Below are 72,089 nucleotides of genomic sequence, written 5' to 3' on the forward strand. Positions count from 1 at the left end.
ATTATAAGGTTCTATCTGCTCTATCCGTCCCCTTATATTTCTGTGTTAAATTCTATCTATCTGTTCTATCCGTCCCCTTGGAATTATAATATCTGAACTCAAATATATACATATATATATTATTACATGGCTTGGTTGAATTCCAATGTAGAATGCGGTCTGTTATTTCTTGATAACAGACCACTGCGAAGTATAACACACCGTTGCCATGAAAAACAGAGCGTTGCTATGGACGCGGAACGGACTATTTTCTTTAGCGGAAGCAATATAATCGTTTTTAAATCAATAAACTACTTTTTAAATCAATATTTTGTGTCAAATTATTTATTTTGTAGATAGCCATATCTGAGAGAACCCATGTAATAAGCGGGATAATGTATAGCGAGACGGATCACAAAACTTATCACAGAAACGTGGTTTGATTAAAGTAAATTTTATTTTAAAATGCGCTACTTTGGCTGACTCTGATATAGCTGCCGCAGCCTCGCATCTCTGTAATCACCACTCTGCAGACTTGCTCAATGTCCCGCCCACAGCGCTATCTGATTGGTTACACCTCATGAGTAATAGCCTATCAACACTTGCGAGACGGTTGCAGGTCCGCTGGGCAGTGGAGCTGTGTGTCGAAACAAAGGAAGGCAGCATATTCAGCATATTACTGAAGCGGGAATAAACATCACAATCTGATTATCTGTTTCTATGATGACAAGCAGAGTTAGTGTCCCAGTCACACCACTGAGAATGGGCGAAGTTACACATACGGTGTTTCACTCAATTGAGGCTAAAGCAAAGCTTTTTTGATTACTCACTCACTCTTGAGCGTCTGGCGCGAGTGATTTCAATGTTAAGTCAATGTAGAGGTCCTGCGGCGCAAATGAGGCGTTTAGCGTCCAGCGTGCGGGCCCGTCCAGTTCGCGCAAATGAGGCGAATTGACTAACATTTCTTTTTCTCTAACATAACTTTTCTATCATTTCACTGTAGCTCAGCATCGCGATGTAAAGTTAATGTTATTACTTTAACAGCAGCAGTAAAACTGTTTCTACTGTGATGGTTTAACTTTGCAATCAATCCGTGGTTCAGCAGAGGCTATATATAGAAGTAGCCTAGCCTATTAAACTAAGTAAAGCGCTGTAATGTGAACTGTCAGTGCGATAGAAATAAAATCTGAAATGGACCACCCACTGTCAGCGCTAGCCTTCTGATACAATAGATGACGTTGCGGCTAATTCATCTGATCCTGTCCATTAGCTTTGATCCATGTACGGCTTTTCAGAATGTCACCAAGTATGTACACCAAATATTTATGTTATTTCAGCAAGAAAACTCTAGCTAGCTAGCTGGGAACAATGAAAAGGGTCCAGAGCAGCATATCATCATATTTTACAGGACCATCACAAAAAAATCCTAAAACTGCAAATGAGAATGTTACTACTACAGGTAGGATGGACAGCAACTCCCAGCCTCAGCAGAACTCACAGTCCCAGGTTGACTCAAATGAACAAGGACCATACAACCCAGACTTACAAGCTAATGATTCGGTTTCTGAGGCAATTGTTGGAGGTTGCATTGAGCCGGGGCGCTTTGCTAAATGGAGAGAGGGTCGAGAGTGGCTTGCTGTCACCACAGACGGATCAGTTCAGTGTACAGCTTGCTCTGACATTAGAGATTTAGGCCCATATACACGAGAGTCTTCACATCGACTCTGCATTTATTAATGGCATAAAAGCAAAGTCTGCAAAAAAATTAAATGACAAAATAAGCAGACATGGAAAGTGTCAGTCCCACATCAAATGCATAGACATTTTGCAGAGAAGACACGAGACAGCAATTGAAAAGGCAGTAGATAACAGTGCAGCTCTGTGGAGAAAACACAATGAAAAGACTTTAAAAGTAACTGAGAATTGCATACGTACAGCCTATACAGGGTATCTGCACAATTTTTAAAGTCAAATTTAAGGCTTTTTAAGACCTTTTTAAGACCTGAAGAAATCAAAATTAATACCATACATTAGGGGTGCGCAATATTGACAAAAATATTCTGACAAGGTTTGTCGTAATATGCTCATGTTTATTGGAGAAAAAATGAGAACTCAGCTAGTGGACTTTATCAAAAACTCATCTGATAAGTTCAGTATTCTCACTGATGAGAGCACAACGGTGTCAAACAAAACATGCCTAATCATCTACATTAGGATTCCCTGTGAAGGTGAGGTCTGCAACTTCTTCCTTCAACTTGTTGAGCTGCAGTCGTGCACTGGATCGGCCATCTGTGACATCCTGCTCCAAAGCCTTTATACACGGGGCATCTCTCAAGACATGTTGCGCACCCGGCTTATTGGCTTTGCAACAGATGGGGCCGCTGCTATGATGGGCCGATACAGGGGAGCAGCCACACTCCTACGTGAGAAGATCAACCCTAACCTGACCGTCATTCACTGTATGAACCACAAGTTAGAACTTGCAGTCCATGATGCTGTGAAACACATTACAGAGGCGAGACATTTTCAGATGTTCATTGACTCTCTGTATTAATTTTTCTCTCAAAGCCCAAAACATATGAGAGAGTTTGAGTCTGCAGCTTCCGATCTGGGCATGCACGCTCGCAGAATAGGAAGAGTATTTGATATGCGCTGGCTGTCCTCATCCTGCACGTCTGTGATGGCTCTCTGGCAAAGCTATCCAGCCTTGGTCAAACTCTTTGGAGTGTTGATGGAAGACAAATCCAGATCTTCCGTGGAAAGAGCCAAATGTCGGGGCATTCATGATAAAATGACACAGTGGCTTTTTTTGGTGGAGATGGCATTGGTAAAAGATGCACTGGAAACCCTGCAAGCCTTGTCCCTGTTTCTGCAGAGGAGAGATGCCACAGCTGTCAGTGCCAGTGCTGAGGTGGATGTTGCACTGAGAACACTGAGGTCTATGCGGCAAGCAGATGGTGTGAACGCAAGAGGCCTGAAGGAAGAATTTGAAAGGGAGTGAATGTGTCTCAGCCAAGTGACAGTGATCATCGGAAGGCAGAGGTCTTTCGTGAAAGACTGTTCGTTTCCCTGGCCGACAACATTGAGCGCAGGCTGGATGACAATGGAATTATTTCTGATGCAGCCGTCAAAATCCGTCAAATTGGCCATCTGATGAAGACGAGCGCATCCTATATGGAGACGACAAACTTCTCACCATTCAGAAGACTCTTGCTGTTGAGGCTGCAACCAGTACCATACTCCTCAAGGAATTCCACCAATTCAAGTGTCATGGCATCACAGGAGACAATCTGCGCAAAGTGCTCATCACTGTCTCCACACTCCCAGTGTCAACAGCTGAGTGTGAAAGGGGATTCAGCGCCATGAACCGTATTCTCACAGACGAAAGAAACCGGATAAATGTCTCCACACTGAACAACCTACTGTTCATTTCCATAAATGGGCCAGGGGTCGCCTACTTCCCTGCCCGGAGATTCGCAGAAATGTGGGTAAAAGAGGGATGACATGCCGCAGATGACGCTCCCACAGGAAAGCAGAAAAAGACAATGGAAGTCCGTCATCAAGGCAGACTGTTTTCCTAGTATGATGCATAGGCCTACACTATAGCCTGTTTATGTTTAACCCCCTGGGGTCGACAATCACGCCGGCGTGATCTGCTCGCTTTTTTTCTTATCAGTTCAAACGAGACTCAAAATACTCTGTTGACTTTGATTTTACAAACAAGTTTCATACATCAATCGATCCTGTTAAGAGTGTATTATTTTTGTGTATACTCACAATAAAAACAAAGTGTTGTGCTTTTTGCCAAATAAAGCAAAATAAACATGATGCGAGTTCTGCCTTCTCTGTCAGTGAATTCCATTCTGAAATGCGTCCGAAAATTAACAATAACTCAGCGAATACTCAGTCAAACAGGCATACAGACACACAGGCATGAAGCTTGAATTCTCTTTTTTTGAATGAAGTAATTTATTTTAAAAAACAAATATTCTAAGTTTATGTAATATGTATGAAAAGAGAGAGATGTCAGTCGTTCTCATCTCATCTCATTAAGTTTTAATGTGACCCTGCCCACGGAGAGCGCACGCTATTCAAACGCAAATGATCAAATGAGGCAATCCATGCAAACCTGTGAAACGCCCACATCAGCTGGATAACACACACCGCGAGTTATCAGAGTCATGTACTTTACAACGCTGTGAGGAATAATTCTATCTTAATAATAATCCTGGAAAATTTACCTCAGAAGTGCTGGAAGTTTCATTTCGAGGAACAACGGATCCGGCTGAGGAATAGGTCAGTTTTATATTTGCTTTGTTCTAATCGCAAGTGTCTGTACACGCAAAAGACTGTTTTATGAATCGCGTTTCTGAGTGTGAATGAATGAAGGCACAGATGCGCGCTGTCAATATGCATGATGGTGTTGGATCATTGACGCCCCTGCGCATATTGCCTTTCCAAACAAAAAAGTGTCTTACAAAATTTAAATCAATGTATTGTTTTATGTGAATGATTAGGCAGGATGATTTTCACATCATTTTGAAGAAAAAACTCTAGGGGACAAAATGCATTATTCAGAAGTCTTATGGACACATATTTAGCATGTGTTTTGTGGCCTTAGTTCAGGAACTTTCATTTTTAGTTTTTTCAATAACCATGCATAAACATTATTCTCTCAAAAATACAAACATGTACATACATGTTGCTCACATATTATGGTAGCCCTGTTTGTGCTAAATAGAGTGTAATTATACCTTTGCCATTAATATGATGTTTATAAGCAACTGAAAAAAGCACAAATGTCAGGGCATGTCAAAACATCTCAAGGACCCCAAAAACAACTCAGACCCCAGAGGGTTAAGTTGACACTACGTTGTGCCATTTAGTTTTGCCATTCATAAATAAGTGTTTTGACATGTCTAGCCGAGTGACACTATCCATGGTACTGGGAGGGGGATATTATTCTTGCATGTTTTTTCGTTGTGCATAATCACAGTTCATATGTGTGGGGAAAGATAAGCTATTAGAGTAAAAATATTGCGTTAGGCTGCTTCATGAGTTAATAAGAAAAAAGATTTTACAATTCCTGCAAATGCAGTGATGAAGTTCATGTTCTCATGATTTATTTTTATGAATAAAAATGTTTCAAAACATCCCCCCCTCTGTTTTTTTCACAAATCGCACCCTGTATGTATATATATATATATATATATATATATATATATATATATATATATATATATATATATAAATACACAGTGGGTATGGAAAGTATTCAGATCTCCTTAAATTTTTCACTCTTTGTTATATTGCAGCCATTTGCTAAAATCATTTAAGTTCATTTTTTTCCTCATTATTGTACATACACACAGCACCCCATATTGACAGAAAAACACAGAATTGTTGACATTTTTGCACATTTATTAAAAAAGAAAAACTGAAATATCACATGGTCCTAAGTATTCAGACCCTTTGCTGTGACACTCATATATTTAACTCAGGTGCTGTCCATGTCTTCTGATCATCCTTGAGATGGTTCTACACCTTGATTTGAGTCCAGCTGTGTTTGATTATACTGATTGGACTTGATTAGGAAAGCCACACACCTGTCTATACAAGACCTTACAGCTCACAGTGCATGTCAGAGCAAATGAGAATCATGAGGTCAAAGGAACTGCCTGAAGAGCTCAGAGACAGAATTGTGGCAAGGGACAGATCTGGCCAAGGTTACAAAAAAATTCTGCTGCACTTAAGGTTCCTAAGAGCACAGTGGCCTCCATAATCCTTAAATGGAAGACGTTTGGGACGACCAGAACCCTTCCTAGAGCTGGCCGTCTGGCCAAACTGAGCTATCGGGGGAGAAGAGCCTTGGTGAGAGAGGTAAAGAAGAACCCAAAGATCACTGTGGCTGAGCTCCAGAGATGCAGTTGGGAGATGGGAGAAAGTTGTAGTAAGTCAACCATCACTGCAGCCATTCACCAGTCGGGGCTTTATGGCAGAGTGGCCCGACGGAAGCCTCTCCTCAGTGCAAGACACATGAAAGCACACCTGAAGGACTCCAAGATGGTGATAAATAAGATTCTCTGGTCTGATGAGACCAAGATAGAACTTTTTGGCCTTAATTCTAAGCGGTATGTGTGGAGAAAACCAGGCACTGTTCATCACCTGTCCAATACAGTCTCAACAGTGAAGCATGGTGGTGGCAGCATCATGCTGTGGGGGTGTTTTTCAGCTGCAGGGACAGGACGACTGGTTGCAATCGAGGGAAAGATGAATGCGGCCAAGTACAGGGATATCCTGGACGAAAACCTTCTCCAGAGTGCTCTGGACCTCAGACTGGGCCGAAGGTTCACCTTCCAATAAGACAATGACCCTAAGCACACAGCTAAAATAACGAAGGAGTGGCTTCACAACAACTCCGTGACTGTTCTTGAATGGCCCAGCCAGAGCCCTGACTTAAACCCAATTGAGCATCTCTGGAGAGACCTGAAAATGGCTGTCCACCAACGTTTACCATCCAACCATACACAACTGGAGAGGATCTGCAAGGAGGAATGGCAGAGGATACCCAAATCCAGGTGTGAAAAACTTGTTGTATCTATCCCAAAAAGACTCATGGCTGTATTAGATACAGTATATAAATACTGAGGTATATAAATACTGAGCGAAGGGTCTGAATACTTAGGACCATGTGATATTTCAGTTTTTCTTTTTTTAATAAATGTGCAAAAATGTCAACAATTCTGTGTTTTTCTGTCAATATGGGGTGCTGTGTGAACAATAATGAGGAAAAAAAATGAACTTAAATGATTTTAGCAAATGGCTACAATATAACAAAGAGTGAAAAATTGAAGGGGGTCTGAATACTTTCCGTACCCACTGTATATATGTATGTATGCTGCGCACTCGGGTTTATGGCTGCTATAAATTTGACCTGCCACAAGATGGCGCTGTTTTCGACACTCTTGATGCTTCAAATCTTTACCCGGAACAATTAGGGGAAAGCCTCAGTGCTTCATGAGGCTTCATTTGCCCATCCCTACCTTGCACCAGGTATACTGTAGGGGATCCACTGGAGGCAAGTGTAGATGAGAACCCAAGTGCAGTTTATTTATAAACATAAGATCAGACATAAAACAAAAGCATGGCGTGGCATGAACTTGTGGTAGATTTTTAATAGATAAAATAGTAAACTGTATATTAAACTAACCATATCTTTTAACATCTAACCTTACTTCTCTTTTCAGGCCTAACATGATAACACTTTAAAACACAATGTACTAAAATGTTCTGTCGTGTGTTTTTGGATGTTGTATTTTTGCCATACCCCTTTAACTTTGGTTGTGTGAGTGTATAAATAACACATTTGGGAATTGAAACTAGACAGGTGACTAAGTTTGAACCTTGTGATTAACAATGAAGTAATCATTAAAACAAAGTTTGCTTTACCTGGTAACAGAAGGGTTTGTCTATGAAAACCAATCAAATTGTGGGGAAATTATGTAATACGGTATGACATTTTTGCCATACCTCCCTATTCTATAAAAACTGTTGTATTCTTTTAGTTGGTGGGATTCTCAATAGAATTTGTCTGAGATCCTCCGGCCTTGCTTCTTCTTGGGGGAAATTCTCTGAGAACTGCTTGAGAGATCCTCCGGCTGTGAAAGCATTTAAAGGACATTTGCTAAGGTCTGTTTGTCGATTATTCCTGCACAGGAAGAAAGCTAGTTAGGGAAGCAAGTTAGTTAGGTAGACTATATTAAGCGTTGATTGGAGACGTTAGGGATCGTCGATTGGAGACGGCCCCGGTAGACTTAGGTCAGATGAGATAGGACTTAGTTAGGTTTAGGGAAAAATCCACTACATACTCAGAACAAAAGCATGGGATGGCATGAACTCAAAACAAAAGCATGGGATGGCATGAACTCAAAACAAAAGCATGGGATGGCATGAACTCAAAACAAAACATGACACTTACTGTACAGTAGAACAAAACTTGACAAAGACACATGGCAAACATGAGGGCTTAAATACACACAAGACTAATGACAAGACAAGGGACACCTGTGAACAATGAACCAATGACAACATGACACATCAGACAAAGGAACACATGGCAGGATCACATGACTAACAGGGGATCATATGAAAGACATGAAGCATGACCTGAGAAATTAATCAAAACCAAATCTTGACATATACGTAAACATACTTGGGCTATTATTATTTATATATATATATATATATATAGTATCACACGAAAGTGAGTACATCCCTCACGTTGCAGCAAAAATTTTAGTATATCTTCTCAGGGGACAATACTATAGAAATTAAACTTGGATATATTTTAGAGTAATCAATGTGCTGCTTGTATAGCAGTATATATTTACTGTCCTCTGAAAATAACTCAACATACAGCCATTATTGTCAAAATAGCTGGCAACAAAAGTGAGTACACCCTAAGTGAACATGTCAAAACTGTGTCCGAAGTGTCAATATTTTGTGTGAGCACCATTGTTATCTAGCATTGCCTTAATCCTCCTGGCCATGGAGTTCACCAGAGCTGCACAGGTTGTTGCTGGGACCCTCTTCCACTCCTCCATAATGACATCATGGAGCTGCTGGATGTTAGACCACACTAAAAACAGCTGGGTTATTTCATCTACCCAACCAGTGGGTTATGAAATGTTTTACCCATTATGGGTTATTTATATAGAATTTGGGTTATTTTGTGCAACTCATGCGTTGAGTCAAAATCCATCAACCCAACATACATCGGTTGACCCAGCACGTGGGTTGTTTGTGAACGTCATCACATCATCACCAGAGTCCACACACCGAGCGCTCATCACAGCAGAGAACCTTACTGACTGGTCATCCAGCGAGCCAAATAAATAATAAAAGGTTTGTGTACACTACATGTCTAATTGACACTGTCTGTGTTGCGTTACCTATTAAAGTAGTATCTTTATATTGTCGAGGCTAGTTGGTTGGTTTGGCTAACAACGTAGCTAACGTTATCATGGAAGCACGGATAGCCTACAGCTTATCCGTTTGGTCTGAATTATATTAATGAATTAATGAAACAAGTTCATAATGCCCATGGGCATATGGTCATGTTTATTGAGTTCACCAGGCTAATTTGCCAGCTAGTTTCAAGCTAGCCAGTTGATTCGCCAGTTAACTAGTTTACTAGCCAACAGGCTGTCCGTTAGTTGCTTTGCTAGCTATATTATTTTAACTGGCTATAAATGAACGCGCTTGTTTTTCCTGAAGCTTTTAACGTGAAATGTATTACAATACCACACACAGGGACAAATATGGAAAGTACACCGGAGCTGCTAGGGCCGCTGTTATAACTGACCTGAAAGTGAAGCTCAATCAACAACAGAGTATTTTTTTACCAGAATTACATCCACACAGGAGTCTGCCCTCAAGGCGTCTCACTCTGTGGCACTGGAGCTTGCTAAAGCCAAGAAGCCCTTGTCAGATGGCGAAATGGTGAAGAGGTGTGCAATGGAAATGGCCAAATCATTTGGAGATGAGGATATGGCTAAAAACTTTAAAACTGTCTCCTTGTCCCGTCGCACAGTGACACGTAGAATTTTTGACATCCATAATCACGTCGATGGCAAACTGAAACAAGTCATGCACGAATGCAAATACTTCTCATTAGCGTTGGATGAGAGCACAGATGTGATGGATATTAGCCAGCTACTGATTTTCACTAGAACGATTGACAGTTCATTGTTGTACACGAAGAACTTTTAAAATTGGTGTCGTTGCACAACACTACTAAAGGGATGGATATTTTCAACGCCGTTAACTGTGTTGTGAATGAGTATGGTGGCTTTGACAAGCTGTCAGCCGTCGTTACTGATGGCGCACCTGCGATGCAAGGAAAACACAATGGTTTCACCGGGCTCCTCCAACAGAGTGGGGTGGACTGTCCTATACTGCACTGCATCATCCATCAGGTGAGTTGTTTTATCTTCAGCTCACTTTTTATGACTATGAATATGGGCGGCCTTATGAGATTAATATGACAGGATATGTGTAGATTTTAGCGCTGAATCTAATCTTTATTTTAATTCTACAGGAGGCTCTCTGTGCCAAGACACTTCAGTCAGGTTATGGATCTGGTGACTAAAGTTACAAATCTCATCCGAGGAGGGAATACGTCTCTCAGTCACAGGAGGTTTGTAGCTTTTTTGGATGAAGTGAGCGCGGCGTATGGGGATTTACAAATGCACACCGAGATTAGATGGATGAGCCAAGGAAAGTGTCTGGAGCGTTTTTTTTGCGTGGCGCACCGAAATTCCTGTGTTTTTGGAGGACAGTGTTCAAGGACATTTTTCACAAATACAGAGCCGACATCGAAACCACACAGCAGCAGTTTAAGTGCCGCTTCCATGATTTCCACGCCATGCAGCCACGAATAGCATTATTCACTGACCCCCTCTCTGCTGCTGTCAGCGAGCAACCCTCCGAGTTGCAGCTTGAACTCTGCGAAATTCAGTCAGACCCGTTTTTTCAAGCAAAGCGCAGTGAGAGGGGAGTTTCATTTTGGAGGTTACTACCAGAGTCCCGCTTTCCACTTCTCAGGGATTTTGCACTGTCAATGGCCAGTATGTTTGGGAGAGCAGCTTCTCCACAATGAAACATATAAAGTCGAAAGAGAGAAACAGGATCAGCGATGACGTTCTGTTTCAGCTCATGAGGATTGGCTGCACTAACATTGACATTGACATCCAGTCTATTGTACGCCAGCAGGAGAGACCACAAGTATCTCATTAACTTTAAACTTTTCCCCCCTGTAGCCTAGGTGAGATATAGCCTATGGTGGAAAGTATGCTTCACTTAATACTTTTTTTAGTTTTGTGCCATCATTGAATGTTTTTTTGAGAGCCCACAATGTTTGCACTGGAATAATAATAAAATAAAATAAATGTTTGCTACTCAGTAATGTGTTTTGTTTGTTTATGTTAAAAGTTCATTAATGAATAGAAGCAGAAAAAAATAATTGGGTATGGAAATGCAGGTTGGTTCACTAAACATTACAGAGTCTGTAATACAGACATACATATGTTTTGTTGGTAGCTCTAATTTTCCAATATCCCATTAAGTTTTTTCACTTAATAGGCTACTTTTCAGTTTTGTGCCATCATTGAATGTTTTTTGAGAGCCCAACATGTTTGCACTGGAATAATAATAAAAAATGTTTGCCAAGTAATGTGTTTTTGTTTGATTATGTTGAAAGTTCATTCATAAAAATAAGCAGAAAAAATAATTGAATATGGACATGCATGTTGATTCACTAAGCAGAGTCTGTAATACAGACATACATACATATGTTTTCTTCTAAAATGGTACCTCTAATTTTCCAATATCCCATTGGTGGAAGTGCACGGTCACATTTGGCCCTCTGATAGTGACGATAAAATATTTGTGGCCCTCACTATCATCAAAGTTGCCCATCCCTGATTTAAAGGTAAGAAATATTTGTTTTCCGATCCACAGCATATAAAGTCTGCATTGCTACTCAAGCTCTTTTCAGACATGAATTCTCTTTTTTTCAACAGCTTCCATGTAATGTGTCAAAGTGACTCCAATAGATGAATAGGGCACATGTCTTTTGTAGGCTTTCAGTGCTTCATTCTATTTTGTAATAACAAATGATGGAATATGCATATTTATTACTATATCTTCCATTTAATTACCCATACATTTTTGTTTTGTACTCCTCTGTTGTAAAAACAAAGATGTCTTTGTGTTTTCTATTTTTGTCTTTCAGAGGAGGGGATTGATGAGGAGAGTTTTCTTCTTTTAGATGAGGCTACCATCAACCAGTTGATCCCAACAAACTAACCAGCTGCAGGGCGGGAATTAACTGCACGTAACAGTTAGCATGGGCTTTATTTTAGTTGGATATTGAATGACAAAATCATAAGTATGCCATTCCACATCTTATTGACACCTATGTCTTCCTACAGATGGCGTTGGGGAACTCACTCTGAGGCAGCTGCCAGCCTTGCTTCCACCTACAACTTACAAAGTTGGCCGTGGCTGCGGTGCGAAAGTGGTTCGCCACACCATTCAGGAATGCAGCTTGGCCTTCATCGACCATAAGCCTGTAAGTCCTCAAGCACATCTAAAGGGGAAACTTTATTCATTTTATCAACATATCTGAGCTCAAGAATGTGTGCACGCACACATGCATATCCAGGTTTGTTTTACTATACTTTTGGGGACAGGCATCAAATATAGGCTGACAGTATTCGGAAATTAGCCGTTCTACAAGCTTACAACGTGTCGGTCACTATCAAAGCATCCTGGGCTTCTAGAACACCTCAGCAGTGCCACAGGCTGATTACCTCTGCACCACTCCGCACTGATGCAGTAATTTGTTCTTAAACAGGCACCAACAAAGTATTGAGTCCAGAAATGCACATATTTATCAGAAGGTTGACACTTTTGTATTTTAACCCATTGGCCCCCTGCCTGTCGGCCAGATAGTCAGATAGGTGGCCCGCACGCATTTTCTGAGCATTATTGTAATGATAGATTATCAATCGATTTATGGCTTTTTAGGTCAATTGAGGTCTGAATCCTTTTTTAAATTGTTTTCTGTAATGTGAGCTATATGCCATAACCATCAAGACTTAATCAAAAAAGGTTTGGAATATTTTGTTATGTGCAATGAAATGTAGACTATTACAGTTCAACTTTTTGAATTAGAGATGCACTGAATCTTTTCCAAATTGTAAAGCTAACTAGACTTTATCATAAAACAATCATTTCTCTAGTGAGGACCAGGAAAATGGTCCTCACAATGTCTATATTTATGTCTATAGTAGTCGGTAGACATTTGGTCCTTACTCACTCGCACTCTCTCACTTTCTCTCTTGTATTCTTTCTTTTATAGCCTGGAATAAACATGGGAGTACCTCCATGAGGCCAAGGCATGCAAACCATACCCCCACATCCTGACGCTGGGAAATGATCAGAGTGCATTTCAGGCCTTCGTCATAATAGCTGGACAGGCCCTGGAACAAGAAGCACTGCTTCAGGCCATTGATGTCTGCTTCAAGGCATTCTATGTCTTTGACATTAAATACCTGAAGCAGTGTGAACGTGTGGGAATTCATACAGACTGTAATATATGAAATGCCAGGAGGGGAGTCTTAAAATGGTAAAGTTTATTCAAAGTAGAATATTTGGTAGAGCTAATGGCTCTTAATAACAGCTTTTTAATAGGAATTTGAATTTCTTGAATTTGTTCACTATAGACCTGTTGACTGTTGGCTTGAACACTGACTTTTCAGCCAGTTCATTCGTAATTGTTGTTTTGCTCTGAATGTTTTCCCACCTGAGTGATATTAACTGTATATTCCACTATATTGTTGATATTAATTAATGTAATATAATAAATGTTTTCAAAGATTCCATTATGTTGTTTTGTTTTTGTATTGTTTAAGTGTTTATTGCATAATATATGCATAAATCTAGCATGTACTCTGTTCTAGGTTTGTAGTTTAACAGTTTTATAGCTATGGGTATTCTATTGCAATTTATTTTCTTAAATTGTACTGTAATGTGTTCGAATTAATCTGGCATATGGGTACACTATATAACAAATATGTAGTTGAATCAACACAGAATTCGTCCCCCTTGGAATTATAAGGTTCTATCTGCGTTCTGAGCAGTTTTGAGATATTGAGCTTCAAAGTTTTTGCATTACATATAGGAAAATTTATATGGGGAACAAGTTTCTTTCAAACATAAAAATAACAGGGACCCTAAATGTATTCTAAATATACAATATCAAAATCCTCTCAAATTTGTAAATGGGGATTTTTGGAATGGGTCAAATGCAGATAGAACCTTCTAATTCTAAAAAAACACTTTTCGGTTAGAATTATAAGGATATAATTCTTATATCTGCCAAATATAAGGCAGATAATGATTATGGCACATAATCTGCCAAAACATTATTTGAACATTAAATATAAAATTAATGTTGTAACAATGTCTCAACGTGTTAGAAAGTAAAATTTTATCCTTTCTATGACATTTATTTCATATTTTTAGCACTTCCATGTATTTAGGACATTTCAAATTAACCCTCAGGGGACCATGGTGTTTTTGGGGCCTTTGAGATGTTCTGACATGCCTTGACATTTGTGCTTTTTTCAGTTATTTATAAACATGTTAATGGCAAAGGTGTAAATTCACTCTATATAGCACAAACAGGGCTACCAAAATATGCAAGCAACGTGTATGTAGATGTTTGTATTTTTAAGAGAATAATGTTTATGCGTGGTTATTGGAAAAAATTAAAATGAAAGTTGCTGAATTAAGACCACAAAACACATATTAAATATGTGTCCACAAGACTTTTGACTAATGGATGATGTCCCTTTGAGTTCTAGCTTCAAAATTATGTGAAAATAGTTTTGCTTTATCGTTCACAAAAAAAATACATTGATTTAAATGGTGTAAAACAGGTTTTGCTTGGAAAGCCAATATGCGAGGGGGAGGAGTAGTTTACACCTTAGATTACAGTGTCCCACCCACTCTGCATAATGACTCTGCATAATTATCCATTCATTCAGGTGTGACACTGACTGAGCCACAATACAAGGACAAAAGATGTATTTAGAAGACTTATATTGACCATTTAAGATTTCGCTTACATCTCTCTTGTAAATATGTTTTGCTATTTTATTAAAAATGTTACAATTACAACAATAATTACAATTTCAACAATATTTCAAGTGTACTCTTTCTTTGCAAAAAAGAAAAAGAAAAAAGATTAGGCCTACATTTTATCATATGTATTCATTAGTTTGAATATAGCCAACATTGGAACATCTAACATCTTAGTCTATGACTTTATTTTTGACAAATATATATATATATATATATATATATATATATATATATATATAGAAATATAACGTTTAACTCATCTCAGTAGGCTATAGCAAAGCAGTTTATTCTTTCACACACAGACGCGCGATTTATATTTAGGCTAAACAGTCTTTACAAATATGTACCCTTCATTCATCTCACAGAAAGGCGAGTCACATTTAGGCCTGTCGCGATAGTCGAGAAGTCAATTAATCGCACGATAAAAAAAAATGAGCTCGATAATTTTTCCGGCCGCGATAATTCCATTTGCATGCTTGTTTGTTTTCCTCGTCTCTCTCTCTCTCTCTACCAAAGAGACTGGATGACCACTCTCGGTTCTTTAGCGTATAGGAGGAGTGAACTCTCTTGTCAGTTGCATGGTCTTTGTGTGGGGAGGCGGCGCCACGGCGCTTGTCAGTCACATGGTCTTTGTGTGGGAAAGCGCCGGCGGGACTGTTTGCGGCGACTGCCGGGAGAGAGAAGACGCTAGTTGTGAGTTGCGACAGCGAGCCCGATCACATGAAAATGCGTATCTATACCACGAATGTTATTTCTCGTGCCATTTATAGGCTACGCCAAAAATAGTTTTTGCGTGCATATGATACGCTCTTTATGGCGTGTAATACGCACGCACTCCTCACCCCTAATCCTAACCAAGTATTTTCAGTGCGTAGCATACACACGTAATAAAGTGCGTCTCCGTCTTCCCGACAGTACACAATCACTTGACAAAGTAACAGGAGGACAAAGTAACAGGAGTAACAGTGCAAAATTGTGCGATATGGCTTGTTGAGGCTTTTTTTTATTTGTTTACAAAGGTCATAACTGTCAGTTTTGCCTGTTATGGAATGTATCACTATTTATGTCTAAAGCCTAATGTTTAATATTTTTTGAAGTGCAATTTTGTTTACATCCATTTTATTTATTAACATACATTTATTTTGTTAAAGCTCCACTATGTAACTTTGGTATTTGACCACAAGAGGGCGCAGTTTCAACAATAACAAAGGCGAAGCTTGATGACGCTATGAAGGAGGTGACGATGGGAGATGTCGTTTTTAATGCGTTTTCACCATAGCAATGTATCTAAATGGAATTAATGAATCATGATCACGGATGAGGTAATTTATTCGTTTTTGTATTACCTGTATGTCTGATCGTATTATTTTATGTCATCATAATTAATGAACTGCAAGGAACGTGAAATGTTATGCTATATTATCCCGTTACAACATACAGCTATTTGTCAAATGATTTGTTTGGTTTATGTTGTGCAGTTTTACGTTTTTATGGTTAATGGCGTGTTGTTTAACGTGTTCAAACCAATATCTAAAAGTAAATTTGAACGAACATTTGCAAGTAATGACTAAATATATTTTTTTAACAACATATCCGATTGTATTTAATTGTACTGCCATAATCTCGGTCACCACACGTGATAACAAGCCTTACCGAAGTACAAAGAGCAATATAACTTTGTTTATAAGTGCTATTATTGACAGTTGCATGTCTTACCTGTCTATCAATAACGTTACACTCGCGAGAGAGTCTCTGTCAAGTCCAAGATTGACGCGCAGCTCTCTCCATCTCGAAAACGCCTGGCTGATATTATCCGGGTTTTATTCCTCCGTTTGTCACACAGTCCGTGACTCCGCGTGTATCCGAATATGGACGCTTTCGTTTTGTTGGCACTTCAATACTCGCCAAAGAGTAATCGTGATCCATAACAGCTATAACCATACAGTCTATGGCTATAACGCTTTAACCACCACTTCCGCATTTTACCATGTGATATTCCGGTGTGGTGGGTCATATTTTTTATTTTATTCTTTTTTTATTCTTTGTCAGACGTCTTTATTGTTTATTGTGATAAGAAAAAAAACTCAATAAAGTTGTTGTTAAAAAAAAAAAAAAAAAAAAAAAAATCCGGTGTGGTGGAATATCCTATCACATGGTCCACACCGGAAAAAAAGGATAGAGCGGACATTGCGTCACTGAGGCGCGACATTTCTTTTCCGGGACGGCCAGTTATTTAAAATCGGAATTTCTCTGAAATAAAAAATCTTTGGAGACTTTTGAGATATTGTAAGTACACAACTGGAGGAAATATATCACACTGTGCAAGTTATTTTCGGAAATTTTATTACAAAATTCCTACATATTGGAGCTTTAACAGACACTGAGAGTCCATTGCTTTTATTGTTTTTGGTTGTTTTGTTCATTTTTTTGGATATTTAAAATGTTTTCCGTTTTTAATGTTTAATATTCTTTAGAAATAAAAGTTTATAGATCGTTGTAAAGGTGTACCTGCATTATTATGCCATTATAATTATATTAAATGAAAATGGTCTCAGAACGACAATATTATCGTTTATCGCGATAATTTCTTGGACAATTTATCGTCCAGCAAAATTTGTTATCGTGACAGGCCTAGTCACATTATAGAAATGCGATTCATCTTTTTGCGGTTTGCATAGGCCTACACTAACGTTATTCCATAACGTTATTCCACACATGAGAAAAGAAAACAGCCTACCTCACTCCTCAGCGGAATCTGCTCCTCATATCAGGAGATATTGCTCCTCATCAGCACTGTTCTGAGGAATCGTTTCTCCATAAGGTAGGCTATATTATGCCTCACTCGATCGCGACGCGCTGTGTTTACAGCTGATGGGCGTTTCACAGATCTTCTTCTCAGAATTTGCGTTTGAATAGCACGCGCTCTCCGGGGAGTGGTCACATTACTGTGAATGAGCTCGTAATCAGAGTTGCCAACTCTCGCGAGACAAATAAGCAACTGGAGCTTCAAAAACAAGCCCAAAACAAGCCCAATATTATTAGATATACTAAAATATATCTAATATATATAGTATAATATATTATAGTATACATTCTTATACTTGTATAAGTAATTAATATATAGGCTATAATATATATATATATATATATATATATATATATATATTTATTTATTTATTATAATTTATTATTTATTTCCAATATCTCCGATTTGTACCTGCACATCGCTTTACTCTGATCACCAACCACTTGACCTATTCACTTGTTTATCCTTTTCCCAGTCTTTGTTGTGTATTTGCCATACTTGGACCACTTCGTTGGAGGCATTGTTTGCAGAAATTGAAATATGTGTATTTACGTACATAGCTTGGATTACAGCGTCGCGCGCGCCTGCACGTTGAAGGGGTTTTTCTCCAATGAGGGGGACAAGGGGGCGGATTCGGCGGAATGTTTTGACGAATTACCACATGATTGCACTGATTGGTTATAGCTGTGAGCCATGCTATGAGCAGACAGTGTCAACAGAGAATGTCTGGTGTCAATCAATCAATGTATCGGCAGCCGTGCCCATAGATGTAAAGAAAACGAAGTTGCTTGTCAGATTTTCCTAACAAGCAACCATATTTTTATAATAAGCCCAAAAAAACGCAACCCGTGCTGTTTTAACGCGACTTACTAAAAAAAAAAGCCCAAAGTCGCGTATTATAAGCGGACTTGGCAACTATGTCTCTGTCCCACAGAACCTTCGAGGGGAAAGTCCTGTCAGTGTCAGTGGAGGAACAGAAATAAAGAAGAACAAATAAAAGTAAGTAGTTATATCATCTATAATTATGTACTAAATTATTTTTCATAAAGGTGATAATAGTAATATCAAAATCTTATTTTCATAAAGTGAAAGATCCAATCGCGTCAGACGCACTGATCAGGTGTATAAGATCAAACATGATCATCAAACAATAATAAATCAATAAATCAAAGCTTTTTCGTGTTACTACATGAAATGGAAGCTATCAACCCAGGTAGCAAACAGACGTTGGCCCAACGTTGGCCCGACGTCTGTTGTTGTGTTGGGCCAACGTTGGGTGCTGACGTTGGCCCAACGTAATTTTGTCCGTTGGGCCAACCATGCTATTGGACGGCCAGCAGACCTTCTGCCAACCTAAAAAATACCTTACCAACCTTCTGCCAACTTAAAAACCACTAAAACATTGGGCCAACCATGTCATTGGACAGCCAGCAGACCTTCAAACAAATTAAAAAATATAGCCTATTTTAACCATCTGCCAACTTCATAAATAGTAAATCTGCAAACTTATAAATAAATAGGCATTGGGAAGGAATTGCATTAAGAGACGGCACAACAAACAAACTGAATTGGATATAGAACCTATTTATTGGTAACAAAATTAACTCATTAATTTTGACATTATATACAAAATAACATTTTGTATTTTGACAAAATAGACATTATATACAGATACATTCTGCAGATTTTCATTCTGGATTTGCAACGATGAGTCAATCGACAAAAAAGTAGAAAAAAACTACATAAAGGCAGCGGAAAAAATGCAAAGAAAAATAAAACAAAGTCAAAGAAATCAACAAGGAACCAAAAAGTGACAAAAAAGGTGGCAAAGAAAATGCAGAAGAAGACCAAAAAGAGTTTTTTGCAGATTTGAAGTGAATTAGAGATTGTGTGTGGCTCTGATGATGAAGACGGAGCAGAGGAGAAGTAGCAGCATATACTCCTGTAAAAAAAAAAAAAAAAAAAAAAACCATACAAACAACTTTTTAGAACATTTAAGATGTGTTGTTCTATTTTAATTACACAACCCAAAACAGAAAAAAAAGTTTTCTGCAAGAAATTTATCATGTTGGGGTAACAAATTTTTTATACATCTTAATGCAGTGTACGCCTAGATGAAATACACTTCTGTTTAGCGGTGAGGTTAGACAGAGGAAGAAAAAACAATCATTGGAAGACACTTACATTCACTTTCACAGCTGCTGGAATCTGCTTGAGGCATCTGCTTTTCTGTGTTAAAGAAAAAATATATTAATTATCAAAATGTAAATTACTTAAAACTTATATATTAATATATATATAAGTAAGGGATAATGTATAGAGAGGCGGTCGTTATAGCGAATAACAACCCCGACCGGCTGAACAGGACGAATTATTGATTTAAAAAGGAGTTTATTGATTTAAAAACGATTGTATTGCTTCCGCCAAAGAAAATGTCTGGCAACGGTCTGTTATACTTCGCACCGGTCTGTTATCAAGAAATAACAGACCGCATTCTACATTGGAATTCAGCCAAGCCATGTAATAATAATTAATAACATATTTGATCAGCCTTAAAAAGGGCTTGTGTACCTTTTTCTGTTGCTCTTTTTTTTTCTTCCTCCATTTCGGTCTCCACTATACTTCAGCCAGGTTTTTATTTTTTCCTCGGCTTCCACCACTTTTGTTCCTTGTTTTTTGGCTGCATCTGTCAGCATGAAATTAAAGAAAATTAAACAGAGAATTAAACAGAGGGTTAGCAGACAGATCATATCTGAGGTGTATTTTGTTGAGTTCTGTATGATTAGTGGATTAATTGGCATTCTTTCATTGACTTGCATTGTATTTCATTCAATGACACATTATGTTTATTATATGTAAGGAGTTGTTTCCACTTTTGCTATTTCAAAGTTATGTCTATGTTTTGAATGTTTTTTAAAACATATCACCTATGACAACTTTTGCTAGCAAGAGTGTAGAAAATTGGCTCTTCTGTCCTCTCCCTTGCCAATTAAAATTGTTGGCCAACTCATTGGTTATTATTTCCCTCATGATTCTGTGGACAATGTCTTTGGCAGATGTTCCACCCAAGCTGGTAAGATATCTTGTCTATGAAAAAAAAAAAATGTGTTAAGCAGCAGTAAATCAGGTCTAGATCTCTACAATGTTTGTATTCTTTTAAGTGAAGTAACAGAACATCATTTGAATTTACCAGAGAACGTTGTGTGTCTCTGTTTGACAGCCTATCCTCCAGATCTTTTATGCCTGTCATGCTCCTTAATGGAAACTGAAACTCCTCATTTACAACTTCAGCTGCATTCTCTCTTCGCATAATGGCCTGAAGGAGGAGCGTATTCTGCCTGACTTGACCCTTTATCTCTTCCAGCATCTGGTAGAGCCGGAGTTCTCTTTCTGATTCAGACAAACATACAATGCAACATTATAACTACACAGAATTGAACGTATAAAGAGAGAGACTGCATCTCTTCTTTTGTTGTCTTTATCATAACATAACTTTTCCAGCCTTTTGTTGAATCCATCCAAGCTTTTTTTTGAGACGTGTTGCTGGCATTAAAGGACAAGTTCGGTATTTTACACTTAAAGCCCTGTTTTCAGATCGTTTCTGATGAAATAGAACGGTTAAGATTAAAATTTGGACACATGCTGCTGGCCCGAGAATTTTAGGATCCTTTCGCTTCCCCCCCCCACCTCCAGAATGGCTGCATAGGTGCACTGGAACAATCCTGCATCATATCATTACGCCTGCTGGACTCATGGTATGGCAGCAAAGTTTCTTGATTATTACGCAGGAATGAGAGTATAGTTCCTAGCCATATCAGCCTAGAAAATCGCAACTTTTCATTTTCCGTCGGTCTTAGTACACGATGTAACTACAGAAGAGTCAAGTTTTAAATAGGAAAAATATCGAAACTCTTTGGTCATTTTTTTTGAGAGAGATGCTAATGGTCTTGTCCGATTCAATGATCTATGCTAAGCTATGCTAAAAGTGGTACCACCAGACCCGGAGATCGGCTGAATGGATTTGAAAACGGTAAAACTCAACTGTTTAACTCTGGGGGAGTTGTAAAATAAGCCTATTTCCTAAAAAAGTGGAGTATCCCTTTAAATTGTAGTTGTAAATCAAAGCACATTGATATTAAAGGGATAGTTCACCCAAAAATGAAAATTCTGTCATCATTTACTCACCCTCAAGTTGTTTCAAACCTGTATGAATTTCTTTTTTCTGCTGAACACAAAAGAAGATATTTTGAAAAATGTCTGTAGCCAAACAGTTGATGGACCCCACTGACTTTCATAGTAGGAAAACAAATACTATGGAAGTCAACTGTTTGGTTACAGACATTTTTCAAAATATCTTCTTTTGTGTTCAGCAGAAAAAATAAATTCATACAGGTTTGAAACAACTTGAGGGTGAGTAAATGATGACAGCATTTTCATTTTTGGGTGAACTATCCCTTTAAGGCTAATTGTTAAAAGCAGGGCTTAAAAGGTTTATCGAAAATAATACAACTTAGCCAGGCGAAGTTGGTTTTATTCTCCTTTTTGGTTAAATACATTTTATTTTGTTCCTTGAACAGTTTCTAATCCATGTTAGAGACTAAAGGTCATTACTAAAAAACTCCTGTAAAAAAAAAAAAAACTATTGTAAAAGGTTTGTAATAATTCTACGTACCATCTTGTCTTGGTTCAGGGACTGTCACAGCAGGTGCTGATGGTGCAAATGGTGGTATGGCTGGCAAGTTCAGGCTTTTGGCTCCATTACTACAGAATGTTAGTTTTTGGTCTTTCCATTGTCTCTGCATATGGAACAGTAAGAAACAGAATCAGTACAATGTACAATACATTGCCAAACATCACAACATTTACTTCCATCCAGAGTTTTGCTGCGATCTTAAGCAACAGGAAAGTGACCGATGTTCAAAAGTTGCTTTCAACATATCCTCCCCTTGGAATTAAATATAGTTTACTACAATTCAATTTTGACAGATATGTCAGATATAACCTTGTACTGTAATTTCCCAACTATTGGCCACAGTTTATACATTTATTTTGCTAAATTTCTTCAGGTTAATCCACGAGAGCAGTTAATATGATATTAATGTTTTTTTAACTTGCATAACACACTCTCCTGTGGCTTATACACAGGACATTACTTTAATTAATTCTAAGGGGACCATATTCTCAAGTCTTGGATTTAAGGAATCTGTGGTGACCAGATATGTTGGGAAATGATGCAATGACCACTGTATGTTTTCGTCTGTACCTGTGTGGAGCCAGCTTGTTGAGCCCTGCACTGGAGGTCTTCCTGGGGCTGTATCAGATGTAAATCCATTTACATATTTTGATGATGGTCTGTTGGACACATTAAGTGTAATCAGTTTTTTAAAAGTGCAGTGCAAATAAGCAGTAGGCTATAAAAGGAGAACAAAGAACAGAGGAAACATACACTCTTTTCCGTACACTGTCCTCATCAGTAGACTCCAAACTGTTGCCTTTACAAAACTTCACCAACTTTCTTCTGGCTTTTTCATAGGAATCTAAACATAGAAACAAACATCATCACTAAGCCTATTATCTGAACATTTGAAAAGAACTGCTTGGCATCACTCACAAGGAGCATCTTTTAATTTTTGAATATTTATTTCTCTATATTTCTCAATAATAATTAATAATGAATTCCTCAAAGACTTACCATACTCAGCCACCCATTCAGTTATAAATTCATCCCATTCTTCATCAGGAGTTTCATTTTTTTTCAACCGCTTTTCTACATTTTGCACCGTTATATGGGGGCCAAAAGGAAATTTTTTTGTCGACGCACAGCCAGTCACTTGGTATCACCTCTGTCTCATTCCTTTCAGTAAAAACAACTATAGAATACATCTATAAAAAACAAAAAAACAATATATCTAGTGTTACAAACTATATACATTTATTGAAGCTTTATTAATTACCCAGTGGAAATATATCTAAACTAAAATATTTCCTAGTCTTATTACTATTCTTTATGATTGGCAAGTTCTGTACATTTGTCAGATGCAGAAAAGGAGGGGAGGGGGAGGGGGGGGAATTGGGGGAATCAAGCAGTATGCAGTAAAGGATATGCCACAAACCCATCCTTATACTGTAAAAGAAGGACTTTTGAAACAGTCTGTGTAGGAACAATAGTCAATGACTGCCCGGGCTGTTTCACAAAGGATATATCAAGACTTGATGAATCAATAGGATAGGTGAAAAAAGATGACTTGTTTTGGAATTTAAGACAGACTAGATGCGATGCTTCCTTGTCTTTTAAAATGTTTTTCACTATATAAATATCTCCATTGAACAGAATATAGTTGTCTCCCTCTGATAAACTAATTAAAGTTCCACCATTTACATATTTCTTATACTGTGTAAACTGCTGAGATGTCACATTGTATGGAAAAGGCCCATTCTTATGTTCCTGGTAAAAACCATCCTTGCACACCCTTATTTTAGTTCTGACACTTGCTTTTTCTGACAATCTCCTGATGATCTGTTGAAGGGGCTGGGTAGGGGTCCTTATCATTTTTTTTAATGTGTAGAGGAAGTTCTCAAATGGGAAAGCTGCGAAATTATGCAGCACACCAAACTGCCTTACATCATTGGCAAGATGTGTCAGCCCGTGTATGTTATACACAACGTAATTACCATAAACAGATTGAAAATGCTCGACAAATGTGATCAGTAACTTTTCAGCAAAATCACAGTACTGGAGACACAGTGAGGGGCAGCATAATATTCGAATGGCTACATGCAGAAGCATAAAATTGTGGTATAGAGCATTCGGCAGATGGTCTTTCAGTGCTACTGGACCAGTGTACAGGAGGAAAGTTCTGAACTCTGTTGCTTTCCACCTATCTACCTCAACAAGGGATCTCCCTTTCCGTGCAAACTCTCTGGGGAGTCTCATGGCAAAGGACATAAGCACTGCAGAAATCAGGCCTATCTGATGAGCACCTAAACGAGTTGGAAGTCCCCTCATCCAAAACCCTATCAACTTTCTCACAACCCCAAGAAAAACCAGGTGCATAACATCTAATGGAAATTGGGAGACCATACCAATTCCAACCCTTGTCAACACACTGGTCCCTTTATGGTGAAACTCATCGTCTTTATTAATAAAAGACGTATCTGTCCGTAAAGGTGAATCGACTTCAGGAAAAGTCATGCGATTTTCCAACCATGTTCCCTCCTGTGTGCATTTTTCACAGCCGTGGTATGCATTGTGGGCTTTAATGTTTTTTACGAAAGCCCTCGCACTTGCATCGCAAACAAAATTTGAAATTTTAATATCTACACATTTGCCAATTACATCCACACCCTCTAATTTAAGCTTTCCATATTCATTCACAAATGATTCTAGGAACAGATTGACATTCTCTGGTTTTTTAGATCCAAGATATAAAGCGATGACGAATGGTTGCTTTGTTTTGTCTTCCTCTACCAAGCCTAGAATGGGCCAGAACTGCTTATTGCTGCTTTTGAACAAAGGTAGTCCATCAATATTCACTTGTAAATGAATGGTCTTTGGGAGAGGGTCTATCTGGTTTAACACATGCCTAATGCCTTTCTCAATTCCAAAATAATGCATGGTGCCACCAGCAATCTGCTGGACCTCATAATTAGTTGGAGTGCCTAAAAGAGTGCGGGCATCCTTTGGGAGATATGGATGATGTTTTCTCAGGATGCCCAACAGCCCATTTAGATGGCATTGTGGTATTTGGCTGTCTATTGCCCAACCTCTGAGCTCCTCCCCAAGACACTCAGCAGACTCAACAAATTCGTCATCACTTGAGTCAGTTTCTGTCAGAGCATCTGACCAAAATCCATCAATCACGTTATCGTCAACATTAAACTCAGTCTCTAACTCGTCTGATTCATAGGACATGGGCCAATCAGATGCAGCATCTGACCATACATCATCAGCAGGGGCGTTTTTTTCCAGGCATATGTTTATGTCGGCTGCGTCAGATTCAGCATTGAAGTAAACCTCACTAGCCCTCCGCTTTGCCTGACGTTTAAGTGTTCTGTCTGAATAAATGTTGTTTGCAGACATAGTTAGTATGCTGCCAAACAAATAACTTATGTTAATTACAGTTACTACAGCTTATTTCGATTCTGTTTAATCTATACTACGAAAGATACAATGCTTGCTAGGTAGCTAACGTTAACTGTTAGAATCTAGCAGGCTAAAGGTAGATAGTTACATTGTTACATTGAAAGTAAATTATGCTGGCTAAATTATAAGGCTACATTTACATCAGATTGCTAACGTGAAGCCATAACAATGCCTTACTAGATAACAGATTGATTATATATTAAAACAATATATTGAATCGAGCAGATTACCTTGGACTGGCTGGGTTAACGACTGTTCAGTGAAGTCTAGAAGAATGCTGACGGTTTAAAGATAACGGTAATTCTAAATCACCCGATTGTTCTGGAAGAATGAGCTCGCGCCTCAGCTCTTCTGACGTGAGTGCGCGCGCGCGGCCGGCGCTCAGAGGCTTTAAGTCAAGCGCACTAGCGCAGCAGTCATTCTATTCTACATCACTCACTCACTCAATCATACATTGTGATAATATATATGATCACTCACATCAAGACGCCGCTGCGGTGGTGGAGTCCATGCAGGAGAGCAGCGTTCGGCACTGCGTCGCTTTTCAGCTCGAGCTGTGTGGAGAAGCCCATTTCCACCTCTACTGCGTTGGAGAAGCAATCCCGCGTAAAATTAACCTGAATTTGAGCACACTTGAGCTCCACTGGCACCTAATTTCCAAGTCTGAAGCTATGCCGTCCAGCAGTGCTGTTGCAACCAGCAACACTACACCTACGTACCCTCCTGACCACTGTACTAAATATAAATCTCGACGCTAACTTGAAGCTGTCCTAACTGATGCAATACTATGTGTGGTAGCTCGTACAAGGGAGGGCGTGGTGAGCTGGAACCTGCTAACGTCACGTAGTACCGCTTACGTCATGCATCACGTGTACAAAAACGTAAATTATAGTTAGCCTCAAAGTTTTTTATTTGTGTATTTATTTAATTTGTATTATTTCTTCCCCAAGCTCATAAAATTATTTTGTGTCGCACATAAATTGACAGGGTCGGTCGGAAACAGGAACCAAACAAAAAAAAAAGTATGCCTAAGGGAAAATTGATTTAAGACCAGATGTAACATTTACAGCAGACTGTGTGTCACAGCACTTTATGAAAGATCCTGGACTTTACACATTCAATGCATTTATTATATTTTGGACATCATGCAATGGTTTGCACATATTTTGTCTTGGTTTTGTATGTTATTACTTAAACTGTATTTATACAGTAAACTTGTTTAGCATAACTTTAATAAAAAATAAAGTACTTTTTAAAAAAGGAGAGATTGAACCTGTTAACTAATTTTACCCACTTATGCTACATATTAGGGATGTTGCGGTGACGGATTTTTTCCACCGGTTAATCGACGTGTAAAAAAACCGGTAATCCCGGTGTCACCGGGGTTGCGTGTCGGGGATTTCGGGTGGCCGAAAATGCGGACGTGCACACGTCTCAATTTACTTTCACTTTAATTAGCGGCAATTCAGTAGCATTTGTTTGAATTAATCATGGGTTAATTTATTTTATTCTTAATAAAAATACACAAAACAATAAGATACTCGCTTGTATTACACACATTATTGCAAAATGAATAATAACTTAACACACCATGTAAAAACTAAACAAAAGCACTTATGAAACACCTTTAAAGTGCATTTATTAACAAAACGAACCACTGCACACATCGTGCAAGTATCAAAAAAGAAATTATATATAAAAAAATCACTATTCGTTAATAGTGCCTGCCTTTTTCAGCAAAAAAAAAAAAAAAAAAAAACACCGCACAACCATCGAATATGAAACGAACGAACATCAATAACTTCCAGTGTCCTTCATTTTTGTGGTGTGCTTGAAGATGTGGGTGTACAAATACAAATGCATATTAGCTTAGGCAATCTTTTATTATTAATAGTAAAATTCGGTCCGATTTTCCCGTGGCGTTAATGCAACCATGCACCGCGTTCTCCACAACGACAAAGAAGTTTTAGTAGCTAATAGATTTCCACCACCGAAAAACGCTTGCTGTAGCTCTGCTACAAGATTTATTTACGGAGAAGAGAAAAACACCCGTAGTGTTTGTGGTGTGCTACCCTCATTCTTTATGTTGACTGAGCTTTCAATGTTGTTACGGAAAGGGTGAAGTTGATATGTTGGTTCTTGTCTCATGAACTGCGGTGCGCTTGCGGCAGTCTGAAAAGTTTAGGTGTTTTCATCTCGCTGCGCCTGGAAAAAATGAGCGCGTCGGCGCTTCACTTATGAGCGCGCTTGCCGCGCGCCTACATTTGAAATAACGAACTTGAGCGCGCAAAAGGTTCACGCTTGCACTCATACTGAAAAGCGCGCTGTTTGCATCCCTGTATTAACTGTATTGACAGATGTCTCTATGGCCCCGTTTACACTGCCAGTGAAATGTGACCCAATTCCGATTTTTTGCTCACATGTGACACAGATCGGATGTGTTCTATGACAGTGTAAACAGGAAAAAAACGCATGCATTCGGATATTTCCAGATCGGTTTCAGGCCTCATTCATATGTGGAAATAAATCGGATATGTGCCAATGCGACTGTCATGTAAACAGGCAGATCGGATTTTCTGAGGCATTACCCAGCAAACACATTTACGTTGTGGCAACGTCTCTGGCACGTTGCATTTCTGCTATGGCAACGTCGCTGTATACGTGCTCGCAACATTGTAACAACGTAGAATTGTAAGACGTGACAGGGCTGTAGCAACGTTGTTGCGCGACATTCAGCAACTGAGAGACGACGTTCTGACAATATTTTTATATGGTGTATTTTGTTAGATAATTATATACTTTTTATCGTTTATTGTTTATCTATATTATTTAATGGGGCTATCAACACCTGCAAGTGTAGCCTACACTTTAAAGAGTAAAAATGACAGAAGGTTTCGTTAATTCAACTTTATTAAAATTGCATATAATCAAATTGCACTTCCAAAAGTCATACATTTGTGAAAAAAGAAAAAAAGAAAGAAATAAACGAATACACATTTATTTTAAGTATAATAAATAAAACATGAAAATCAAAGGCAGATCAGAACATTTAATGAACAAAACCGGGTATGTATGACAGACAGTAGCCGAGCAGGTGTCACCGGGGAAACATCCACAAATCCAGCAAAGGAGCAAAGAAACGAATGAGACTAAATAGCGGAAAAATCAAACGAAAAACTAAACAGTGCGAGCGATGCTTCATTAATCACATTAGAAATTAAAGCTGTAGGTTGTGTTTGATAGCTGAAGTAGGCTAAACGCAATACTCACGTATCCTTGCTCGATGATGAATGAGAACACAATGAGCCCAACAACAGGTGGTTGGAATTTAAAAGTCTGATTTTCCCGCTTCAGGGCAGTGACGAGTACATTATGTAGTCCAGTGGTTGTCAAGACACCCTAGGCACAACCTTAAGCAATGGCCCTGAACGATGGTTTAATGTCAACATTGTGACAACGCTGTAACAACTTCACCACACAACGTAGTTATAGCAACCTTTTGGCCATGTTGTTAAAACGTTGTTAGAAGGTTGGCTACGTTGTGCCAACGTTCTGTGTTTGCTGGGTAGGCAACGTCTCCGCGGTTTAATGACTAGAGAAACCCCGACGCGCATCTGCAAAGGGACGGATGGCCCGACGAAACGTTGGGTGTTGTGTCATCGTAGGAGAGGAATGTGGAGAGGGGCACGGGAAGTGTTTTCACATGATTGTAAATTTAACAAAAAATTTTGTTCATTTACATTTATTCATTTTAAGCAATTAGTGATTTATTTGTAATAAACACTTTAAGTGGGCTATTTAAATTTAAAAAGTGCTAGGACTATTTACATGTCAATTATATTTTTAAAACATACGCGCAGATTGTAATGTCTAATATTGTGTGTGCATAGAAAGAATTTGTCCGCAGCCACTCATAAAAGAAAAAGAAAATTGTCCACAGCTGCTCTACTCCTGAGCTCAACTCCACTGTCAGTGTTGTGTAAGTAAAGGCTCGGCAGTTTTTTTGTGTTAATTTCTATTTCTTGTCGCTGTGCAGGCTCTTTATTGTATAACAGTGAACAGCCCTTAGTTTATGTGCCGTAGATCGGTCCGTTGCATTACGAATGAAAGCAGTATCAATAATGTCAAACAGGGCCGTGCACAGATATTTTAAGGGGCAGTGGCCTAAACCAAAAAAGGGGCACTATTTTGTTTTTTTGGGGGGGTGAACAGAAAATTTTGTTATTTGTATTAGATCTGATCGAGAGTACAATAATTTGATTAGACAAGCAGCTAATTCTAAGAACGTGGATATGTTGTACACAGGGCTGGACTGAAAAAAAAAAAAAAAAAAAAAAAAATCGGCCCTGGCATTTTGGCCCACTATATGATCATAAACACCACCCATCTTTGCACGCCCTTAAATATATGCATACCAACTCCTATTCCTTAAAACCACTAATGCCATGTAATGAGTGAGTATATGAACGAGTGAGAGTTAACAGATGAAATAAGTAAAATTTTGACATTTATTAATACAGTGATGAAGCCTAAAACAAGCTATAATCTGCATTAGCATAGCAATACCAGTGTTTCTTACAGGATTTTTGGTAAAACTGTGGTGGGTGGACCTCAGTCCTTCTAGGGGGGTTTGGGGGCATGCCCCCCCCCCCCCGTGAGAAAATTGTGTGCATTTTAATGTTAATTCATCAATCTGGTGCACTTTGAGAGTTCAAAATTAAAAGCTCCAACCCATATTCAGTGTGCAAATTAAACAAAGAAATATTCAAACCTCTTTTAGTTACAGTGTCTATTTACATTACACCTACTACATAATAATAGTTATAATATTAATCCAATGACAGTAATAGCCATATTTTGTAAAACAAATGCACTAAAACAATAAAGGAAACTTTCATAATTAGTTTTGTACCAATTTCTATACTTGAAAGAGATAAGCACATGATCTTTTATTTTGACGCAAACTGCATCAAGCTTTTATTTTGGCGGAAAACATGGTTTACAAACGCCTCTCATTAGATTTCTAGTGAATTGCGGTAATTGTCAACTATGCAGATGTGGAAATAATCTGTAACTGGGTTATGGGTTCCTACACTCATGACATGGCCTAAGTGTTTTGAAAGTAGTTCTGCTTACCGCGGACTCTACACTCTCTCATCTCTCTCCTGATCCTCCTCACTATCATCATCATCACAGGAGCTGATGAAGGGCAGAAAATATACACTACCGTTCAAAAGTTTGGGGTCAGTAAGATTTTTAATGTTTTTAAAAGAAGTATATTCTGCTCACCAAGGCTGCATTTATTTGATTAAAAATGCAAACAAAAACAGTAATATTCTGAAATATTATTACAATTTAAAACAGCTGTTTTCTATGTGAATATACAGTAAAGTGTAATTTATTCCTGTGATCAAAGCTGAATTTTCAGCATCATTACTCCAGTCTTCAGTGTCACATGATCCTTCAGAAATCACTCTAATATGATGATTTGATGCTCAAGAAACATTTATGATTATTATTAATGTTGAAAACAGTTATTTACATTTTTATTTCAGGATTCTTTGATGAATAGAAAGTTCAAAAGAACAGCATTTATCTGAAATCTAAAGCTTTTGTAACATTAAACACTACCGTTCAAAAGTTTGGGGGCAGTAAGAATTTTATTTTTATTTTTGGGGGAAAGACATAAAATAAATTAATACTTTTATTCATCAAGGATGAGTTAAACTGATCAAAAGTTACAGTAAAGACATTTATAATGTTAGAAAATATTCTATTTTAAATAAATGCTGTTCTTTTGAACTTTCTATTCATCAAAGAATTTTGAAAAAGAAATTACACAACTGTTTTCAACATTGATAATAATAATGAATGTTTCTTGAGCATCAAATCATCATATTAGAATGATTTCTGAAGGATCATGTGACACTGAAGACTGGAGTAATGAAGCTGAAAAACATTTTAAATTGTCATAATATTTCGCTCGCTCACTCGTTTAAAGTTGTGATTGGCCCAGCCCAGTGTCAATCAAGAAAAGAACCAATGGGCCGCTGATCTACGTGTTTCATGGGCTAGTCTGTCAGAAGAAAAAAAAAAACAACTAACGCTGACTTTTTCTGACCAATGCATTACACCGGCACAAACCCAGCACCGCCAATTAAGCAAAACAAAACAAAAGGAATGGGCCGCCGATGTACAAATTTTATGGGCCGTTAAAAAGAAAAAGAAAAAAAAATAATAATAATAATAATACAAATAATGTATGAGTATGACATGTATCGGCCCAAAAAGCACGTCGGCCCACCGGGAAAGTGCCCGATGGCCAGTCCAGCCCTGGTTGTACAAGTTGTTAGCACTAGTAGAAAGAGCCAGAAGCCAGAAGACCAAGAGCAAGAGCAAAACATTAACGACATAAATACAAAAAAACCCAAAAACAAATGACTAATTTCGCAGATTCAACCACTGTCTTGCATAGCCTACCTGTTAATGCGACAGCTTTCGTGAACTGTCGTATGCGGAGCTGCGGAGCGAGCGGGAAAACCTGGTGCGGATTAGCGGAATCAGCGGAATGCTTTGAGCGGAGCGGAGCGGTGGGGGTGGGGAAGAGGGGCACCTCAGTCGATGAGGGCAGAGGGGCAGTGGCTCTAGCCACCGGGCCACCCCCCTGTGCACGGCCCTGATGTCAAATATGTGATGTGCAGTCGAGTTCGGGTGTGTGTATGTTGTTTTAACGAGTGTTCTCACCGATACGCTTGTGATTCGTGGAGTTTTAACGAGTTTTATAGACATTGTTTCTTATTAAAAAGTGGTGTTTGGCAACTTTGAAATGAAACATATTTTGTGTTCGTCCATTTGTGCAAGAGAATTTAACCCTTTAAGCATGCGCGATATGTTTCGGATAGTAGCCTATGGCAAGTGTAAACACATGAATCGGATATGGGTCACAATTTAAAGAATGTGTAAACAGACAGTCAAAAAATCGGATATAGGCAACAAATCAGAATTGGGCATCAAGACCTGCAGTGTAAACGAGGCCTATATGGCTCTGGGTTTAGGTAGAGACCTTTCTACGTTTGTTGTTTTAAACTGCAAAAATGAGAAGGAAGTACAAATTTTTTTATTTAATATGTCAACAAAACATATGCAAATTCCGTGCGTATAAGAGAATTCCGTTTTCATGTGTACATTCCGTGATTCCGTCCGCGTTTTCTGCATCACGGAAATCATAGGGCCCTAGTAGTCACTAACTGAATTAAGTGCTTTATTACTATAGGCTAAAACTTCAACACGATGGGGACGGTGCCGGTGGTCAAGTGCTATGACCGGTAGGTGGGTTAAACACCGTGTATCACCGGTAACACCGACTATCGCAACAAGCCTACTACATATTCAGTTTAACACAAAATGTGAATGTAGAGGTAACGTTATCCATTTTTACTGTTTTTATTTTATGTAACCATCTTTTGTCATACGATGTCCTGTCATTTCTTTGTAATCTTTAACATTGTTCTGATTTCACACATTTGATGCATTGTATTGCTTGGAAACAACGTCATAAAAAGGAGCCAGACACTCTTTTCCCCATGTTTACTGGGACGAATTATAAAACATGAAATGCTGCATGCATATATTTGAGGGAAGTGGTGGGCAATTGCAGCTGACCATACCAACGTTGGCCCAACGTTGTATTTCTGTCAGATAGGTTGGGCCAGAATGACAGCTCCTTAACATGCAAAGTTCCAGCAGTCTCATTGGTTAGAATTAATCACGTGATGACACCATCTACTACTTATAATTTTTCTTTTGCAGTTTTAAGAAATATAATATTATATACAAGTATATAATTTATCAGTGATGTATTTATTAGTATAAAAAAATAATAATTTTATAATAATAAATACATCACCGATGAATACCAAAACAAATCAGTCAACCATTTGCATTGTTTTATTGTGACAAATAGGTTAATTTTATTTAATAAATATGGTAACACTTTCTATGCAGACCATGCTCATAATGAATTATAGCTCCATTTATACTTTTTATGAGCAATATTACTATTCTATAAATGTATTTATAAATACTCATTAAGACCTATGCATTATAAGATATAGTTAAATTTATATCATTTTTTAATAATTCCTTATAAGTCACTCATTTGCTCTTTCAATGCGCAAATTGCAGCTGACCATACCAACGTTGGCCCAACGTTGTATTTCTGTCAGATAGGTTGGGCCAACGTAACCAACCAATATTGACGTTGGCCCAACGTCTGTTTGCTACCTGGGAAACGTGTTTGTGTAAACACAATCATGGTTTACAAGGACACATGGTTTAGCAGGACTTGTGTATGTAGTTCTATAGCCGACCGTTCCTCTCTATCAATTGATTGTTAGTTCAATTGTTAGTTCAATTATTAGTTCAGTCCGTCTGTGTCTGTGTGTGTGTGTGTGTGTGTGTGTGTGTGTGTGTGTCTGTGTGTGTGTGTCGGTGTGTCTTGTGTGAGTGTGTGTGTGTCTGTCTGCGCCTGTGTGGGTGTCTGTGTGTGTGTGTCTGTCTGTGTGTGTGTGTGTGTGTGTGTGTGTGTGTGTGTGTGTGTGTGTGTGTGTGTGTGTGTCTGTGTGAGTTGGTAATCATCACGTTGTGGGGACAAAATGTCCCCACAAGGATGGCAATATCCGAAATCCTTGTTCGTGTGGGGACATTTTTTGGTCCCCATGAGGAAAACGACTTATAAATCCGACTAACGTTAAGTATGTTTTTTGAAAATGTAAAATTGCAGAAAGTTTTCTGTGATGGGTAGGTTTAGGGATAGGGTTAGTGTAAGGGAATAGAATATACAGTTAGTACTAGGGATGGGACGGTATGAAAATTTCATATCACGATTATAGTGACCAAAATTACCGTGATTATCAATATTATCACAGTTTTGTTAAAACGAGATGAAAGTGTTCAAAAAGAACTGATGCTCACACTAAAAACAGTTTAATATTTGAAAATCAACAAACAACAAATAAAACAGCAGCTCTATGCACTTTTTTAAGCAAGATTATATTCTGTGGCATTTCCTTCCTTATAATGACCGTCGTCAATAGCAACGCATTATAACGGCGCACATCCAACGGACGCGCTCTCTCATTTCATTCAAATACAACTTGCAGTCTTGCCGTTGACGATTGTTTTCAAAATTGATTTATAAACAGGTAAGATTTAAAACATTAATCTCATTTCAATATGTCCCCGTAATTGTGTGATAAAAAAAAAAAAAATCGGTGTAATAAGTGTAGATAGTCTTGTTTGAACTTGATCGTTCGTCTTTGGCTCAAAGCCACTTGCTGCGAACTTTTCTTCGCGGAAGCTTCACGTTTATGTCAAGTGATTGAGATAAAATATTTCAACTCAAAGCAACATTTTGTGCCCAATTATTTCCCAGACGTAGTTTTGGTATTGAAGTCAAAGTTAACTTGCCTTTCGTTCGCTATAAACAGTGGGTGATGGTCACACAAGACGACTCGGCAGATTTGAAGTGTCTCTCCCCTATTGTAGTGAGCATCCTTAGTAATAATAGTAATATCAAAAGTAATATCAAAAGCTTATTTTCATAAAGTTAGTGAAAGATCAAATCGATCTCTGCCTGAGATCTCGTCAGACGCAGTGATCAGGTGTAACGTTAACGTTATACGATCAAACATGATCATCGAACATTAATAAGCATATAACGTTAAATCAAAGCTTTTTGTGTGTTATTACATGAAATGGAAGCTAATCAAACATGTTTGTGTAAACATCATAGTGTAGAAAATGTGATTTAGCAGGACATAACGTTATGTAAGTTAACGTTAGTTCTATAGCTGACAGTTCCTCTCTACCAAATGTGTTTGTACACTATTATTGTATAATAAAAATAATAATAGTTTAAATAGTATAACAAATTTGGCTTTTTTCTAGCCATCCTAATGACCTTTTTAGCGTCGCGCGCGCCTGCACGTTGAAGGGGTTTTTCTCCAATGAGGGGGACAAGGGGGTGGATTCGGCGGAATGTTTTGACGAATTACCACATGATTGCACTGATTGGTTATAGCTGTGAGCCATGCTGTGAGCAGACAGTGTCAACAGAGAATGTCTGGTGTCAATCAATCAATGTATCGGCAGCCGTGCCCATAGATGTAAAGAAAATGAAGTTGCTTGTCAGATTTTCCTAACAAGCAACCATATTTTTTTAATAAGCCCAAAAAAACGCAACCCGCAACCTGTGCTGTTTTAACGCGACTTACTAAAAAAAAAAGCCCAAAGTCGCGTATTATAAGCGGACTTGGCAACTATGCTCGTAATGAGCTCGACTGGAGTCGCTCTCTTTTTATACAGATTACAGAAGCTGAGAATATTTGTTTTTTATATAAATGACTTCATTTAACAGATGCGATCTCAAGCTTTATGCCCGTGGGTCTGTTTGCCTGTTTGACTGAATTTTCGCGGAGTTATAGATCATTTTCGAACGCGTTTCAAATGGGAGTATACTGACAGAGAGAAGGCAGAAATCGCATCATGTTAATTTTTCTTTATTTGTCAAAAAGCAAAACACTTTATTTTTATTGTGAGTATACAGAAAAAAAATAGAAACTGAACAGGATCGATTGATGTATTACACGAAAATGAAAGATCAAAATTAACAGAGCATTTAGTGTTTATTTTCATTGCTAAAAAAAAAAAAACGAGCAAAACGCGCGGGCGCGTTTGTGGTCCCCTGAGGGTTAACCCTCTGGGGACCAAGCTGTTTTTGGGGTCCTTGAGATGTTCTGACATGCCTTGACATTTGTGCTTTTTTCAGTTATTTATAAACATGTTAATGGCAAAGGTGTAAATTCACTCTATATAGCACAAACAGGGCTACCATAATATGCGAGCAACGTGTATGTAGATGTTTGTATTTTTGAGAGAATAATGTTTATGCGTGGTTATTGGAAAAAATTAAAATGAAAGTTGCTGAATTAAGACCACAAAACACATATTAAATATGTGTCCACAAGACTTTTGACTAATGGATGTTGTCCCTTTGAGTTCTAGCTTCAAAATGATGTAAAAATAGTCTTGCTTTATCGTTCACAAAAAAAATACATTGATTTAAATGGTGTAAAACAGGTTTTGCTTGGAAAGCCAATATGCGAGGGGGAGGAGTAGTTTACACCTTAGATTACAATGTCCCACCCACTCTGCATAATGACTCTGCCTAATGAGCCATTTATTCAGGTGTGACACTGACTGAGCCACAATGCAAGGACAAAAGATGTATTTAGAAGAAGACTTATATTGACCATTTAAGATTTCGCTTACATCTCTCTTGTAAATATGTTTTGCTATTTTATTAAAAATGTTACAGTTACAACAATAATTACAATTTCAACAATATTTCAAGTGTACTCTTTCTTTGTAAAAAAAAAAAAAAAAAAAAGATTATAGGCCTACATTTTATCATATGTATTCATTAGTTTGAATATAGCCAACATTGGAACATCTAACATCTTAGTCTATGAATTTATTTTTGACAAAAATAGTATTTTTTTGCAGTTTAACACGTTGCTTATACAAATACATTTTATTTCAACATATTCCAGTCGATTTTTACTCATCTCAGTAGGCTATAGCAAAGCAGTTTATTCTTTCACACACAGACGCGCGATTCATATTTAGGCTAAACAGTCTTTACAAATATGTCCCCTTCATTCATCTCACAGAAAGGCGAGTCATATTATAGAAATGCGATTCATCTTTTTGCGGTTTACATAGGCCTACACTAACGTTATTTCATAACGTTATTCCACACGTGAGAAAAGAAAACAGCCTACCTCACTCCTCAGCGGAATCTGCTCCTCATTTCAGGAGATATTGCTCCTCATCAGCACTGTTCTGAGGAATCTTTTCTTCATAAGGTAGGCTATAATGTCTCACTCGCGAGGAGTCGCAACGCGCTTTGTTTACAGCTAATGTGGGCGTTTCACAGCTCTGAAATAGTTCTCAGAATTTGCGTTTGAATAGCACACGCTCTCCGGGGAGTGGTCACATTACTGTGAATTAGCTCGTAATGAGCTCGACAGGAGTCGCTCTCTTTTTATACAGATTACAGAAGCTGAGAATATTTGTTTTTTATATAAATGACTTCATTTAAAAGATGTGATCTCAAGCTTTATGCCCGTGGGTCTGTTTGCCTGTTTGACTGAATTTTCGCGGAGTTATAGATCATTTTCGAACGCGTTTCAAATGGGAGTTTATTGACAGAGAGAAGGCAGAAATCGCATCATGTTAATTTTTCTTTATTTGTCAAAAAGCAAAACACTTTATTTTTATTGTGAGTATACAGAAAAAAAATAGAAACTGAACAGGATCGATTGATGTATTAAACGAAAATGAAAGATCAAAATTAACAGAGCATTTAGTGTTTATTTTCATTGCTAAAAAAAAAAAAACGAGCAAAACGCGCGGGCGCGTTTGTGGTCCCCAGAGGGTTAAAGCACTTAAGCACTTAGAAGTGTCCTGAAACATGCAATGTTGCTGTCTATCATGCAAAAGCTCATCTTCACCAACATCTACAGATGCTTCACCACTTTCTTCATGTGTATCACTCACCTTCCCTAAAACCTCATTATCTTGTTCCCTACAAAACTCATTTAGCCAAACTTCATTAAACTCTACATCTTTATAACAGATTTATCTGTTTTAAACATTTTAATGCTTCTCTTATGTGCATAGTATCAACAAACTTATATTTATAATGACCTTTATAAGTCAACTTGCGCTTCAATTTTACAGGTAGCAAAGATCCTTCCATACTAGAAATAGGCAACAAATTAGACGTTTGCACAATATTAGCAGGAACACGTTACAGGTCCATGTACTCCATTTTGCCCCTCTTTAGGTAATGCTAACATTTTCATAAATGGTATATGTAAAGCAATCAAATGTTCTAAGCTATTCAAAAATGCCAATTCTGGTGGAATGGGATTAACTCAAATTCTTTGTCACACATTCAGGTGGCAAAATCCACGTGAAACAAATCCATAGTTTGCCCCTAGATGTATCCAGCCAATGACATGGAATTACACATTTCTTATTACATTTGTGTTAATATTCTTCACTTATACATTTATCTGAAATTGAAACTATTGCTTTTCTGTTATAATAATCCCTATTACAATTCAAAACCTGATGTCAAAACAACAGACGTTGGCATACACAACAAACAAAATCTGGACCATCTTTTACTAAATCCAAAAAATGCTGCATTACAAAATCAAACTTTTCTGTTTTTTCTTTAATTTGTTGCCTTTTAAATTTCACATCTGCTTTTACACACGTTTTATGCTCAGGGCTTTCATGATACTTTCTTGTACTAATGGCCTTTACATTCTGTCTGTGCAATTGATTTAACCTATATTTTATTTTACTCATTTATTTTACCTTATCCTTATGTAACAGATTTTCCATATACTTCCTTTTGCTCATAGCCTTTACTTTATCCATATGTAACAGATTTTCTCATAGCCTTTACCTTATCCTTATGTAACAGATTTTCCATATACTTCCGTTTGCTCATGGCCTTTACCTTATGTTTATGCAACACATTTTACAGATACTTCTGTTTGCTCATGGCATTTTTCTTTTCCTTATACAACACATCTTGATACTTACTTCTACTCATGTCCTTTTTATTTTCCTTATACAACACATTATCCTGATATTTAATATATTTTTTAAAGGACTATTTCCTTTTATAATACTTAGAAACACAATGATTACTATTTGAAATACAAATGTTTGCAGTCTCTACCTTAGTTTTTGAATTCCTTGTCTTGGGCAAATTATCCACTTTGCACAAACCAAAGCAAACCTTGGACACAAACATCTTGGACAAATTACAGGCTCAAAATAATTATTTTCACAATGTTTTAAATAAATTCCATCACTTCTCATGACTGTACTCATGCAACTATATTTGACCCATTTTCCACCATTACATACAAATAGATCCAGTCCTAAACCATTTGCTGTACCTTGGAATTCTATGTTTGAAGCACAATATTATTTAATTTGTGACTTGGGAATGTCTGGGGAAAATGCAGACCGGGGGAAGCAAATCTGGGCGACACAACCCATCCCGTCATTTCAGCTCCTCCTTCAAAACACTGAAACCATGGCGAAGCGGCTCTCCACGGCTCCGCTTTCGTTGGCGAAAAAATTAAGAAATTCGACGCTAAGCCCTCAGTGCCAAGCCGAGCAGTTCCCACATGACTTTTATGTGACAGGTGAACTCTTATTTTGTAAGTTTTGTCAACATTCTGTTGACTGGAAGCGCAAAGATACATGCACTGACCACCTGTTATCAAAAAGCCATGTGAAAAACGAGGAGAAGTACAATAACGCTAGCAAGGCCACCACGTCCATACAGACGTGCACTACTGCTGCTGCATTCAAATCTTCAGACTCAAGAAAAGAGTTTGTTGAGGATTTTGTTGCCATGTGTGCTGAGGCATCATCCCTTTAGAAAAGATGACAAAACTGCACCCGTTTCTAAAGAAGCACTGCAAACAGGGGGGAACCCTACCTGAAAATGTAAGCAGCCTTCGCCAACTTCACCTACCCCGAGTGTTCAAGCAACATATCTCCTCTGTGCTACAAAAGATCCGTGGGATAAAGTACTCCGTTGTTGTGGATGAGACTACTGATGCAAGAGACTGCAGCGTCCTAAACATCGTCATTGGTAAGTTAGTGTGAATTTAACTGCATGTACCGTTCAATGGTCAACACTAAGTTAATATAGAAATGTGTGAATGCATTAACTGATGCACCCCCTTATAATTTTTTTTTGTGTTCAGTCATTAATAACATACCATTGCAACTATGTAATGGGATAACTGAATATAGGTAATTCAAAATACATAATGATTTATAGCTGCGTCAGAATTAGAAAACAACTGATGCCCACGGGGGAATCTGGGTGACATGCAAATTAAATAAGATTTAAAATGGTTAATTTGAATATACCAGTTAAAAAATAAACTTAGTTACTTCTTATTACTCTTTTTTTGGACATGTAAATCAGGATGTTAAATTGTAATACAGTTGGAAATAATGGCCATGATCTCCTTTCTCATTTTTTTTCTTTTCTTTTTTTAACTGATTTATTATTATTATTATTATTACTACTACATGTATGTACATGTCCAAAATAAAATAATTAACTCAAAATCATGTCAGTACAGCCACTGTTGCCTTTTAATTAATATTAATGCAAAAAATTTAATTTAAAACTACAGCTAATGTTTTTTGTTTTTTTTCTTCTTCTTTCATCACAGGAGTTGAAAAACAATATTTTCTTGTGGATGTCATCTTCATGGATAGATGCAACTACTCAACAGTTTCCCAAGCAATACTAGCCTCCCTCCACAGCAACGGATTCACATTCAAAAACTGATATGCGGCTAATCTGAGGAGACAAATCGCTAGGGCAAACAGTGTTAGAAAAGAAAAGAAACATAAAAATAACATTTAACAATGACACCAGATGCTTGTCCACCTCCAACACAACACCAGACATTTCATTATCCTACAGCAAAGTTTTGCTCAAGGCAAGAGGGATGATAAATGGCACAGTCGGGCCTCGTGATATAGCCTTGCAGCTTTTAAACTCTCTATGAACAGATGTGGACAACATTTCTGATAACGCAAGCCTGAAGGGATGAGATTCAAACAGCCATGTCCATTTCATCCTCTAGATCTGAATGATGCCTGGGCAGTGGTTACAGATAATGCTGCCTACTGTCTGATAGCATACAGGGAGGTCCTGAAAGGAGTGATGCCAAACAGCGTCCATGTTACCTGCCTCTGCCACATCATAAATCTGGTGGGTGAGACCTGGCAGCATTACAAATATTTCTCTGATGCTACCTCACTTGTCACATGGATGAGATCTGTGTTCTTCAAAAAGACTGCCAGAAAACGAAGATGGGTGTCCTTCCTCATCAACAAGGAGGCTGTGCAGGCCAAGGTTCCTCCTGAGGCTATGTGTACCCGGTGGAATAGTTGGTTTGAGGCTGTCAAGTACCATGCAGAGCATGTTCACCGGTACAGACAGTTCTTCTTGTCAAAGGAGTCAACAGCCATGGCAGTCAAGAACATCTTCAGCCAGTTGGAAACAGAGAAGGTGCAGACCCTCACTCTCAAGTTAACCTTCATCTCAGAGACTTGCTCTAAGCTGATGACAGCCCTGACCATCCTGGAAGGAACCCACAGACCCACAGCAGTGTCTGCATACAATGTCATGGAGGATCTTAGGTCCTACCTAGTTAAGTCCCCCTAGTGTAGATGGGGCTGTTCTTGAGGATGCGTGCATCATGCACACTTCCTGGGTAACCCACAAAGATGTCAATAAAGTGACCCTGATGGTCACAGACTGCCTGGAGCACCACTGAAGAGAAGAGCTTTCTGTTGTCTCCTGTGTGCGGGGGAAGTGCACAAATTGGGGGAGCACAGCCACCACCTCATCCACCATCCTGTGGACAACTCTGTGCACTGTGGGAAGAGGCATGCTAAAGACCCTGGAGACAACTCTGTAGGCTGAACCGGTTGCCAGCCAGAACAGGAACACATGTGTCTCCAGGGTCGGGCCCCATCCGTGCTGCCCGTCAGTCTTCAGGGCCACCATCAGCTGCTGCATGGCCTCTCTGCCCAGCCTGAAGTCTGGCCGAGTGTCCTCCCCTCCATAGTACCGCTGCAGTACTGGCACTGTGGCATTGATGGCACAGTAGTGCCGAGCCTGTACAACATGAAGAAGAGAGGAAGGTTTAAGTATAATTTCGGTTTTGCTATTTATTTAATGTTTGTTAAACTATTAAACATATCGGCTCAACTGATTTGCAGAGGGGGGATTTAAAGCTGTTCCCTTTTACTGGTGATTCACCTTGTAATTTTTACTTCATATAGCCTAGCCTTTTTTTGTTTATCACAAATATTTTACCATTGCATGTGTTTTAACAGCTAGAATGTTACCAGTCAATAAGCTTAACACTCCTATTATGTTGTGGGTCAATTTGACAATTTGTCAATTTATTTTTTCAAAATAAAAAGTGTCAATGGAAAAGATGCCAGCTCTGCTCATCTGGACAAGACAGTAAAACCAGTACCACTTGTGTTGAATGCAATAAATACATATGCAGAAAGCACACACATACATTATGTTCAAAATGTGGAGAGAAAGACTGAAGGGATCATTTTGTTCAATAGGGTAAAAAAAAAGCCTAGTTGGGGAAATTAAAAAAATCTTGTTTGTGAGATAGGACAAGTCTTTAACAAATAGTTCTTAAATTATATATATTTTTAAATATCAAATATTATTACATGGCTTGGTTGAATTCCGGTCTGTTATTTCTTGATAACAGATCGCTGCGAAGTATAACACACCGTTGCCATGAAAAACAGAGTGTTGCTATGGGCGCAGTTCTGTTCACTCAGGCAATATAATCGTTTTTAAATCAATATTTTGTGTCAAATTATTGATTTATTTGGTAGGTAGCCATGTAATAAGCGGGATAATGTATACCTAGGCGGTTGTTACAGCGAATACAACCCCTTCAGGCTGATTCAAGACCCCTCCGCTTCGCGTTAGGGTTTGCTGGGTTGTATTCGCTATAACAACCGCCTCACTATACATTATCCCTTACTTAATGCATTTCTTTTTTTCTATGAGGGCTGACAAGACAAAATAAGGTTTTGGCTACTTGATTCTTTGACTGTCAAGTGTGTTTAAACAGTGCGGGTCAATTTGACCCATAACATAATGGATGTAATTATTTTTAAATTAATGATAGGAGCGTTAACGTTACTTACCATCCCACGTCTTTGACGGCAGAGGTGGCGACAAATTAACATTCTCCTCCTGTGAGCCTGACGCCGATGCTGCCTCACTATCTCCATCTCCATATCAGCAAAAATGCTGTACAGCAACCAAACCAGTAGCACATCCATTTTTGCAGCGCCGAAAGCGGACCTTTTCACTGACGTAATGACGCAATGATGTGCACTTGATAGCCTGTTCCATTTACGTGTTCTTCAAATGCTAAAGAGGAGCCTCGCCTAGCCTCTGAAGAAAATGACTTGGAAGGACCAAAAGTATCTCAGGTTATAAAAAAAATATTAAGCAGCACAACTGTTTCCAACATTGATCATAAATCATCATATTAGAATGATTTCTGAAGGATCATAAGACACCAAAGACTGGAGTACTTGCTGATGAAAATTCAGCTTTGCATCACAAAAATAAATTACATTTTAAAGTATATTAAAAAAGAGAACCATTATTTTAAATTGTAATAATATTTCATAATATTACTGTTTTTTTTTGTTATAATTTCATCCTGAATCATCTGTTTGTTTCTCTGCAGGTATGTTTTGACTTCCATCCTAGAAACCTCACCTTCTCGACGCCGATTGAATAATATCAGCTGTGCTAGAGTCACCTGAGAGAGATCACTCCATGACCTTTGTGATGTGTGTTCAATGTGTGCTTTTTTGTTGACCTCCTCAATACACTTTAGATGATCATGGAGCTTCTTTATGTCTTCTGCTAAAGGCAGCATTTGTGGACTGTTCCACTTTTTCTGGTACAAAGTTTTCAGTGCATTAGATTAAACATGAATGGTCCATTCCAGTTCAATTAATTTACTGAATTGCTCTGCTCTTCCCTTCAATGCATCATCCTCTTGACGTAAAGCCTCTCCCTGCAAAATATATGACACTTTCACAAGGGAATGGCGCAGTTTCAGTGCTGTTGAAGGGACTGAGAATCGGTTTGTTGAGGAATCAAATCCAGTCATCTTTTTTACTCCCTCAAGTACTGTGTTGAACTTTCCTGGGTTGATCAACTCCTTCAAAGCAACAATGTCTTTGTCAATAGTTCTTGTCACTAGAAGTCTGGCAAGTTCTCTCATCTTATTTCTAATGTCTGCACAGTGCCGTGAAACTTCTCCGTTTTTGAGGAACATTCTTTCACCCAGTGACAGAATCAACGGGTCAGATTTCACCACTTGAGTAACGGTGTCATATGTCATATCTTCAATCATTTTTTTAAGTCCACTGGAAACTTCAGAGTCCATTGGCAACAACAGAGAACAACTTGCCTGAACTTTTCGTTTCACTGGCATATTCTCTTTCACTTGTAATTTGCAACGTTTGTGATGTCTCCAGAGATCTGTTTTGACATACAAAGCAAAAGCCTTCAGCTTTTTTTGTGTCGTCTTCTTCTTCTTCTGAGATTTCCAGGGAAAGGGAAACCTGTTGTTCAGTGTTGTTCTGAAATAAAGAACCACACAACTGAAATGTATTTGTAAATAATAACAATGTTATAAATTAAACTCTCCCCCCCCCCCCCATCTGATGAGGCTTAGAGGATAGGATAGTTTACATAGGGTAGCGAGAAGGGCCTTGCACACCGCGTTGTGATGGATCTGGCTAGACCATACATTGGGTCCCATTTCTCCATTTTTATGGATAACTTTTATTCCGGGGTGCCGCTTTTTGAAGATCTGAAGGCTCATGGTCTGTATGCGTGTGGCACCGTTCAATCAAACAGAAAGGGAATCCCCCCAAAACCGCCTGCCATGGATAAGCATCAGTACCAAGTGTCTCAGAAGGATGACCTGACCTTCTGTGCTTGGCAAGATACAAAGGTCGTTCTGGTACTGTCAAATTACCACGAGCCCATGGCAAAAGGAACTGTCAGGAGAAGACAGGGAGACATCCAGACAGAGGTCACAGTGACAGCGTGCCTTTCTGACTATCAGAAGCACATGAAGGGGGTCGATCTACTGGATCAGATGACAAGCTACTATCAGTTTCAGCATCGGTCCAAGAAATGGTGGCGGAGGCTCTTTTTCTTTTTCCTGTCGGTCAGCTGCTACAATTCTTACATTGCTGCAAGGAGTGCTGGAGCCTACAAGGGTGGCTACAAAGAGTGGCAGGAGGACCTTGTGTAGTGTGTAACACGTGTCTAGCATGTCATACTAGCGTAACATTCAATATGGGCCAATTGGTCAGAAGATAGATGCAACTACTGGAGAGAGGAAGACAGCACAACAGGTGAATGAACAATCAATACAAAGTCTTGCTTCTGATTCAGTTTGATTTTGTATTAGGAGAAAATACACTTTTGCTCAAAATGTGTGAATCACAAAGGTAAACAATTAAAATACAATAAATGATAATATTCACACTCTTCTTGTTGTTTTTTCCAGATACGTGGACTCAGTTTTGGACAGTGGTAATGAACACTTTCGACTCAGAACAGATTCTCACATACTTATGAATAATAAAAGAAATAAAAGAAATCTCTGTGTCAGATTCCTTGTAACAACAAAATTAATGAAACAATAGATAATGCTTTCACACAAAGTATTGCAATCAATAGCTCAAATACCTCAAAATATAATCAAATGGACAATCAGTTTGATTCAATACACAGCCATATACAATCTGCACCTCGTGCGTCCAGCACGAATCAGGGAACTCACAGAAGAACTTGAATCTCACAAAAAACCCAGCCTTGTAAAACACAAGGCAGAACAATAATTAATCTTCAATTCAAACAATTTCATCATCAAATCACATGTATGCACTTCAAATAACACATTAAACACAACACTTTAACACTTAGATAGCATACTTCACTAGCTCATTAGCATTCTCACACGTGCGTCAGCTTTAGCACACGTGCTATCCACTTCAGCTCGCACGGCCTATATAAACACTCTACTGATTATCTATCAGATTCACGGCACTTTTTTTACATAAACGTCACGTTGATGTTTGAGTTTTAACTCACCAAGGCGATGAATTTAAATATTTTCAACAAGGAAGTTCATTTGTGGCACATTGATGTTCCGTGTATCTGCATCGATCTGTTTCACAAGCCTCCGTCTCATCCGCTTCTTACTCTGGCATCTGCTCCTTCATATTATAGCATCAGATCAGAAATCCTGATTTTCTGTTGTATTCGATCACTTTCCTCTGAATTAATCACTTACATGGAGGGGTTTTGAAGATCGCTCTGTGTAGCTGCGTCATCTCACTCGCTCCACCAGTAGCAGATAGGTGGGGCCAATTGAAATTGTTATGTAAAGAAGTAACCCTCTGTTTTGTTTTGGGTTTTTTATATAACTTTGTATTAGTGATGTTCACTTGTCACTTTGGTACCTCAAAAGTATGAAATAATGGCTGCAGACAGTGCAATGTGCCACTGTACATGCAGTGCTTCGGAAAGCATTACCGCAGCATTTGACAGTGAATGATGAGTTGTGTTGAGTTGAATGTAAAAGTTGAGACTGTACTGTTCTGTTGATCTGTACACTCACCACCGAGTTATGACTATGGTTTCTTAGTGCTATGGTTTCTCTGATGCTTTTATCAAAGGCGACATCCAAAAATACAAGAAACAAAATTAACATAAATTAATATTGAAATTGTTATTTAAAGAAGAAGTAACCCTCTGTTTTGTTTTGGGGTTTTTTCTATAACTTTGTATCAGTAATGTTCACTTGTCACTTTGGTACCTCAAAAGTATGAAATAATGAAATAAAAACGGATCTGTACTGATTTTCAAAATATTCTTGATGTTTTTGTTGTTTATAGATTTTTTTTAAAAATTCAGTTAAAAATTATGGCCAAGCAAGTCAGTCAAGTTGAAAGCCAAAGAAGTAAGCTCTCAAATGCTTTTTATTCCATGTTTTTATCTGCTATAGAGCCTGAGAAATTAAGATTTTAGTAGGCGTTGACAAATTTTGACAAATATTTCTGGAAACCCTTAAGTTTTGGGAGGGGGTTTACAGAAAAGTACTTGGGCATAAAAAGGCCTTTTTTAGCAGGCGTTTTAGGCCTAAATGGGCTAGGGGGTACACTCTACACTCTAAACCGGAAGTTTAGTGACAGAGCGCAGCGGGCGTCATCAGGACGGTACCTGTGTGGACAACAAACCTTTCATCTCTTCCGGAATTAACAGTGGACTATGTTGAAAAATGGGCAAATAACGACTGCAAGATTCCCCGGGCTGTTTTGCTGAAAGGTTACAGCAACTGGATAGAGGGATATGTGCACAACGTGGAAAAACAGCGCTCAACTGAGGGGATTGTCTCTAATTTGTATTGTCCTGTGCCACTTCCATTACCAAGTGCTGAATTTGCAGAGACTATTCGTAGCAACCTGGCTACAATCGGCAGTAAGAGCCAGATGTTAAAGTTACTGGAAGCAAACTGTAAGCAGCCTGCTGATCTGGTCACCACAGAATTTGGGAACCTTCCCCGGGGTTCTGTATTAACTTACCAAACTCAACGTCCACTGTCCATTTTAAGTTAAAATTACCCTGAACTTCCTCTACCTCCACAACCATGCTCATTTAGCACTGCTCTAGATGATACTGAAACATTCTTCTATGGTGGCCTGGCTGTCACACTGTCTGATGCAAAGCATCTAGAGATGGAAACCAGAGGACAAAGCAGTAGCAAGACCTGGCATCAAGTACAAGCCAAACGCCTGACATCATCATCATTCAAAAGAATCTGCTCCAGGGTGAGAGACTTTGACAGTTTGGCAGTCAACATGAAGGAGAAATAGTTGACACAAACTAAAACAATGAAGAGAGGCCTTGAAATGGAGCCAGTCGCTGCTGCTGAATACAAGGAAACCACTGGCAATGAAGTCTACCCCTGAGGGTTTGTAATTAACCCCCATGCCCCACATCTGGAGGCCTCACCTGATAGGAAAGTGCATGACCTTAGTGCAGCACCAACCTACGGACTTCTGGAAATCAAGTGTCCAGACAAGGACAGTTTTAAAGACTGTGCATACTTGTGCTGCAAAACCGGTGGAACCTATGCTCTGAAGACAATCCATGAGTACTACTACCAGATGGTGGGACAGATGGGTATTACCGGTATGACATGATGTGATTTTTTTGTCCGGTGCAAACAGGACTATCACCATCATCCACTTCAACCCTGAAGAATGGGAAAACATGAAATCCAAACTTGACAGTTTCTTTTTTACATACCTCCTCCTGCCTGCCTTGTGCAACAAAGATACATGAAAAGAGCATCTATAAAATGAAATGAAACACAGGAGCCCATGTTTAAAGACCGTGTTTTATATTTAAAAGTTTTTGTGACAAAGTTTGATTTCTTGAATAATCATTTAATATAGTAAAAGTGTAATTTCTTTTTTTTTTTTTACATTTTAACATATTTTGGTGTGGGAATGACAAGAATGTAGGGCTGTTTTCGACTAAGGATTTTCATAGTCGAATCTGATTCGTTAGATTTTGCCGTAGTCGACTGATAGTCGAACCTTTTTTTTTTTCTTTTTTTTTTTTTAGATAGCAGCTAGATTTTTTCCATTTCAAACAAAAGAGCGAAAAAAAACTAAAAGAAAAACATGGAGTGTAACCAATACCTTTTATTCATTTAAAACCAGATGAACAAAACATATCACACATATATCATAACATTTCATAAACATGAGGAGCAATATGAGAGAGAAATTTGGTGATCGTTGTTTAGGTACATTAAACCACGTAAAGCTTTTTCACGCCCATGAGAACCGTGTGGAGTCAACTCACAGCCGCTCCGCTGCCCTGCTGAAAATGTGAAGCAGAAACGCTTAATATCAGATAACGTCCATAATAATTGGACTCTGGGTTCGATTTTTTGACCATTTTCAGTGGTTATGAGGAGCAATATGAGAGGAAATTTGGTAATCATTGTTTAGGTACATTAAACCACGTAAAGCTTTTTTCACGTTAGGACTTAGCCTATATATAAAGCCCATGAGAACCGTGTGGAGTCAACCCACAGCCGCTCCGCAGCCCTGCTGAAAATGTGAAGCAGATTTTTGAATACATTTTTATTTATTTACATTAGTAAGCTACAGGACATCGTCTTTCAAAACATGACCTGCGCGAAAGCGGAAAATATTTTTTTGTACCCAGCCCTTCTGAAAATGCGAATGCGTCTCTGTCCCCAGCACATTTCAAACCAAACTGGCGCCCATGTATTCGACTATGAGGTTCATAGTCAAATCAGACCTCTCCGAATCGAATCGTCGAATCCTCGACTATTAGAAGTCAGCCCTACAAGAATGTACAAAATGTTTTGGAATCTGTGCAGTAGATGGCTTCAGTCGCCAAAAATTTGTTGACTGTGACACATCAAAGCGCACTGCAAGGTCCTGTTCAGGAAAACCTTGCCTAAGACGACAAAGAAATAGAAAAAACTGGTCAATGACGGCCAGTTTAGGAATGCTAAACCCCTGCCTTACAATTTCCCCATCAGCTTGCCTTATTCTCTGTGCCTGACTCCACCCTACCATGTTTTCTGCAGTAGGCTGTCGGGCCATAAACACTGCTTTCAGTGTGTTGTAATCAGGAAAGTCTGTGAAAAACATGATGTTCTCATCATTGCCTTGGAATCTTGAAAGGAGAAACTGCTTGGTTTGAAGACGTGCAATTAATTCTGCTTGATCGTTGATGATCTTGTGGGCTTCCTTAAGTTGCTCCTCCAGTTGCGGGGGCAGTTCAGCATAATCATGATCGGGGTGTAGAGGGGCCGTCTCTGCACTGCAAGGGCAAGAAAATATTGAGGGACATAATTTTAGGAGAGTATATTTTAAACTAGTGATCAATCTCCCATCTGAGGCCAGTCAGTTGCAAAACGATGCTTTTCTCTTAAAAGTGATATTTCCCTAAGTAGAATAGGTCAGTAGCAGTCACCTCCAACATAAGCTGCTCTGGAAATCTGCTGTCACCACCAACAATAGAATAATATTAGTTTTTTAACACTCAGTATTGTTTACTACAAAGAGATATATTACTTCTTGAAAGGTTAGATCCCAGACAGAATGAAATATATCTGGGTACAATATGTATCATTTTCATGTTTTAGATTCTCAAAAGGATTAAGTGGCAACTACAGAGGGGTGTACTACAAAGTGAGGTTAATGGGTTTTTATGTCACAAAGGGGGCTCTCTTAACCTGGCTATCTCACCATGGTAACTTATGCTGCACACCCAACCTGCTTCGGAGGAGGTTATGTTCAGAGTTTATGATTGAAATCAGCTATAAAACACACCACCCTGTCACAAATCATTTTCCTGATGATAATCTCTATGACCAATATATATTCTCAGCGAGGGAATAAGTTATATATGCAAACTTGCTGAGCCATACATTAATGCCACTAAATCAAGTCCTGCAAGTACAGTCCCACAAACTTCATACACCACATTGCCATGGGAACCTACATGCATTCAGTTCATGATGCAGATTATTTCCCCCATTTGCTTCTATTAAAGGGGCTCTGTGTAGGTTTTTACTTAAAAAAATCTTTAAGATAGAGTTTTCATTTGTACATGTATGAGCCAACCATGATGTAATAAAAAGAATGACACCTTGACTGTCCACCACGGTTGCCTCTGTCAGCCTGTAGGCTCAATTGTGTGTGGAGGAGTCGGGCCCGAATCAGCGCGAAAATTCACAAAATGTGACGTCATGCGCGTTCTCGTCTACTTGGTCTTACATCCGTATGGCACGGCAGCCATTATTAGTAAGCAGCGGCAATCGGTAGTGTTTTCAAATGGTGTTTTCTTACCTCAAACATTATGCTGATGAATCTCTATGAGCCGTCAGTGGTTGCTGCGGCAACCCTGGTTGATGTGGTCGTACAAGCGTGTGCGCACAAGCGTGTGCGCACCGAGAACGAGCATGAGACTGGCTGCAGTTCCTCTAACGGCCACTGGTGTCAGTAACTGTTAGAAATTTCAGAACCTACAGTACGCAATGCTCTTTTAACACTTTAAATTTTACACAGGATATCATCCACAAACTAAAAGAAAACCGAAGGCTCAGCAACTACAGATCACTATGGATGATGTTTTATGCTTGGTCCTGATTTGCTGCCATGTGTCTATTTTACACTTTGAAGCTAATAGAACGGTTAGAAAAACGGACTAGTCTATTGTATTTTATCACAGATAATATTAAATTAATACAATTAATTTCACTTTGATTTGGCCAAAAACTAAAGTGATTTTCATGTATCCATTACTATGGGAAAGTGTCAGACCTAAATGCAATTCTTGAGTATAATGTTAAAATATATAATGTATAATGTCTAATGTCTAAAGTAGATCTTAAGACAGGTGTTGTGCCGAAAAGTGATTGCATTATTTATTGCAATTGCAAGTAGAGGCTTCAATCATTTTGTTGTAAGTAGAATACTGCATTTTATGGGTTGTTTTTGACATTTAAATGTATTTTAACAGGTAAAAAGGTCTGGATTGGTTGGTACACAGCAGGTAAAATAATGCAGGCCATTATAGACATGATATATGACATGATAGACACAATAAAGACATGATCTCTTTTGCAATTATCCTTATGACTAAACACGTATTCCATCGGCAACAACAGGCTTCTATTATTTCCTATAATCATGTAAATGTCATAGGCCTACCTGATTAAGCTCTAAACTGCAAACACTTATTTGGCCATAATTGTTATTATTATGTTAAAAGAAATGTTAAAGTATCACATAGACATACCTTTGCTATTACCATGGACATAAACTGATGGTTATTTGCACGTTATGTCTGTTTGATTCAGCTGTAGACATAAAGAGACAGGGCACAAATTTTTTTTGGCGGACCATCACTTTTCTGCATGACACCTGTTAGCATTCCTCTGATCCTAGGAATCAGATAATAGTAGGGAAAAAAAATATGTTCAGAGATACACGTCACTTACCTTAACTCAGGCCGGACATCCTATTCAACAACTGCAGTCACATGAAAAGAGGTCTTAAAAACATTATGGACTAAGAATGCAACTGCACAGAAAAATACCTTGTAGTTCCTCTGACGATAGACCTCCTTGCAGGCTTCACAGTGCTATCAGTCCAGGCAAACAATGTTGGAACAGCACCCTTCTTCAACTTTCGCATGCCAACCAGCGTCTTCAAAAAAGTCTCTTCTGTGAAGTGATCTGAACATACTTTTGTGTCCACGTGGATCTGCAACGTTAGATATTAAATGGATGTTACGGTTTATAGTTGTGTGCTTAACTTGGTCTAGATTAGCAATGGTTATCATAAACAGGCACAGGTCACGTCTTGTTTATATTCTGCTGTAAGACACGGCTAGCCACGGCAGGACGTTAGCTGACCAGGCTAGTCTAAAGAGCTACAACTTGCTTAACGTTACCCCCAGCCCCTCGCTCGTTATAACTTAAAAAGGGCCGGTTCGTGGCTAATCAAGCCATGTCTATTTAGCCAGAAGGCTTAGCTAGCTATCTCTATGCTAGCTAACATAAATATGGCTAACGTTAACGTAGTTCGCATCATAAGCTAATGTTAATATCTTACCTTGAAATGGCGACCGGGATCTCTTCTTATTTTGTGAATCCATTCACAGCAAAGTACAGGATCTTTGGGGAAACGATGGAAGGTTTGACCTGTATAGGATTTCTTTTGGAAGAAGTACATTTGGGAACACAACAATGGGGCGGCATTGTAGGTAACGTTATGACAGTAGCCTACAGAGGGCCAACGTTACTTCCGTCCACCACAGCCTTGTTTTGGTTTAACCCTCTAGGCGCCACGGTCGAGTTTACTCGACAAGATGCGGCACTGAATAAAACGGACGATTTTGTCAAATAGGGTGTCAAATTTCATTCAACCTCCCTTCCACTAGATGGCAGACATGTCATACTTCATCCCAGACTCAAAAAAAGGTCATGCTTCTATACAAAATCTTCGAGCTAGAGCGCATTGAATCAGTGCGAACAAAAGCGGAGCTAGTGTGCGAGTGAGACATTTTATCAGAGCAATATTGTCAATGTCAGCAAGTATTTGCATTAGATTATTATTATTATTATTATTATCTAATGGAATCAATAAAGCTTACCCGCAATGAAGTGTTGGGTCTTCTATTCGCGGACCCTGATTCTGAAGGGGAATATCTGCCTTCAGAAGATGACGGCGATTCTGAAAGTGAAAGTATAGCCCTACACCAAGCACAAACGGTGAATCCTTTGCCCAATGTAGATGGACCTTTGCCCAATGTCAGTGGTGGGAACAATGTTTCCCGGAGTCGGAGTGTTCATCGCGAAGTTAGCAGGCGTGTTAGTGTTGTGGGGAACGAGACGGGAGATTTTTACCACGCTAGCCATGTAGCTTTGTCTTCTAGCCTCTCCGCAATCGCGGCGACAGTATTGTGGTGGAGACATTGACCTTGTCTAACATACCCAGTGGCATTAGACAAAGTATTCATAGGACAGTTAGGGGGCAACGTGGAGGCAGGGTGGGGAGTCGCAATGACAATGACAGTAGTCCGAGCTGTGCACACTTGGCGCGCATGCGAGGCAGATCTGGCCGCGCTGCTCATAGCAGGAGCAGAGGCGGTGTGACACGGGGCAGATGGACTATTATGCATAGTCTATCGCAAGCTGATGGGAATGCCGGCTTTGAGTACTTGGCCAATGAGGATGAGTACCAAAGTTGGATCACACCCTTTGATCAGCCAATTGGATATCTGTGGGAAAGAGAACTCTCCAATGCCAATTCGCCCCTAGATTTTCTATCACTCTTTCTCTCTGATGATTTCTGGAATTTACTTGTAAATGAGATGCCCATTCCGTTTTTAGCCTCCCATCAACTCCATCCACACTCCAGATTTCATCAATGGTCTGACGTAACTGTCAGTGAAATGAAAGCCTTCTTTTCTCTGCATTTGAGTATGGGTCTGGTAGAGAAGTCAGAGTTGGAGGATTATTGGTCCGAATATTGGCCAACAGCAACACCTAGATTTGGCAAGGTGATGTCCAGGAATAGATTTGAGATGATTTTGTCTTTCCTTCACTTCACCAATAATGAGGAGTGTGTTGACAGGGGTCAGCCAGGGTATGACAGGCTATTCAAAATCCGCCCAATCATCAATTTGGTCATCCCCCGGTTTTCAGCAATGTATGGTCCATCTAAGCAGCTGTCATTGGATGAAATGACCATTGCGTTCAAAGGGAAATCAACCCTAAGAAATGTACAACCCAAACAAACCAGACAAATATGGCTACAAAGTATTTGTTCTGAGTGAAGCCAAGTCAGGCTATGTGCTACAGTAGTCCATGTACACTGGACAAAGTAGGCCTAATGCAAGTGATTTCGGTGCTACACACCTTATTGTACGTGAGCTGATGGCCCCGTACACAGGGAAAGGGCATGAGGTGTACATGGACAGCTATTACACCTCGCCAGCCATAGCAGATGAGCTGGCAAGCAATGATTCTGGTTTGTGTGGGACTGTCAGCAGAAAGAGGAAGGGGATGCCAAAGGGCCTCACCCGTGAACAGTTGCCGTTGAGCAAGGGATATGACCCAGTTTTCATGAGGAAGGGGAAAATGCTAGCTTGTGCGTGGCATGATACAAAGCGCCTCACAATGCTCTCTACACTGCATTCCAACACGTGTCAGAAAGCGCATCAGGACCAAACACACTGATAGTGGCTATAGGGAGATAAATAGGCCTGTTTGTGTTGATGACTACAATTCGTTCATGGGGGGTGTCGACACAGCAGACCAGAGAATGAAGACCTACCACTTTCCCCATAGGTCAAGGAAAAATGGTACAACAGGATTTTCAATGCCATTCTCAGTGTAAGCATGGTGAATGCCCACATCATTTACTGCCGCTGCACTGCTGCTCCTCACACGCCCCTGAAAGTCTTTGTGCAGGATGTCATCACTGCTTTACTGGAAGGCTTCTCCAGGAAAGAGAGCAACAAAGGCCGAAAGTCGTCCTCACTGGGAGACTTGCCACAGAGACTCACTGAGCGCCACTTTATCTGCCAGGCTGATGGTTACCCAGATTGTGTAGTTTGTTCTGATTGGACCTGCCCTAAAGGCCGCCGTCAGACAAAATACATGTGCAGGCAGTGTGGGGTGGGTCTTTGTGTTGTGCCTTGCAATGAGAGGTACCACACCATGAAACACTACAAGAAATGTCACCTGGATGGATAGGGAGTCATTATCTCTACAGCAAAAGGCCTGCTACATAAATTCTTTTTTTTTGTCTGCCATTTATTAGTAATGATTTACACTGTTGATTTACTATCCATTTCCCTGACCATTTAGTAGTGTACAATATGTGTTCTTTTTTGTGTGTTCATGTCCTTGTGATGTGTGCGTCTTTGTCAGCTAAAAAAAAAAAAAAAAAAAAAAACATCAACAAAAACCACAAAAAAATAAAAAAAAATAACATTGTCTCTCGTCTTGTCTCGTCTGTCTCTCGTCTTGTCTTGTTATCTCACTCATGATCTGTGCCTTGCCGTGGCGAGTGAGCTTTTGAACTAAACAGGTCTTGTCTACTTGTGTTTGTGTGTCATATGAATAATATATATGTGCCCCATACATGGAATCAGAGTGCCTAGTGTATGTAGTAAATGGAAAATTTCTACAACAAAAGGCCAACCGCTACATGCATTTGGTTTGTTTCTACCATTTATTAGTAATGATTTACACAGTTTGTTTACTACTTACTATTTACCTGAGCATTCAGTATTGTGCAATATAGCATACAGAAGGTGAGGGACATTTTGGGGGAAAGAAGTGCTGCATTTTATCATTTAAACGTGACTTTTCATGAAAATTCTATAATACAAGATGGCCGCCACCATATGACGTCGTAATATGCAAATTAGATGGGAAAATGTAATTCCTACATAAACTTTGGGTCATCCTTAATATTTCTCTAATTTACAGAAAGTCTCTATCTTTTATCACTTTTAAGATATAGCCTTATAGCCTATAACGTTTTAGGAAAAAACCTCTGGCGCCTAAAGGGTTAAGATGGTGACGTAGGTGAATAAGGCGAATTCCGGAAGAGATGAAAGGTTTGTTGTCCACACAGGTACCGCCATGATGACAGATGCCCGCTGCGCTCTGTCACTGAACTTCCGGTTTAGAGTGTACCCCCTAGCCTCATTTTGGTTTTCAAGATGGATGTGCGCTGAATAAGGGGAATTATCACTCTAACCGTTTCACCTTATGTATCACTCCGCTTGCGGCACCTGTCATGGCGGTCGAACAAATCCACCATATTATTACTAAATGGTCTGCTATAGTCAGACAGATAGACAGACAGATAGATAGATAGATAGATAGATAGATAGATGTTAGGCCTATATAAATTTAGGAACATAAGCATTACAAACTACAATAACCTAAACAGAACTGGAACCTTTGTAAGATATGCGCTCATCTTCACAAAAAGTACATGCAGGGTTTTTAAACATCTCGTGTGGAGAAAATATTGTTTATTCTGGCAGGGCTGGCCCTGACCAATTTGCTGCCCTAGGCAAGATTTTACCTGGTGCCCCATGCATCACAGCCCATTTTACCCCGTCAATGTGTTCATGATTATTTGGCAAGAGCACAGGGTTGCCAGATTGGGCGGGTTACCACCCAATTGGGCGGTTTTGCAATCTATTTTGCGGGCAAAAATGGGTTTGGGCGAGTGGATAAAAATTGGGCTGGTTTCGGATCAGTTCGGCAGGTTTTTGTTGCCGAAACAGCGGCACTTCAGATCCTTCTTTTCAGCAGGCAGCAGTCTCACTCACTCACTCACTCACTCACTCAAAATACAGCTCTGGCTGACGCACTGCCTGCCCCTCAAACACACTAGATTGCGTGGTTTTCAAACTTAGCTAGCTGACTGACACTGTGGTTTCATGACAACTCTCTCCGGGTCAGCAGCAGCACCAACACATTTGAATGTTACGATATGATTTTGCCAAAGGTTTAATAGACAGACAAAATGGAAGAAGATCGCGTGAGTGTTTAAATCGAGATCACGCAGTCTTTTATAGATGCATCGTGCAACGACACATTTGATTTCATCCTCTAACGAAAGTGGCTAACTTATGTCAACCTCATCTATAAGGAAGGGCAAAAATAAAGCAATTTAATTTGAAATAATATCGGTAATATTCTGTAATAAAAAAATTATAAACAATCGCGATAAGCTACCTAGGTGAATCGATTTTTTCTCCCAGCCTTAATGAATATGCATGTTTTATATTGCTATTTGAAATAATTTAAATGTTAAAGTGGGTTATTTTTTATGTCCATTATATCCACTCAATGTTTTATACTTTTAGTGACAAAACAGACTCATTGATAGCCTAAGTTGATCGCATTATTTTCCGTAACATAAGCTTATAGTTTAATAGTAGCCTAGAATAGTCTGACTGAGGTCAGTGTAGCCTACTTTTGCGTTCATTTGATTGAATGTTGTTTCTAAAATCGGATAGGCTAAGTTGAAAAATGGGTAATTTTAAAGCTTCTTAATGATTTCAATGCGTTTAAACGAGAAACAAGCCACAAAAAAAATTGGCCGGTTTTTTGTGCATTCTCGCACAAAAGTTTTTTATGATGTTTTGGGCTGAAAAAATTATGCTTGCCTTCATACCTCATACACCAACTATGAAGGACAGGCCCAAACCCTGCTAATTTTGTTAGTATTAATGTACGTTCACTTCTAGCTTCTCTCTTTTCTGTCTCGTTCTTTTCGTGTGAACTGAGTAGGCTAAACATGCTTACATTCAGAAATATAATCTTTATTTCTATTCAATTTTCAAAATTATTTATACATATGTCACACACGCCTACCTGCCTGTTGGTGTAAATAAAAGATGAGAGTGGTAAATGTTACAGACATATTATCATGGTAAAGTTCAGCCTATTATTGATTTTTATTTTCACTTCCCTTTTATCCAGAGACGGAACTATTTGCACTGTATTTATCAATGGAAAATAGCTACATCATGCCAAATAATCTGTCATATACTGTGGCTCACATTAATGGGGTCGCTTGCAAGTTGCAGCAGCACAAATTACATGACCAGCAACATATTTCTGTTTCAAATATTGCATGTAGTTGACAGTAAATGGTGGTTTCATTTTATTAAAAAGCATTTGTATTCATTTCTCGCTATTCCATTCCAAACAGGAAATGAAATGATCAAAAAGTACACGGACCGTACGGCCCTGCTCATGCTGTTCACTTTTCATATAATCAACATAGATGAAATGAAAAAATAACATTGTATTATTTATTTAGAATGGCTATGTTAAAAAAAGATATTATATTATATATAGTTTGTGATATTAGCTCACTTTGCAGCAAAAGCTCTGTTGGCTTTTATTATTTGAGAAATAAAAGCTTGTGTTAAAGTTATGCAAATGGTTAATTATTTGTATGACTACATCACAAAGAGTCAAGTCCTGTAAAAGCATTAGATTGAAAACATTGAAATTGCATAAAAGTGTGTAAATAATAGAAACGCAGTTCAAAATGGCCTTTCTTTAAATGCAAATGTTCTTTGAGTATTTAATTTGTGAAGGTAATGCATGTACTCACTATACTCCTAATGTAATAAATGTTGTGATGTAATAAATGTGATGTAATAAATCACATGTTTGACAGCATAAAGCAAATTGTTATGCAAGTAATGCATATCCACTGGCACATGCCAGTTTCATGCAAAACTGCATGAAAAAGTTTCAACTGAAGCACATTAACTTGACATAATTGTGCATGAGGAAGAGCATTTAAATTAAGAAAATACTTTATTGGGTCGAAAACACAAGCTTAACTTTGTATTGTTATTTTTTGGCATATTGTAAATTAAATAAATATATCAACACTTACCGAAGTGATTACAGTGTTGGAAAAATAGACGCCGCATGAGGCAACTCGAAGACAAGCAGGAGAAATGGAATTGACCAACTTGCAGCTATAACATACACAGTTATACAGAAGCACATTTTGTCAACAAATATCATTTATAATCTATCGTAAATTAATATACACAAAACAACACTTAACGAAGTGACCACACTGTCGAAAAAATTAGCGCTGCATTATGCAACTCGAATTGCAAACGAAGCAGGAGAAATGCTAATTGTGGCGCTGCTGCCGTGTAAAAGAAAAAAAAAAAAAAACAGTGATCGAACTGCGCATGCTCATCATCCTGTGTGGTCTATCCTGTTAACAAACCAAAAAGTTGTTAGTTCTCCCTACTTTAAATATTAAATGATATTGGAATTACATTGTTTATCTCAACTTTTTTTGTTAAATAGTTGAATAAACTTTAAAAACAGAGTTTGTCATACAAAACGTAAGTTGAATTTTATTTAAGGTGACTTAGGTGGTGATATTTAATACATTACCAATAAATATTTAATCAAATCATTGTAGAAAATAGCTACTTTCAGCAAAACAGTATTTTACTTTTGATGAAGAACTTGAATTAGTGGTCACAATACTGGAATTTCTAACTTCAATATGATACCTTGAAAAATATAAATATTCAGTATCATTTTCAGTATCATGGGGAAAACAACCACATACTGTATACTGCCATATAAATAATTTAATATAATTTAATATCTCAATTTTTGACCATCCATTTTGTCATGGCAATCATTATTTTAACACACAGCACATGTAAAACACATATACAGTAAAAAAAACCTTTTCCATTTTTTGATCCCAAATATATTTCACTGAAAAATACTAAGTGCAGATTGTATCTGGATGTGAGCAAACTATTGCTTTTGCCATGTACAACTTGATGCTGATTGACATTTCTCATTGTGCTCTTTTTGTTTTCTTTCTCTTGTGTTTTCTTTGTTTTCTGTGTCTATGAAGTATGGCAAATACACCCTCTTACTGGACCTTGAAACGAAAATCTAGAGAAAGAGTTAACCAACAATTGGAGTCAATGGAGTCTGGTTTTGCTTTAGGCTGTAGGGCTGAAAATGCACCAGTTGACAATTATGAATATCCAGTTAACAATGAGGAGGACTTTATGGACTGTGAATCATCTTTCCCTGAGGAGTTAGATTCTTTACAGTCTGCACTACTTAGGACTTCACGGTCAGAGTTAGTGGTTGTCCAGGAAAAGGCTGGCGGGACATACCATTACTTTGGAATCCTGAAGTCAATCAAGACCACTTTGGAGGCAAATAAGTCCAGATTGACTAGTGGTGTATGCCTAGAACTTCAAGAAAATGTGGATGGGTTGCCAGTTTTTAAAAGTTTCTCCACCCAGTTCTGGCCCATTCTTGGAGTCATCAGGAACCTCCCCCAGCATCAGCCATTTGTGATCGGGCTTTTCTGTGGTACCAGAAAGCCATCACTCATTGAGTATCTGGAAGATTTTGTTGGTGAAGTTATTGACTTGGAGAAAGGATTTACATTTCAAGGAATTACCATGAGGCTCCAGCTGTGCTCAATGGTCTGTGATGCACCAGCCAGAGCTTTTCTGAAGAAAGTTAAAGGACACACAGGCTACTCAGGGTGTGAGAAATGTATGCAGGAGGGGGAATATGTGAACAATAGGGTGATATTCCCTCAGACTGATGCCCGCCTCCGGAATGACAGAGGCTTCAAAGAAATGGCTGATGAAGGGCATCATCTCGGATATTCACCTCTGGCTGCCACATCTTTGGGCCTGGTCAGTGGGTTTCCATTAGACTACATGCATCTTGTTTGCCTGGGTGTCATGAAGCAACTCTTGCACCTGCGGATCAAGGTTCCACTGGCTTGCAGGCTCTCAGGTTTACAGGTGAAGATTCTCTCTGAGAAGCTCTTGAAGATCAGAAAAAGTGTGCCAGTGGACTTTGCACGAAGGCCCAAATTTTTGAATGAAGTAGACCGATGGAAAGCCTCTGAGTTCCGCCAGTTCCTGCTTTATACTGGTCCTGTGCTCCTTAAAGATTTCCTGCATACTGCAGTATACCAGCACTTCTTACTTTTTTTTGTTGGAGTGTTCATACTGTCAAACAAGGCGCTGCTTGAGACGTACACTGATTATGCAAATGATGCGCTTGTGTTGTTTATTCAGCACTTAGGAAAGCTGTATGGTGACATGTACTTTTCCTACAATGTGCACAACCTTGTACACCTTGCAAGAGATGTCAAGGTGCATGGGAACCTGGATTCCTTCACTGCCTTCAAATTTGAAATTTTCATGCAAAAACTAAAGAGGCTTGTCAGGAAACCAGAATCTCCCTGCTGCCAGGTTGTGAAGAGGCTTGCAGAGAGAGAGTCTGTACAAATGGAGAGAGTAGAAAGTTTAGGTGTAAGGAGAGACACAGCACTGCAGTATTGGACTGGTAGAAGGGAAGGTTTTCCTTATACCTCATGGAAGACAATTTGTTGCTGTACCTTTAATACATATGAACTGATCATTTAAACCGATCTAAACACACACTAAAACTATCCCATCTCCTGTCCATCTACCATCTCTCAGACTCTTGCTTGACTCTTTCCACAATCTTATGAAATTGTATATGTACTGTGTATTATGTCTGTCTGTCTTTCAGTCCGTCCGTCCCTACATTCGTCTATCTGTCTGTCCGTCCGCCCCCTTGCTGCTGCCTCCTCTGCTACCAAAGCTTCTTCCTCTGATCTGCCCCAATCTCCTTACATGAACATTAAGTAGTAACTGTAAAATGTTTTGTTTTTTTGCTCACTAGCCACATTCACATTTTCATTACGTTGGACCTACAACCAACGTATAATTAAAGGTAATATATATGAGGATCTATTGAGAGAAATCCAATATAATATACATAACTATGTTTTCAGTGGTGTGTAAAGACTTCACAAAATGAACCGTTATGCTGAATCGTTGTTGATCTTTTGAAGTGTTTCGAACCTGAATCTCTGACAAAATTTAAAAAGTCCAATGTCAAACCAATTTTATATCAGTATCATGTCACAAGCTTTAAATATGCAACTTCGCTGCCTAATTACTGCATAAAAGTGACCAGCTGGATATAAACTAATAGATGTAACAATTGTGACATTAAACATTTGGGTCAGGTTTTCGTGCATTTTTGTCATATTGATTTTACTGCTTGAGGCCTAATGTTAGCGTCCTCTCAGCCTTGACAAACATACTGCTGTTCTTTCTCTGCTAATGCAGCATCTAGTCAACACATTAATTACTTTATAATGATATGGCAACATGTACCATAGTGCTCTGTATTCATACCGTTTCGCGGTCTGTGTTTTAAATGTGCATCTGAAGGGTCAGCACTCTCCGTGCAGCACTCAGACTCACGTGGCAAAATAAACAACACAAGGCGCCATCTAGAGGCCGAAACATAGAATCAGGCTATTAATTAATTGTATATATTGCGCATTCTGAGCTTTTATAGCTGGACTAACTTAACAGATCAATTATCGGACTCAAGCCCAATTACAATTTCAAGAAAGAGCTTTAAAATATGGACTTGAATTATTATCTTGAATTATCAACTAAACAATTTTACCTGCATTGGGTGGATGGGCGGGTGCCAACTTTAAACCCTGATATAAGCTGGTTGTAAGAGATTTTTCTGGTTTTATGCATGATATTGGTATTTTTATTTTTACCCAACTGATTATTAATTAATTAAGTACACATTTTATTTTGTATTAGGTGAATATATACCTAATAGTACTATTTGAGAAGGAAAGCAAAACTGGCCCGGTGGCAAAGGAGTGGTATTCAGATGGCCTTGCTTGGTGGCCCCCGTATAGTGACAACTGACAAGTTCCAGATTTTGAGAAATGTTAAAAAAAAAGTTGCCCCCAATCCATCAAAGGGCTTCAGATTCAATGACAAAATAAAAGAAAAGTGGGAAAGGTCATGTGTAACATCAGACCTTAACACAGACAGAGAACAAGACGTTACACCTGTACGACAACGAAGAGAAGTAAGCACATATTTATTTGTTGAATATGAAATAATCCTCATTTTAGTCTGAGTTTTAACTGTATCACACAAAATGTAATAGAATTGTGAATGTCTTTATGCTTGAGGGAAATGTTGTCACTTTTGCTTGTATTGCATAACATTATGCATGAAAATCAAAAAGTCTCATAATGGTTAATTTACAGACCAAACATCTCAGGTCACCATCACCCTCATCAACATCATAAGAGGAAGATGACCTTCTGGTAGCTTTACCAGAAACACAACCTCGCCCACCCAAAAAAACAAAAAGACTTAATCGACCCCCTCCAAGAAACTTAACAGCCCCTCCTCCCTTACCAGTCGTCAGACCAAAGACCACAGATGCCATCAGAGCTGGTAAGCTTATTTTGATCTGTGTGTCAAAATAAATCACATCAAAGTCACATCTAAGACTAAACATCGCTAGACTTGTGGTGACAAACATACTAGCTTTATCTTTTTGTAATGTTTTCATTTCATAACAGGGATTTCACAGCCCCGACCAGTGTCCACCAACAGCAACCATGGTCCAGTTTCAATCTGGCAACCAAGTAACTTGGACTCTTCTCAACGTAAGAGTGATGACCTAGTCAAGATATGGTGTATCTGAAAAATGTACAAAAGGCTTGTGGTGACAAAGACATACTAGTCTAATCTTTTTTTAATGTTTTTATTTCATAACAGGGATTTCAAAACCCCGACCAGTGTCCTCCCACAGCAACCATAGCCCTGTTCCAGCCTGGCAACAGAATATGCATTCTTCTCAACGTAAGATATATGACATAGTGTAGATATGGTGTATGTAAGAAAATCTCTAACTCAAGCATTTCTGATTATATTTGCGAGACATGCGTTACTAACATCAATACATTATTTCTTATTCAAAGGCATGACATCAAATTGGAGGCAAGAATTGGAGGCCAGACTAGAGACAGACTGTCATCAAAGGCCAGCTTACACTGAATGTAAGCATCTTTCAGAAATAATGGCCAGTAGGCCTTTGTACTTAACCTAACATGTGCAGAGTTACTAGATTATTTAGGATCCTTTCACTAATCACAAACATGAGGTAATGATTTTATATTATTTTTTCCAAGTAACAACGGTTAGTTGGAGGCCAGACGAAGTGGAGGAACGGCATCCAACTCCATTGCCCGATGAAGGGCTGAGCTTTCCTGAATGTAAGCTATTTAATCCTAATTACCTCATGTGACATATCTATCTTTCCCTAGAACCAAGATATTGCCTTCCTACCCATCAACGCATGCCAACTAACTGCACTGGTACGTTTGGTCACATCTTTCTTTTGATGTCGGTAAACTACTCTTTTTAGGATAAGTTTAATAATGGAATTGTTGCTGTATTTCTAACAGTAGTTGAAAGGATTGTCCTAGAACAATTAGGGGAACTTCACCTCAAGCTGGACCATTTGACAACAATTGTCCAGTCCCTAACTCAAAACAGGGCTTTACAACAAGAAAGCCATGATGACTATCCAAAAGTTCTTCCAATTTCCACATTGGAAGAACTAAACAGTTTTGATGAAAGGCTTCGGCAAGATGCCGATTTTAAGAAACACACGGTATGTCCTCTAATACTTTGAAGTGTATATACAGTGGGCAACATCAAAATGGGGAGTTGATTAGTTGAGTCAGTTATTTGTTGGCCTGCACAAATCCAAGCAGGAGGGTTGAACTAACAAGACAAGTGACAGAAAATAGGATTTTGACTGCCTGTAGTAACATTTGCTTTGATTTTGTATTTTATTACAGATCGCAAAGCTGTCCATAACCAGGGGAAACAGTGTGAAAAAAACAGTGTGGCGAGTCTGCAGGAAAGTATTTACCCCAGAACTGGCCACTCAACTAAACTGGTGTGGGAGAGGACAGAAGACTGGCATAAAGTCACGACCAGTGCGTGAAATTCTACTGCGCAAGTTTTACTAGGTTAGCAGTAACAATCCCATCAAGGGAGACTTCATCAATATTCCTGTTTCGTATATAATTGTGCTTAAAAGCTTGCATACAACGGAAGATGTTGTTAAATACTGCCATTTTTTTGCAAAATATAACTGATCATGCAAAATACTTTTAAGGATATTGGTCACAATATTGGCCATTTATCACAAAGTTGTTTGGCTACTTTTTTTAATCATGATAACTGAAAACACCAAAATGGCCCTGATCAAAGTTTACATACCCTTGAATGTTAACAACACATGTTTACATGGCAAACTTACAAGTTAACTTACACCTGTCACTTTTTGTAATTGTAAGTTTGTGTGTGTGTGTGTGTGTGTGTGTGTGTGTGTGTGTGTGTGTGTATAAATACTGTTGTTAGTGATTTTCTTAATGTAGCTCTTGAGGAGGTGTGCTAACTTAAATGGATACTGAGCCATGGTGTGGGAGTCAAGTCAAGTCACATTTATTTATATAGTGCTTTTTACAATACAGATTGTTTCAAAGCAGCTTTACAGAGATAACAGGAAAATAATGAAACAAAGTTTGTTTCAGAAGAAAATAACATCACACTCCAGCTTAAATAAGTTCAGTGATGGTTCATTTTTGTTGTAAAAAAGTTATTAATTTAGTTATTTTATATATATAGCCGCTCTAGAGAAAACCGTGATGTGTAATGGGACACAAAAGAATCTTCGAATCCACATGCCCAATGGAAGAGGACGTGTTCCCCTGAGATGAGCATATCATTGGTATAAAAGTAGCTGCACTCCCCTGCTTGAATCTCCAAACAAGGTCAAAAATACTGTACAAGGACCTGTGTAAAAAAAGTAGTTGAACTTTATAAAAACAGTAAAATATTTATAAGTAATATCAGACTTGAAAATAGCAGTGTTTAGAGGTTCTGTTTGCACTTTATAAACTTCAACTACGTCCTCTACAAAAAAAATGAATGACTACAGTATTTATTCACAAACACTAATTACAATTACAAAGAGTCAAAAGGGAGATTAGAGGTTAGGAAAAAATGGTTTGTGGGAGTTGTTTTATAATAGAACAAGTTGAAGGGATGGTGAGGGTGTTATTTTTAGAATGGAAGGTAAAAGGTTGATAAATGTATTGTGTATGTTCTACCAGGTGTTATATTGGTAGTAAATTACACGCACCCCCACACATTATTGTAGATGATACATTTATTGGTGACATAGGTAGTGGGTACAATTGGTACTTCCCTGATAGTGTTTTTTACCCTTAACCCTCTGGGGTTTTTTGTGGTCCTTGAGATGTTCTGACATGCCCTGACATTTGTGCTTTTTTCAGTTGCTTATAAACATATTAATGGCAAAGGTGTAATTACACTATATTTAGCACAAACAGGGCTACCATAATATGTGAGCAACGTGCATGTACATGTTTGTATTTTTGAGAGAGTAATGTTTATACATGGTTATTGAAAAAACTAAAAACTAAAGTTTCTGAAATAAGGCCACAAAACACATACTAAATATGTGTCAATAAGACTTTTGACTAATGGATGTTTTTTAAAGAGTTTTTTCTTCAAAATGATGTGAAAATCATCCTGCCTAATCATTCACATAACACAATACATTGATTTAAATCTTGTAAAATACTTTTTGTTTGGAAAGGCAATATGCGCAAAGGGCATCAACGATTCAACACCATCATGCATATTTAGTGATTCACACCTGAGGAGACAATGGGGCCCGCATACTTAATGAGCCATTCATTCAGGTGTGTCACCTATAGCCACAAGAAAGAATGCAAGAGCATTGGTTCACAGTTGGAAGCATCTCAATTTTATTTTATTTTTCCACAAATTGTGCTTGCAAATTGTATAATATCCAAGGAAAACATGTCTAGTAATTGTGCAGTTAATTCTCATACTGTATTTTCAGTTTTGGAATATTTATCCTCTCCCCAAATTTGTCAATAATAAAACACAATAAAAATTATTTAAAGAAAAGGCTTATATTTACCTTTTAACATTTGTTTACATCTACCTTGTAAATATATTAATATTTCCCCTTATATTTTCTCTTGTAGTGACAGTTCTTAGGAATGGTGCCCTGGCACACATAACTGAGGCTGAGGTGGAAATACAATTAAATTAAAAAAATTTAAACAAGGAAATGTTTTGTATTCAGCCTTTAGTAATTTACCTCATCTTTACCCAGATCATTCAGGGCTCAGTAGATATCAGAAGACTTTTTAATTTGACTTCTGCCTCCCCAGAAAAAAAGGAACAATATAATTTTACAAACATGTGGCATTATAGGTGAAGTAAAAATAACTGCACAATAGTAAGAGTTTGATGACGTTATAAGTAGCATGCGATCATGGGAATTTTAAACAAACACCATTTAGCTCAGACGGCTGTACTACGATGCAACTGGCACACCCAGTGCTGGATTTCCCGATAACGTATATTCTCTTACAAAGACACTAAAGGTATACCATTTCTAGGCGTGTTCCCTGAATTATACCATAAGAGGTTGCTTAAATTATACCTTCTTACGTACGACGTTAACAGGTGCTGTCCGTGGCGATGGTGCTGAATTGGTTGATATGGCTAGATAGAGATTCGATAATTCACTCATGCAGGGGCTGCAAAAATAAACTGACCCAGTCCTTAAACTGGTAAACACAAATGGTGAATCTTCATGGATGACCGGGACATACTGCATAGATGCAGACATCAAAAGACTAAAGCCTATAATCTGGCTAAAGGAACACAGTTAAAACGTATTTGTTGATGTAGGCTATTTGTTTTTTAAAGCAAAGTCTTAACTGCTTTTCCCTATGTTTTTTCACTCTGTTACAGGCTGCCAGGAAGAGAAGAGAGACTGCGTTTCTATTGTTCCTGTTCCTTTTTAATCCCTTTTCTCCTGAAATTATTTTTTTGTTCTATATTAAAGCGTCTTAACTTTGAATTGTGTCTGTTCATTATACACATTATGTTACACAAACAAAATGAAGAGGATAATTTTTTCGATGTCAGTATAGCCTACTTTTTTTCATATTGTTTTTCATGTTGGATATTCAAGTAGCCCCAGGGCTGTATACCACCATATAGGCTACGTTGAGGGGGACAAGTCTTATATGTTAATAACAATAATAAATCAACAATTAGAAATGGCCAAATTGTCCCCCCAATATTAGAAATTCTTGCTTTTTAGGATGATAAAAAAAGGCTTTAAAGTTACATTTTAGGTTGGTCTACCTTAGTGGTCTAACAGCGACAATCCAAATAGATACCCAATCAAATCAAAGTAGGCGGGGTTTACTGTTTACAGAAGCAGGGCACGTATTCCATCAGTTCAGTTTAACGTTGAAAGAATGCGAGATGGGATGGAAGTTGCAAATCATATTAGTCAACTGTTTTATGATAGAAATGTTAAACCGTTAGACTGACATTTATTTCCACTCGACTTTTTTTCTATCGAATATGGCCATTTTGAGGGATGAAAGTTGCATGTGTTAAGTATTGAAGCTATTTTAATAATGAAAGTCGCGGGGCAGCGTTGACTAGTTTCTGTTGCAGCGTGATCTCCGCTCTCTGAGTGCAAATTATGTGTGTGTGTGTGTGTGTGTCAATGAAAGCAGTGCATTGTGTCTAATGTAAAGGAGTAACCCGAAAGGTTCGGCCTAGAAAGCCCATACAGAGCGGCCGGGATTTACAGCTTTTGCATCGTTCAAACATCGGCCGGAGATCATTTGCGATCAGATGCCGATGTCGCGGCGACATATTGCCGATTAGCAAACGCTCTCTGAGCGACATCGTGTCGATGGAACTTTGTACACCGGGCCAACATCGGCCAGACGCATGTGTGCTATCTGGGTCTGTGATCTTTCTTTCTTTACTTTCGTTATTCTGTTTATATATATATATTCTTTGTTAAATGTAGTTGTATGTTTTATAGTTTCATTTATTAAAAACCCATTATACGCTTGATTGTCTCTGTCTGCTGCTCATCGAACAAAGCCTCTTAAATGTGTGATCTTAAGCTACAAGCTTTATATTGTTGATTAGCCTACAGGTTAGTAATCTTATAGTTCTATTTGTTCTAACAAAAAAAAGTTATTCTTCATGGCCAGAAGAATGGCCTTTCTTGAGAGTTTATAAGAAGAATACTCCATGTGAGTTGATAAGAAGATCATATGGTCGGTGGACGAACTGATTATTCGATGTGAAATTAATTTTGTAGGTTATTCTGAAATTTGATCTATAGCCTATCTGTATATTTATAATTGATTATAATTTGTTGTGGTTAATTATCTATATACAGATATACAAATATACGGGCTATGCAATCCCTTTTTGGGCTAATTAAAATGTGTAGGTATAATAATTGATCATGACCAGTAGGCTGTGATTAATTATTAAATAGATATTCCCCTCATTTGAGCTGATTTGCTACAATGCAATCAATAACATTGCTACACTATATAGCACCATACACTCAATGCCAAAATTTTAAATAGTCATGTAACCGCACTGGCATTAGTAGTACATTTAACATTTAGCTCAAATGATCTATAGGGAATTTTAATGAATATGATTAATATTTTGCATATTACAGTTACATTAATTTATCGAAACTGAAACTAGATCGATATGTATATATGAATAACCAATCACAACGAATTATAATTCCTCATTCATATATCAATAATCTTATTTAAAATCGAAGTTATGGGATAACTTTCAATGGAATTAATTTAGTTATCAAACAATCTGTTTGTCCAGCAAATATTAACGTAAGATTAACTTATCAAATCTCAAGTAAAATTATCCTTCTTACAAACGCAAGAAAGATTATTTTTCCTGGCCTTGGAAAAAAACCCAACTCGCTATGTTTATAAAATTAGGTTACTTAAATCGTAACAAGATAAAGCATGTAGCTTAAGATCGAAACATCTTCATTGACTTTGTTAAATGAGCATTGAGACAATCAGGAATATATGGAATTAATAATTGAACTAATGGATACATAACTACGATTCACACAGAGTAAATATGTATGTATAATACAGAACACGTAAACAAATACAAGACTAAACGAGTAACGAAAATGAGAGAGAGAGAGAGATCGGACAATGAGAGAGATGAGAGAAAGTGAAACTAACATGTGCGATCAAAGAAAGATCACAGTTAGGCAAAATCACAGACCAGGTAACCTTTGAGAGACAACAAGAAATCAGATTACATTAAAAGTTCAATAAACTTATCTTGCAAAATTGTTCTCTTTGTTGCTGAAGAACGCAGAGTCGTGCGTGCCTCGATAAGAGCAGCGTGCGTGTGTTTCTGCCAGGCGGGAAGGAAGTCGACCGGAAGTTGAAGTCGGCCGGGTGCCGACATCTTGTAGCAGAACTTCACTTGCGTTAGCATCCCATTGACTCCCATTCATTTTGGCGTCACTTTGACAGCGAATAACTTTACATCTGAGGCGTTTAAAGACTCCATTTGTCCATTATTTATTTCTAAAGATACACGACAATGTATAAAATGCTCCATTACCTTGTAGCTTATGTTATGGACCCGTAGAAGCAGTTTTTGTAAAAGTAGGCTAACGATTGCGTCATAACCACGCGACTCTCTGTCGCACACTAGAGAGATTACCGTATAGACGGGAGGAGAAGCTCGCGGGCAATCGGGGGGACGTGGAGCCAAAATGACAATATAATTAATCAGAATACCTAGCAAAAGTTTCTCTGTTCCAAGCTTATGGACACCTCCTACTCACACTCTCCGTCTCTGCAAGATTCGGAAGGGAATGATTCAGATTTCTCTTGGCACATCTACTAGAAGACAGACGGGTTGCTCACGTGGTCCGTGTAACACTTTGCTCGGTTTGAGTCTGCGCGTCAGGAAAGGAAGTGCTAAGAAATCGCTGAAAATGGGCTTCACTTGTCTCAATTGAGTTCCAATGGGGTCGCTGTGTCCATTTCTTTTACTGTCTATGGTTTCTGCAGGGCTTGCGCTCTCGTCTCTTCCGGTGAGCGCGGTAGCGGGATTTTCAAAAGAGTCTTTTTCTTTGAGTTGAAGTTGCTTGCTGCGTTTGCTTCGCTGAGTCCAAAGACGAAAATAAAGAAAAGACTTAAAGGAAATAAAAGAGAAAACGGAGAATGCTCCCTAAAACGGAGCCATGGACCTTGAAAACCTCTCACAGAAAAAAGTGCTCATTTAAGATTTCATGAGTCGGTCTTTTATGGAGAAGATGGGTTCACACCTACTCTGCGTACGCGGACCAATCATCTTAGAGCATCTCGGGCGGGAAGATTTTTCTTTGTCTTGTCAGACACGCCCACTTGAATGAGTCATGAGGAGATGAGAGTAAGCCGTTCAGCTCCAGAAATATGAAAAGTGTAAAACAATGTACATTATTGCATTCTGCTATCGAAATTCGACTCTGTTAGATTGCGAGGTTTACAGAGATATGAAACTTGTCATATGAAGATTATAGGAACACCGAGTTACAATCACATGCATGAATAGAAGCATTTACCAGTTCGTTCCTTCAAATAAACGTCATACACAAAGTGAATATAACCTAGGAAAACACTCAGGAGTATATGAAAAATTACATGCTTATATTCTAAGTT

At 38.5% G+C, this 72,089-nt stretch overlaps 1 protein-coding gene across 3 annotated transcripts; it reads right to left on the reverse strand.

The window, feature by feature from the left end:
* Window positions 1-19,062: 19,062 nt before the first annotated feature.
* Window positions 19,063-26,452, reverse strand: LOC311080906 (uncharacterized protein). 3 transcript variants are annotated; one of them, XM_084111101.1, is made up of 10 exons: window positions 26,121-26,452; window positions 23,190-23,380; window positions 22,944-23,034; window positions 22,761-22,849; window positions 22,170-22,293; window positions 20,688-20,887; window positions 20,425-20,584; window positions 20,069-20,183; window positions 19,682-19,726; window positions 19,063-19,439 (listed from the first exon to the last, which is right to left on the reverse strand). In XM_084111101.1, exons 4-9 carry the CDS (start codon window positions 22,827-22,829, stop codon window positions 19,690-19,692), a joined length of 705 nt encoding a protein of 234 aa, XP_083967227.1. In that variant the 5' UTR covers window positions 22,830-22,849; window positions 22,944-23,034; window positions 23,190-23,380; window positions 26,121-26,452; the 3' UTR covers window positions 19,063-19,439; window positions 19,682-19,689. The 3 variants fall into 3 exon arrangements, with proteins under 3 accessions (XP_083967227.1, XP_083967226.1, XP_083967228.1); XM_084111100.1 differs by lacking the exon at window positions 23,190-23,380 and having other exon boundaries at window positions 26,121-26,450; XM_084111102.1 differs by lacking the exons at window positions 23,190-23,380; window positions 26,121-26,452 and having other exon boundaries at window positions 22,944-23,074.
* Window positions 26,453-72,089: the final 45,637 nt, after the last annotated feature.

Source organism: Abramis brama (assembly GCF_963993115.1).
Source record: "Abramis brama genome assembly, chromosome: 4".
NCBI lineage: Eukaryota > Metazoa > Chordata > Actinopteri > Cypriniformes > Leuciscidae > Abramis > Abramis brama.

Excerpts from the sequence above, each read along its gene's own strand:
- LOC311080906 (XM_084111101.1), bottom strand. The coding sequence starts at position 22,829 with ATGGATTTACATCTGATACAGCCCCAGGAAGACCTCCAGTGCAGGGCT. Across the intron at positions 22,294-22,760 it reads AACAAGCTGGCTCCACACAG|AGACAATGGAAAGACCAAAA; the intron begins GTACAGACGAAA and ends TTCCATATGCAG. Across the intron at positions 20,184-20,424 it reads GCTAGCAAAAGTTGTCATAG|ATGCAGCCAAAAAACAAGGA; the intron begins GTGATATGTTTT and ends TCATGCTGACAG.